The sequence below is a fragment of the Candoia aspera genome, chromosome 4, assembly GCF_035149785.1.
Source record: "Candoia aspera isolate rCanAsp1 chromosome 4, rCanAsp1.hap2, whole genome shotgun sequence".
In the NCBI taxonomy this organism is placed as follows: domain Eukaryota; kingdom Metazoa; phylum Chordata; class Lepidosauria; order Squamata; family Boidae; genus Candoia; species Candoia aspera.
In genome coordinates this window covers 73246537-73318625 of record NC_086156.1, presented here as the reverse complement: position 1 = coordinate 73318625, position 72089 = coordinate 73246537, and the positions used below count along the sequence as shown (strand labels likewise).

General features: G+C 42.7%; 1 protein-coding gene across 1 annotated transcript; it reads left to right on the top strand.

Annotated features, from left to right (window-relative positions):
* Nucleotides 1–12896: 12896 nt before the first annotated feature.
* Nucleotides 12897–60017, top strand: C1QL1 (complement C1q like 1). The gene is made up of 2 exons (XM_063301980.1): nt 12897–13578; nt 59792–60017. The coding sequence occupies exons 1-2, from the start codon at nt 12958–12960 to the stop codon at nt 59969–59971; spliced, it is 801 nt and encodes a 266-aa protein (XP_063158050.1). The 5' UTR covers nt 12897–12957; the 3' UTR covers nt 59972–60017.
* The last annotated feature ends 12072 nt before the right edge of the window (nt 60018–72089 follow it).

Genomic DNA, 72089 nt, shown 5'->3' with positions numbered 1-72089 from the left:
AGCCAATTATGCCTGCTTCTCAGTTTTAAAGACAAAAGTTCTACAAAACCCAGGAAATAATCTAAAATTGTCTGATGTTGCTCCAATTGCTCCAGTTTGGAAATTGGGTTTGGATATTACCTGGCTTAGAGGAAACTGAAGACTTTGGATCTTTCTGTACTGCTGAGCTGAGGTACTTTCCACTCACCCATGAGAATTATGCAGAAACCTATCCTGGCAAAAAATTTGCTATTCCTATTGCAACCTCTATCTTGCCTCTATTACCTCTTTTTCCAGTAATAATAGCTATCTGACTTCTCCTCAAAATAATGAGTGACAAAACCAAACAGCTTTATACAATATACTTAAAGGCTTCAGTGGTATTTGAATAAGGGGAAAATTAGTTAAAATCTCCAGGACCAGATCAATTGCACCCTAGATTACTAAAAGAACTAGCTGATGCCAGGCCAAATCTTTATACATTATCTTTGAAAAATCCTGGAGAACTTGTGAAATAACAGATGACTGGAGGACAGCAAATATTGTCCCTATCTTCAAAAAAGAGGGAAAGAAAGATTCAGCAAACTATAGATCAAACAGTCTGATGTTGATATTTGAAAAAAAAATCTGCAGCAGATAGTAAAGAGGTTGCTCTGTAAGGACCTTAAAAATAATGTGATAATTACTAGCATGGATTTATCAAAAACAAATCTTGCCAGATATTCTTACTTTATTTTTTGATCAGATAACTTCTCTAATAGTTCATGGGAATGCTGTAGATATACCTCAATTTCAGCAATGGACAAAATACCCCATAATATAGTGATCAGCAAGCTGGTTAAATGTAGACTGGATAACATGACAATTGTGTGGATACATGAAGCAATGGAATGGAGAAGTGGTAGACTCTCCTTCATTGGATGTGCTCAAGCAGTGGCTAGAATGCCATTTCTTTGGGGTACTTCAGCTTGTATTTCTGTATTGAACAGATGATCACCTAAATGCCCCTTTTTATCTGTATGGTTGCATGAGATTAAACAACGTCATGTTCATACATGGTGAGGTGCATGTGAGGTAGGGCCCTCTGTGCTCAGTATTCCATTCTGTAGCCTCTTATGCTGTTCCCCTGCTCCCCATCTGCCGTCAAGGAGTCAGGATCTGAGAGTTCATCTGGGAGATCATAATTCTATAACAGAATAAAAAATTTAAAATATAAATATAGAACTGGTCTTATCCCTGAACTGACCTCATAAGATAATATTGGGAGAAAGAGATTTTTAAATGCGCTGCTGCTGACATTGCAAATTCTCCCTTGCTCAGAGGGATGGCGGCCTTTTGGAAGGCCTGCCTGTTGGTGTTCTGAGCAAATTATCAGTAGATGGCAAGTTTCTTGCCAGATCTGAGCTCCTCTGCAAGTGGATGAAGAAGCACGGTATGCTAGACCCACATACTTTTCCTCGCTGCTGTTTTCTTTGCAATCAAGCAGATCTTCAGTACTGTCCAGCGATTCTCTACCATCTGCCCTCCAAATGTGTTGGAACCACAAGGAGCTGCAAATTGGAGACATAATAATCTCAGTACATCTGGAGGCACCAGTCTGGGGAAGGCTATCCTTAAAAAATGATTAGTCACTGCTTGTCCTAAATTTTCTACTGTTCTGTATAAGAAGCGATTCTTTTTAAGCCTCTACTTGATTTTTCTATCCTGACCAGCCAATCCTGCAGCTTGACTGCTAACAATCTGAGGAATCTGCACAGACCTAAAGTATCCTCTCACTACTCCCACTATCCAACAGCAGCCATTGCCTGATTAAACCTGGCTAATTATCAATCCGTATCAGACCACCTTCAGTCCTCTGGTTGCTATGCCAATTAAGCTTGCACCTCTTCTAGATAGTCCGTGTATCAGGAAGGACCATGCAAAGCAGCTCTTTCTAAGGCAGACACTTTCAGCAGAGCTTTTTTTAAAAAAAAATCTAGCAGGATGGTAACATGTTAAAATACTACCCCTTCCCATTATTCTTTCTCACTTTCAGAGCATTTCTCTGAAAACATTACTTATTTTCTCCTCTTTTGTTCTAAACAATGGACTTATCCCTCTCTCGTCCTCGCTTCTTAACCCCATTATCACCTCAAATGCCCTTGCCTATGATTCATTTCTCTCTAGCTCTACCAGCTTTTACTTTCAGAAGTTTTCTAACAAAAACAGCTTTGTTGACTCTTGCTGTCTACTATGGGGGCAGGGGGTGAGAAGGGGGCTTCTTCCCATCCCCCCAAAACACACACCATGTGATCATCACCTTATCACCTTCTGAACCATAAATTACACCGTTCATCCTAGTTCATCCTAATCTAGGCCCCTTATTTGTTTGTTTAAAATGTATTATTAAAAGCAAATCTTTCCTCTCACAATTATTGGCTCATGGAGATTGAAGGTTATGGAATTTGTAGCTCCCAATCGCATCTGGAAGCCCCTGGCTGGGAAAATCTGACTTTTTACAATACACATTTTTGTAACTTCATCCCCATTACAAACTTGTGTTTTCCAGATGTTCTGGACTAAAATTCCTGTATTAGCCAGGGATGCCAGGAATTGTAGTCATAAACTGGAAAGACCAGTTTTATGAAGGCTGCTTTATTAACTGTGCTGGTCCTCTTCTTTTCTCTTTTTTATCTATAGTGCCATTGTTTAGAGCAGTGTTTCTCAACCTTAGTGGTTTTAAGATGTGCGGACTTCAACTGGTTTAGAGTGTAAACTGCTGAACTCCATGCAGATTATCAATAATAACTGGAACATTTCCTTGGGATGACTTGGGGAATGGGATTTACTCATGTTGGATATTGAGGCTTATTTAGAGCAGTTTTCCTCAACCTTGACACATTTTAAGATGTGTGCACTTCAACTTCCAGAATTCCCCAACCAGCATGCTGGCTGGGGAATTCTGGGAGCTGACATCCACATATCTTAAAGTTGCTAATGTTGAGAAACACTGATTTAGAGGAGGGAAGGAAGTAGTATTCTTTTCTGGGTCCAAAAGGCAGCAATAGACTTTTGTTCCTACCGTTATTTGTAGTGCAGCAACAATCCAAATCAAGGCTTCCACATGTGGTTTTATTTCTAAAAATGGATGTCCCTGCATGTACTACAAATAATGCTGCTTGCCCTTGTAGTCAGAGTTATTTCAAGTCATTCCCCTGCCTTAGCAATGGATGGATAGCATCTTCTACCACACTGGAGGTAACAGGCCACCTAGGGAATTCCATCTGTGGGGAAGATACAGGTTCTCCTCCAGTCCTCTGCTATTATACTTTGCCTCCCAGTACCTGCCTTCTGAGACCACTGCTGTTCTCTGCCTAATGATAGAGCCAGTCCACTTGCAGTATGCTATTGGGCATGCATGGCATTTCTTCATCTGCTTGTAGCAAAATGAGGCCATTCCTAAACTTGGGGACTGGGCTGATCAGCAGTGCACCCCTATGTTCCCACAATATTGTCAGGCTTGTGTACAGCTTGGGAAGCTGAGCTGATTAGTTACCAGCTCAACTTCTGCTTCAGAGGAAATGCTGTGAAGATAGTTTGGGCGTGATTCCATTGGAGATATGGGGCAGGGAGTTTCTCACTGATGGGTATTTCTACCTCATTCTGGGCTCTTGGAATCTCCCTCTTCCTCCTGTAGCCAAGTTGCCACCAATGTCCCCTCCTTTCCTCCCTAGTTCTTCTGAATGGTTTTGCAGAGCTATAGGTTAGCTTTTAAATACCCCCTACTCCTTGCTTCAAAAAGCAAAGGCAGACAGGGAAAAATAAGGGGGAGGGCACAATAGAAGCTTGTTTTTCCTTGCACCTTCCCACTGGCCAGCTGGAAAGAGCACATGGGTCGCAACATGGGAGGACAACGGGGACACTTCTAGAGTCATATAGCTCTGCAGAAGAGGGAGTGGGACTGTTCTGCGACTGAACCATGCAAGGAGGCTTATGCATTTGGTATATGGCCTTGCAGCGATGGGATAAGACTCTTCTCACCATTTGGATCTTTATTTTTGATTACTCATTTTTGAGTTTAGAAACACTGCCCCTGCAAGGCAAAATTAGCGAGTGGAGTCAAAGCATAAAGGCTGTAGGAATGCAATCTGAGGAACCTACTGACTTGCGAGTTGTGCTGGAGCAAACTTCATAGAATCACAATGGTGGTTCTTACTGCCTGACAAAACAGTTTTATCAATTGGGTTGGTAACCTATTAGCTAGTTGGCAACCTTATCTATGGATTCAGTGAAAAAGACACAAGCATGTCATGGGGCATGGTGAATCTCTCCCAACCATACCCAAATAACCCTCCAAAGCAAAACTTGTTCAATTTGTTCCATGATTCATGCATCCCTTGAATTCATGATGATTCACTATAGAATCTTCATGCTTCAGAAGTCTAATTCTTCCTTCACTTACAGAGCCAGAGAGAAGATGCCCTAGCCCAGCGTTTCTCAGCCTTGGCCACATGCTGGCTGGGGACTACTGGGAGTTGAGGTCCACACATCTTAAAGTGGCTGAGGTTGAGAACACGGCCCTAGCCTGGCTCATTGTAAAGAAAAAGAGGAGTGTGTTGATCACTGCAGTGATATGCTTTGTAAAGATTCCATGGAACTGTCATAAATATCCATCTCCTGGGAGAAAAGATCCCCAAACTCTTTGTGCCCACCCCTTCTTCAGAGGACAGCCTCCTGCTGTGTTGACTTTTTTTTTTGCTTCAACCTATTATAATTTCTAGCTAGCATGATCCCTAACTGCAATGTTTTGAACTATGGTATTCTGCATAATGCCTCCGTCTCTTCTCTTTGCCATACTTCATGTCTCTTTTCAAGTCCTTCTTAAAATCATTTGACTAACCTTGTTAGTCAAGGGGTAAAGGTTAAACATCCATGTGGCAGGCCTGCTGGTTTAAAAAAAGTGTTCATGTCTTCAAGCTCTACAAAGTGAAATGTAACCATATAGCACATAAAATGTCCTTCACTCCCATTAAAATATATCTGGGTGGCACAGGGCAGATGCAGTGATGACAGAAAATAGGATTAGATTGCTGCTATCACAATAAATTCTAAAATTGACTTTCCTCCATGTTTGAATTCATAAAGATGTTCTTCTTCACATTTAGCCAGGTTCTTAACAATTTCATTGCCTTAGAAGTAAATGAAGAAGAGAATGAATGCACTAAGAAGGTTCCCAGAAAGTCTATTAACTGCCTGGATCATTACCTGTTTCCAGAGGTTAACCAGACACTGGATAAAACTTTCATCTGTCATAAAAATGAATACCCTTTCTCTGAGATCAAACCCTTTCTAATAGAAAGTCCTGAAATCAGCGTAATTCTAAATCTGTCCACCTTCTTGAGGATCACAGAATGCACTGCCACAAGGACTGGCTCTGTGTTTCATCTCTTCCCAATAGTTTCAGGCCATTACATCGGTTTCATGAACACAGTGATATATTAATGTATCCTGAGATCCTGTACTGATGTTTTATGTTGGAGCTTGCTGGCCATATTTTTTAAAATAATCCATGTTATGTATGTACAAAGAACATAAGCAGAAAACTTTGGTTAAGTATTGCTTCTTTAAATGGATCTTCTGTAGGATGTAAGATAGACCTACGTGCTTGTTACCTTAGAACAGGGGTTCTTAAAGCTTTTGCCATCACATCTTCCCTTAGTTAATCTTATTGTACACACCTCCCCTAAAAATCCAAGCACTAAAATGAACACAAACGAACAATGAAAGCAAAACAATGAAACTTTGGGAAAGGTGGATTTATTGTAACAATGTACTGAAAAGTTCTTCACACCTCCCCTGGACTCTGTCTGCACCTCCCCAAGGGCGGTACAACCTCAGAGTTTGGGAAACCTGCCTTAGAGGAAGCACCGACTTCCTCAGTAATCAGATTTCACTCTGATATTCTACATGTACCTTAAATGATGTGGTGCACTCTGATCTGGGTAGCTTCTGAACCATTCCACCTCTCACAGATCATAGAACTGCCTTGATTGTCTTAGCCGCTCCACTACACAAGCATGTGGTAACCCAATGGCAAGTTGGACAGGCAGAGATTAGAAGGCGATAAAGACTTGATAACCTCCACGTACATCACTTTTGCTCCAGGTACTTATGAGTGCTAGTTCTTCATTGACTTGTGTTGGCAGCTAGTGATGAACTGCTTTAGACTCTCCCAGCAGAAAAGATGGGAAATCTTAGACACTTGTTTCGTTTTGCTTACCTGCATGGTGGAGCAATAATAAAGAAGAAGACCTTCATCTGAAATGTTGGTATCTGTTTCTTCCCACCCTCCTTTTTTCTGTGACCAACTGGAAATTCAGTCATTTCTTCCCTTTGTATGATAATGCTTCTTAATTAAACTGTAAGGGACTGTGTGTGATTGAGATTGAACACATATTGGTTAGAGTTAGGTTTCTTCTTACAATACTATAGGGGATCAGAGAGTTCCAGGTACCTAGCTGGAAAAGTATTGGTGAACTATAGAGTTATATATTGTGCACTAATGTTTCCCACCAGTATATGGTACTAAGGGCAAAATGTTTCTAAATGTGCCCCTTATATTTCAACGTGGCCATTAAGTTGCTTGTTGGTTTGTAAAGCCAATGTCTCCTTCTCCCTCTCCCTCTGACCTCCAATGGCTTCAAATGTTAAATTGGCTGTGTTTCATTATTTACGTACGCATAAATAATCTTTTTGCAAGATGCAATGAATGGAGACAGTGGAGGAGGAGGAGTCCATAGCAAATTACATCCCTAATTTTCTGTCATTTTCTCTTAAAAGCTATTAAAATGAAGCCCTTACTTTGTTCCCCAAAATTGGCTCATTGCAAAAGAAAATGGGCAGGTTTTGTGCTTGATTTAATATTTCCCTCACACCGAAGCATTGATTCTTAGAGGGTATTTGTGTGTCTAGAATAAAGGGATGCATATAGTTCTGCTCCAGTTTCACTTGGGCTCACCAACACGTGCACAGGAACACACATGCCCATCCAGAGCCAGCTTGCTCAAAAGGGCTGGGGGTCAGAGCAATTAAAGGTTAAAAAGAAACGGAAACAAAAGGAAGGTTTTCAAGCTTACATAATGAGCCTGACCTTCACTTACACACTAAACCTCACCTGCTCCATTCTTCACAGCCCAGTGCAGTATGTCTGCCCCCAGTTCACCATCCTGACTCTCATCCCACCTGCTGGGTGTAAAGGCAACGCCTATTCCTTCTCTGCTCTAGCAGGGACCTGCTCTTTTATACTAAGGCCTGTATCATTCCCTGCAAGTTTCCGTTGTTGTATCCACCACTCTTCTTCTCGAGAAGTGGTCTGCTTGTAGGTCACGGGATGCAACTTATTTCAGTGGCACTCTTGGAGGGCAGGCTGGAGATGACTATAGGTTCCCCCCGTGGCAGTTTCAAGCTCCCAAGGGGTGAGGTACTCTGAAGAGAGCATTAAGTACTCCAGAGGAAAAGGTTCCTACTCCCATGCTGAGTAGAAACTAAACTGGTCATGTGACAACTGTTTAGGAGGTTTCTGTGCAATGCCATTGTGAAAGCGCTGGTTTATCCACTGCCACCACGACTGGCAAAAGTCAGCTAGGCAGACTGAAACAGAAAACAAAGTGGGGAGAGGGGCAGGAAGAGAAGACAGAAGAGTCACTTATGAAGCAGAATGATATGGAGGTCCTAGTGTGGACTTTACTTTGATATGCTGGTTTCCTGCTTGCTGAGTAGGCTTAATTTTAATGAAAATGTTAAAACAAGTGAGTAATGCATTCCCTTGGATTCTAAACTTGTATATTTTTGTTTTTATCCTCTTTTACTTTCTACCTTTTAATTCATAGCTCATTCTGTTATATGTATTGAGTGGCACAATTAGTAGATTCTGAAGGGAGCAAAGTGGTTTTGGAATGGAAGGGGGAAATAGGAGTATAATACAGTAGAGTAGAAGTCAGTTATGCATCCATGGGAAAAACTGAAATGGCACTCTGCTCTCTTCCAACCCAGGTTCACCCATAGATATTTAACCCTTCTGAAATTGGTCTTGTGGCTAGGAATTCTAGGAGTTGAAATCCTAACACATCTGGAAGATGCCAGGTTGGGGAAGGCTCAGGAAAATAGGTTGGTCCTAGTGGTAAGTCTATTTTGTGCAGGATTTTCTAATTAACTGCTATTAGTATTTGAATTAAAGGAAACATCTTTTAAAGGACTGGTGGTCACTGATTACATTTCTAAGACTTGCCCTAAAACTTCTGAATGAGACCCATGAATTGTTTGAGACTGGATGGGTGGCAGGAGGAATCAAGTTTAAAGCACCTTTCACCGGCTGGAGTTTATGTACTTGTGTATGGCCCCTTCAGGGCAGAGGCAACCTGACCATTATGATCCATGTCACAGATAATGTTACAGTCACACAATAGACTAATATCATAGGTTGTATATGAGGCTGCCTTTGGAGAAACAGATATTTTAACTGATTCAGATGATTGACTTTGTTGGCTAATTATTCCCAAAGACAAAGCGCTGACTGTAACCTTTAAAACAAATTTCCTTTGCAAAGGTGCAAAATTAGGATTGATAATTTCAGCATGTAGAGCGTTTTTCCCCACCATGGAGTGCACAGCCTATAGACCCCATCACCTGATTTTTGCTGCAGTATCAAAAATCCTTTTGGTTGCATTCTTAAGCTATGATGTCCAGCAAATGCACTTTTTAACTTTTAATTATTGGGGAAAGCAGGGAGAAAGACTGAAGCAGGAAAATCTCATCTTATCCTCATCTCTTGAAAAGTCATGGCAAGCAGCAGCCACAGCAACAAGATGGCTGGTAATTAAAGCACCTTTGCTTCTCTGTAGAAGTTTGAAGGTGTTATTTTCCAGTCCATCGAAGCACAGAAAATCCATCTGGGGCAGACAGAGCCAATGCTTAGGAAAGGAAACTCTTGAGGGCTGGGGTGGGATTGGTTGGAATGAAGATATTTACTTACTAATAAGGATCCCTTAGAAAATCACAACTCTAGTTTGCAGTGGAAAACTAACATTGCATGGGGGGAGCTTAAATTAGGTGCAGCACCACAAAAATAGATAAGAGGAAAGGATAGGAAAGTAGGTTGCATGCTGTAATCTTATATAGGCATACTCAGAATTAAAGCTGATTGAGCTCAACAGGATTTATTCATATGTAAGTGTGAGTCAGAATGCAGCCTAAGCTATACCTTGTGCCTTTAGAGGAAAAGAGAAATGACTAAGGGAAAAATAACAGTGTATTGCGCGGAATGTCTGCAGTTTTATTGTTTCCTAATTCTAGACACATGCACACACTTAACACTACATGTTTTGCATATTGATATTTATTTATGTTTATCTTCAATTCTCAATCTGACAGTATTCCAGAAATTGCTGTTAGAAACTGAACAGGGGTGTGCCCAAAACAGAAAATCTTTTGTTTGAAACTCAGAACAAGTATAGAGTGTTATAGAAGTTCTGCTGAGTCATTGTGGATAGGCCACAGCTCAGCAGAAACAAAAGTCAGAATTTTTGTTGTTGTTCTAGGTTTTTGTCCCATGTTTTTGGCCTTTTCCCACACCAAAACTAATGCTCAGAAACCGTATTTTAATTTGTAGCTGGCACCACAAAACCTACCACTGCGTACCATATTCACACCGAACAGACATGTTTTGGTTCAGATAAAACCCACCCAAAAGTAGCTCTTTTGTGTATGAACCATTTTGCACATCTCTAATTCTGAATTATGATTTGGATGCAGAGACCCTTAAAAACTGCTGCCTCTGGGGTGACCCCTCTTACATTAGCAGAAAGAGGTCAAAAGAGGATTCTCATCTGCATATGATTTGCACATGTGAATTTATAGATGCAAATTTAGCAATAGATTCATTATAATTTAATACAAAGACAATACATATCACTATAAAAGATGAGTATACCAAATTACTAGTATGCCTGTTCAGTCACCTGTCCAGGGGCTAGGAGTCAATGGACACTTTGGTCACCGTCTCCCTCTGTTACAGCTTTTGGCCCTGAAACTAAATTCAGACTAGATAACCCTGGTCAGATTAGAGCCAGTTGGGTGTACTGGTGAAGGCACCAGGCTAGAAACTGGGAGACTGAGTTCTAGTCCAACCTTAGGCACAAAGCCAGCTGGGTGACCCTGGGCCAGTCACTTTCTCTCCACCCTAGGAAGCAGGCAATGGCAAACCACTTCTGAAAAACCTTGCCAAGAAAATGGCAGGGACTTGTCCAGGCAGCCTCTCAGAAGCAGACACAATTGAATGGATTAAAAAAAACAACCCTGCAGAGGATGCTGTCCCACAGACTCGCATCTCCTAGTGAATGTTATATGTTTATCCTACCAGATTGCTTTAACGTCTTTAGAATGCTCCACAGTTTTCCATCTCTACTTGCTATCATTCTGGCAACAGCCAGATGCCGTTCTCTTTCCATTTTTTCAGAATTCCTCTTTGAAATTGGTTTGGCCAACAGATGATCCTCTTTGTGCCTCGTTCTCCTCCTACTTCCTTACATGTAGATATACTTTTCAATCACTTCAAGGAGGTTTTCTTTTTAACTTTGCTTCTTGTAGACTCTGGTTGATTTTAAATCTATTCATTCATTCATTTCTTGCTACTTATGTCACTCCTATTCCAAATGTTTTCTGGGTGACTTTGGGCCAGTCTCTCTCTCTCTCAGCCCAACTCACCTCACAGGGTTGTTGTTGTGGGGAAAATAGGAGGAGGAAGGAATAATAGGTAAGTTCCCTGCCTTGAGTTATTTATGAAAATAATAAAGGCAGGATAGAAAATAAATAAATAAATAAAAATAAAAATAATCACATGGGCTTCTGTTCTTTATTCTACTGTGGGCATGTTTAATATATGCACGCACGCGCACACACACACACACAATGCATGTGTGCGTGTTTTGATTTATTGCAGCGCATTTCTACACACCAACAATTCTTTCCTTATTTCATATTTCTAAATATAAAACAAAATGGGAAGAATGAAAAGCTAAGTTATTGAACAAAAAACCACTGAATTTCCAATAATAATCAGGGTCAAGGAAAGATGGGGGTATGGGGGAATCCAATTTCAATAGGTAATTCCCAGCTTCTTTGTTTTGTCTCCCTTGTTCTTTTGACAGTTCTCTCCAGGTACCAGAGAGAAAGAAAGGCATTTCCCCACTGCTGAGCTAAAGTGTTATCCACCCACCTTTGAGCGGGTACAACACAACATTTGTCCCCATTGCCAGTCCTTATCCTGCCTCTGTTGGGTCTGTTCCAAGGCAATGCGGAAGGATGGGTGAGCATGCCACTCATGACAGGCAGGTGACTGGTTTTCTCGCTGGCTTTGCTGCTGTTCCCCTTCAGCGTGTCACCAGTCTGTGGGGAAAGCTTCCACCAAGCATGGATGAGGTGGGCCTGAATTCAGGGCCTTGCTGGTCTTTTCTAGGTTGGTTTTATCGGCCCTTCCTCCTAACCCCATCTGGGCATCTCCTAAGTTAAAATGATGTAGAATTCCCCAGCCAGCACAGCTTGGGAGTTGAAGTCCACACATCTTCAAGCTGCCAAGGCTGAGAAACACTGGTCCTATAGAGTAGGCTGTCAGAGACTGGCTAGCTGCTGGAAACCACTTCTTTTACTTCAAGGGAAGTAGAAGTGTAATTGAAAGAGACAAATCCAGGGCAAGTGGTAAATACGCCCTCCCCACTCCTTGCCCACATGAAACAGTGGAGTTCTGCCCTCCTCCCTCTCGTTGGAAGCCTGAAGAAAAGTTGGGGTAGAAGCACAATTGTGGGAGGCATGAAAGGAATTTGGGCAACCTAGTGCTAGTGGAGAGGGCAAAGGGTGGGAAAGAAATGGCTGAGGCGGAGGCTGCCTGGTGACCATAGCGGAAGGGGCAAGTCTGGGGCCCCCAAAACACCCCTCTGATTCCACCTGCTACTAGTCACCAAAGTGAAGTATAGCCGATTTTACTGTACACACATCTTGTTGGGCAGTATCAGAATAAAGGGGAAAACACTGGCATGAGGGTATGCTTAAGTTAATGGTGATTTAAGGGGTCTCCCTCATGAGCTGGGGACAAGGCCAGGCAACCTCATGAGTGGAGGAGGGACCTGGTGTTATCAGGACAAGATCATTAAGTGCACATGGGAACGTTCACGAGATGCTCGGGAAAGCAAACTTAGTAATAACAACACCTAAAACAATCTTTTAGTCCTTTCAGGTGCGGGCTTGCTTGGCTGCCTGGATAAAGGGGGCGGGGAGGGGGGGAAGTCTTCAGTGGCTCCACTCAGATTCTTCTTCTTCGGCCCAAGCTCCGGTTCACTTCTCCCTTGCAATTCTGGATTGTCCTCCTCCCCCTCCCAAAGGGGGTGGAAGAAAATTGAGTGAGGAGGGGAAAAGGAAAGGGGAAAACAAATCAATGAAAGCATCTTATTAAGATGTACCCAGTAAAGAAGCGCTGGCTCTCTCCTCTCACTTCTCCGCCTGCTTCTTGGATCACTCGGTTTGTCTTTCTTCTTTAATTTTTCCTTTATTCTCACCCCCACCCAGCCGACAACATTTCCATATCAAACCTGGGGTCACACTTGCGGCTGTCATAAAAAGGCCATCAAAGAGCAGCAGTCTTAAGGGCGATACTCCAGCCGACGAGGAGACGGGCGTTGATTTTTTACACGGACACACACGCGCACCCACACACCCAGCACAAGCACACCCCTCCACCTCCTCCTCCTCCTCCTCCCCCACCGGGAGCTCCTTCTTCCTCCTTTCCTGAACTTTACCCTCTCTGCCCTCCCCATCTGCCGCTTTTCTTCTCCTGCCAGCTTGCCCGGGCTATCCGTCACCATTTCCACCACGGGGAGGCAACGCGTCCAGCCCCTTCAGCGGCTGAGCATTGGCCGGAAAACTTTGGTCGCCGGGGCCATCGGCGTGGTGATGATCCTGATCCTGGTGATCCTCATTCCGGTGCTGGTGAGTTCCGTGGGCATCGACGGGCACTACGAGATGCTGGGCACCTGCCGCATGGTGTGCGACCCCTACCTGGGCAAGACCACCACCAGCGCCAGCAGCATCAGGAGCGAGGGCGCCGAAAGCCTCAGCAGCAGCAGCAGCAACGACCACAGCGGACTGCCCCCGCCGTCCACCCTCGTCCAGGGGCCCCAGGGCAAGCCGGGACGGCCGGGCAAGCCGGGGCCTCCGGGGCCTCCGGGGGAACCGGGCCCCCCAGGCGCCAGGGGGCCCCCTGGCGAGAGAGGAGACCCTGGGAAAACCGGTCCGCCTGGCCTGCCCGGGCCTGGGCTGGGCACGGGGGCCATCAGCGCGGCCACCTACACCATGGTGCCCCGCGTGGCCTTTTACGCCGGCCTCAAGAACCCGCACGAGGGCTACGAGATCCTCAAGTTCGACGACGTGGTGACCAACTTGGGGAACAACTACGACGCCGCCACGGGCAAGTTCACCTGCAACATCCCGGGCACCTATTTCTTCACCTATCACGTCCTGATGCGCGGCGGCGACGGGACCAGCATGTGGGCAGACCTGTGCAAGAACGGGCAGGTAGGCGGGCGCCTCCACTCGGCTCCCCTGACCGGCCGGCGGGGGAGCCGTGTCTCCCCAGGCGCAGTTTTCGGTCCCTCGGGCCGCGGGGAGGAGGAAGAGGGAACCTTCCGCCGAGCGCCGTTTCTCGAAGAGCCGGCGATAATTCGTATTTACTGCAGGCCAGGAGGCATTCCCCGAACAGTTTGGGGATCCTAGGATGCCGCCTCCTCAAAGAGCACAGTAACTTTAGTCCACGTGTGTGCAATTGGAGGAGACAGTGCCTTGTCCCGGGAAACTGAGGCTGCAATACTCTCTCGGTCGATACTAAGCGTACCAAACGGGGGGAGGCTGCTTCTGAGCAGCTATTTACTGTATAGAATTCTGTGGGAGGTAGTTTGTAAAAGACAACATAGACGCACCTCGCTTGGGTGATTGCAGATCTGTGGGGAGATTCTATCCTTCTTCTATAATAGCCGAGTTCTCCGAGAGGTTGCGGTGGGGACTATCAGTGGCAGATATCCCACCCGTTTCTCCCCTCCCTCAGAAATCTGGAAACGATAGGAAGCTCGATTCAGTAACAAAACCACAGAATACTTCGCTTAGGCAAAAGGAAAGAATCCTGTAACTTTCTTAATTCGGCAGAAAATTAGGTGCAAGACTCCTGAACCATTTTTATATCTGATCATCCTAATGAGCAACCCCCCCCCCCACAAATTCGGCGTTTCTATCCTAATGGGTCCAAAGGACATTAAAATCCTATAAAATAATGTCTTCCTGTCATTTACCCGCCTACTCCTTATTCTGCCCGTTGGGGTGAGAAAAAAGTGGTCAGTGATAACACTCCCCCCCACCGCTTCTAGTGCCTTCCCCCCACCCCCCAGCTCTTCCCCCCACTTCCCTGGTAGGCAGCCTGACATTATTCTTACTGCACCAGTTGGTGCATGCATACTCTGAAGCAAGCCTCACTGAATGCAGTCGAGCTTACTCCTTAACTCCCTTGGAGTAAGTCAGCACTGGGTTTCAGCTCTAGCCAAACGCACTGAGACTGAAACCCCTTTAATTCACTCACTTAGATTTCTCCTTTTCTGATTCTCAAAATTTGTTGCATTTCAGTTTTAATGCACACACACACACACACACACACATCTGTGTGCACACATACATGTGCTTGCACGTGCATGTGCATACCCACATGCATATCTGTGTTGCCTTTATTTAAAATAAATGCAGAGTGGTGGGAAATAGCCTACTGTATCAAAGAAAGGAAGTACTGCCTCTTCAATCACTCTGTCCAGCACCTCGAAAATCTCTCTTTTCTTGTCAAATCATCCCTTTGTGATAATACAAGTTAATACTGCCAGTGCCAGAGGGAGACTAGCAACTTCTTGATGCTTTCTAATTGAATTTCATAATTAAGTCAAGCCTCTGCAGAATGGCTTTTCATGTTGCATCCAACTAAGGATCTCTCTCTCTCTCCCTCTCTCTCTCTCTCTGAATGTGCCTCCTCTCCTTGGTAATCCTTCACTGCTTAACATGTGTTTACATGGATACTATCGCTTACAAAGATCTCACCTCTGTAGTCTTCATTAATTAATTTAAAAGAAATCACCACAGCCATAATGCTATCCTCATAATCATAAACTTGGGTTACAATTTCCAGATGGTTAGTAGTGTTAAGTTTGTTTCAACCAAAAGAACAAAAAATCTTACGGCACTAAAGAGACGAATAAACCCTGCCTCCAGTGTGAAGAAAGCAGGTGTCATAATGCATTTGCTAGTCTTTAGGGTACCAGAAGACTGTTGTCATGACTTCAGTCTCCCGTTCACTCATAAATATTTGTTGAAAAGGTGGTTAAATCCACTTTTAACTGCTCTGATATCATGTCCTAAAAGATATCCAATCATTAACCAATAACTAAGCAGTTAACATAATCTTGAACATGCAACAACACACACATATACACCCTTGCATGACTACGTTAAATGACTTTGCTGCAAACCCACAAATTCTCAAATGTCCATGGGAAGAAATCTAAGACCAGAGACTAGAGATATTATCATTCCCAGAAACGTTTCTATTTTAAAACATAGTTTTCTGAAGGTAGGGCCACAAGGTATAACATTCAAGGAGGGGGAGGATCGTTCCTTAGAGGTCAGTGCACCTTTCTCCTGCCAGTGGACAATGCTTGCTGCTCAAGCCTTTCAAGAAGGTTTGGGTTTCCCCTTAGACATCGGACTTGACTTCCTGATCCTTCTCTTTTAACCTGTGTGTTTTTGCTCTTTCATTTATTTATTTATTCAAATTAGTTGTAGCCACCCAACTCCAATGGACTCTGGACACTTCCCAGTGTAGAAGCTCCCTCCTCAGCTTTGAAGGTTTATGAGTTCTCTGCTGACAAGTTACATACCCAAATCAGACCTGGAGATCATTCTCTGGTTAAAGAAAGCTCTGGTTAAAGTGCTTTACAGAATCGTTTACAGACTGAAGAAACTGCTGCACAGGTTTCCCAATGTTTTACTTGCTGTGAGTCAGCCTCCCTGACTATTTCTCATACAGTGCCAGCCCGTACCAGTCCCACACTGTCTGGATTATTGAGGCTACTCTGTTAACTCTTGTAGCCTGCTTTTTGGTCTTAAATGCAACAGTGGCTCAAAATACTCGGCTTTTTGAGGTGAAAGGCAAGGTAGTGCCTTCCCCATGTCATGCATAAAGGTTGGCTGCTCTGACAGTTGAATTTAGCTACATAACTGACCATAGGACAAAGCCCTCCCCATTCATTTGCCGGGTGCAGAATAAGGCATGCAACAAATACGATTTAGTCCTCAAACATTTCACTGCCATCCCCCAATATCCTTTTCTTGAAGCAGCTGGCTCACTCTATCTAGTGGTAGAGCAGGTCTTTTAGACATTCCAGACTGGTGTAGATTCCTTCATAAAGGTGCTAAAGGGCTTCCCTGGGCACACCAGCGTATGTAGCACTATATTGTTGGGCAAGTGTTTACTCTCCTGGCAGGCTTCCTGATTTCTTAGATTGCCCAGAATTGACACCAGTTCATTGAAGAATTTCTCTGCCCTGAATAGTTGCATGAGAAGCAGAAATTTGATAGGTGCCACCTTGCCTGACATGGAAGTGCAGTGATGGAACAAAAAGGTATCTGCTGAATTTCTGCTTCTTATGCAAGTCAGGACTCAGCTTGTCCAGTAAATAGACATAGAAGTGGGAGGATTTGGGTGCCTGCTTTTACTTCTGTGTCCACCATATAGATTATAACTGTCTTCATGATTTATCTTATACCATGTAAATCCCATTTTGGCTGGTCTTACAATAGTCTATTGTACAAATTCTAATGATTAGAAGTGTCCATCAACCACAAGATTCAATTTAGATCTCAATTTGGGAAACAATTTGCCTTGAGCTGATTAGAAGGCTATCCAAGTTGAGTCAGGGCTTGAATCCAAACTTCAGTGGAGAAATCAAAATATCTGTGCTTGATAGATTTGAAATCAGCAAATGGGTATAACTTCTTTCTTCTTCAAATTTGATGAAGTTTGCAGGAATGCTAGCTCTTTATGACAGGAAGAAACATGTCAGTTTTCAGACTAATAGATGAAAGGGATTTTTGTGCTTGGTATGTGTATGGATTGATTTTTTAAGAAACAAAAAGGTAGCTGCTGATAATGTTTTTCTCCGTACAACTGAATCAAATTTTCAGTAAAGTGGCTTCTTCTGATGGGATAAAGCCTATCACATTTGAAATGACTAGTCTAAAGGGTTTATTTCTTTTGAAGAGAATTCTAAGGTCCTATCATTTAGGAGTTTCAAGAAAAGATTCCCCTAGTTTTTAAAAAAGACAGTCTCAATTTTGCAAGTATTATTTAATTTTATGTGCAAGTAAAGTCTTATTTTGTATACTTGATGGTATAGAGGAAGCTTCAGGAACTGCGCAGTTGGCATCAAAGATCACAGTAGGAAGGGATGGATGTTGGCTGTGGAAGATACCCACTGCTGAGGGAGAAGGACTTCAACACCCAACATTTTCAAAATCTCTTTGCTTCATGCTTCTAGAACCTGCAATTATGGCAAAATTCCTTTCTTACCTGTTGCTGGAAAAAAAACACTATCAGAGAGCATGGAACTTTTTTTATGGAAGTTTGTCTGCCAATTAGTGTTCTTCTCACTTGGACTCTGCAGAAATTTTTTTTTAATAACCAGTGAAATAAATAAACAATTTTATCAAATTTTTCTTTGCTTGTGGAGTTGGGTTTTCCTGCTTTGTTTTCTCTGGCTTATTTGCAGAAAAGTAACAATGATATAGAGAGCCAGTTTGGTGTAGTGGTTAAGGCACCAGGCTAGAAACTGGGAGACCGTGAGTTCTAGTCCCACCTTAGGCACAAAGCCAGCTGGGTGACCTTGGGCCAGTCCCTCTCTCTCAGCCCTAGGAAGGAGGCAAGGGCAAACCTCTTCTGAAAAACCTAGCCAAGAAAACTGCAGGGACTTGTCCAGGCAGTCGAGAATTGCACATGATTGAACAAGGGAAAAAAACCAATCATATAGTTTAGTTGGGGAGAACCAGCGCCCTAACCCATACTGTTGACTGGATTTCAGCTCCCATCCAACCCAGCTTTTATGACAAATACTTCAGGTGATGAAAATGTTAATCTAACAATAGCTAGGACCTGAAGTAGATGTTCTGGAAGGAAGTTCCAAATATAATGAATAGAGCAAGTGGTTATGGGAAGACTTTTGTTCTGAGTTTATATAGAAAAATGCACATACGCATACCCCTATATGTCCAAATAGCTTTTTTATTCATTGCTTTTATGTGCATAGACAGAGTTTAGAATGTCCAGAAGCATTAGAACTAGATGAGTGAAGGTCAGGAGCAGCAAAATTATGGGAAATAAGAATAGAAAGATAGGAAGGGAAGTTTTCAGGAAGTAGATTAATAATAATAATAATAATACACTATTCCAAGCTTTTTAATCATGTTTTGAAATACTGCAGTAATACTCTGAGTATCTGTGTTGCACTGCAACCAATGCTGTTCTAAGATTAGTCTCCCTATTTATGTTACATTTGGATCCCACTATGCTGCATAACGGTCCTAAGACTCACCCCAGTCCCTTTCAGAAATGCAAAGGCCAAGGAAAGGAGCAGCATGTGATTTTTAAAGCTTCGATTGTCAGCTTTTAATGGGGATGCTCTTGTCACACCCTGAATGTCACACCTGAATTTTCTTCAGCATCACAGACAAGATGGAGAGAGGGGGAGAGAAAGAGCAAAGTCGTTAAGTAAGAAAATCTGTTTCTGCGATTCATTTTGTAGATATGGAAAGCCTAAAAGGCCAGCAAGCGCTGTGCCTTTAAATATTTAATAACTTCCCAATCAGCAAATGTATTTTTCTCCTCCTCCTCCTCTCAGTTTCCTCTTGTCTATTTGCATTTGGAAAGCTCAGCTCAGGAACATACCCCAGCAGATGAAAACTGAAGCATTGCTGTTTACAGAACGGGACCCTTTGCCATCTAAATCATGCCTTTCTTCCAGTTTTCTCCTTCTGAACCAAGGATAGCTAATGGCTCTTGGTTAACTGCTCTGAATATATCAGATACAAACCAAAATGGCCATGGGCAAATCATCATGCCTCTTTCCCATCCAAAATGTGGAGATAACAATATTAGCTGACTTCACAGGGAGTGTCAAGGCTTGATGATGGGAAGAGGAGGAGAGACACTGATTACTACGTTAAGTACTTTATAGCCTCAAGACCCAGTTCTGTCACGTCTAGGTATAAATGCTCACAGAGTTATCAAGCAGGGTTCTCAGCTTTTGAACACAGCTCTCCAGAGTTTCCTTTAAAAGCAGCTTGCTCTGTTGATATTAGCAGGTAAGAATGCCTATCTCCATGCTTGAGAAAGGACACACTCCTTGAAAACATCAGTTGGAGGAAGGGCATATTGGAGCTTCATCTGTCTCCATGTTTTACCACTTTCTGAACTGTCCCCTGTAGGAGATTATATCAATCTCTTATGGTGAAAAAGACATGATGTTTTTTGGTCAGTTAGTGACCTTATTCCAAACTTTACTCCTCTGTATGAGGATATAATCTGTCTTAACCCACAATATACATTAGGCCACAGTATTTCTAATTTGCTTTTGATTTATCATGTTGCATGGACCCAGCTATTCTGGTTTTTGAAGCATGGCTGATGAAGGAGTCCTATATATAAACCATGCCACTGTGGTATTCAGCAAACCACAAATAAATAAATAATGGCATAATTCAATGCATCAGGTCAAATCAGATTTGTTTTATAGTTTCTTAAATAATCCATTATGACGGGATACATAGATCATGCTAAGCCAAAGCCAGACAAACAGCATTATGATTTTGCACAGTGCATGAATCCTGAGGCACAATTAAATCACAGTGTAGTTTTCTTGCTTGTGGTTAATGTGTTGTGGGAAGCTAGACAATATGATTTGTAAATCATGGATTAGAGTTCAGTATGTTACTGCATGTGAATGCAGGTGATTATAATTTATTCAGTAGGCCATGGTTAAGAAAACCATGGCATCACATATTAGATTTTTGTTACAAGTACAGCAGTAGTGAATATAAATACAGGTTTATTGCATTGAGGCAACAGGTACAGCCTTCTTAAGACTGAAATAATTCATTCTTCTGGTTTCTGAACATCCACGTATCCACCAGCATGTCAGGGACAATGCAAGGCTAAAAACCTTCTCTTTCCATCCCCAAATATTACCTGTGAATTAGGGACCGTTGTTGAGATTAGAGAAATAGGTGAAGATGCTATAGAAAGGGAGGTCAGGAGATGCAAATAATGAAAGTAAGTGGCTAAAACTGAGGCAGGAGTGGAGTAGAGAGATAGGCTGTTCTGGAAAAATCAGAATTTCTACCATGCAATTTTTTAATTGTATAGGAGTCAAAAGCTTCACAGAGCTTAATATAACTTTCATCTTGAAGCCCCACCCCTTCAAAACATGTGCTTTGCATATCAAAGGTCCCAAGGTTAATCCCCGTCCTCCTATAGATCTTAGAATTAAGTTGAAGGCACAGAAAATGTTTAACAAACCACTGACTTAAATTCTCTGCTTCTTCCTTCCTCCACTTCCACCCCCCCAAAAAAGTGTGCAAAACAAAAACCAACAACAAAATCCTGGATAATTGGGGCAGGGGGAGGCTGGCACAAGCCAAAGCAGGCTTACTAGATAATTTCAGACCTATGATTTTGTGGTCAATTAGAGTGAAAACCTGAAGTCTCATGTTATCAAATGTAGCCAATTAAAGCTTCTTGGAATGATTCTTAGCCATAAGCCAGAGGTGCTAAAATCCCCACTTCTGTACAACCATTAACAGGACAGAGCTGAGTTTAATATAGGCTCACAGCTATTTGCTGCTGGGGAGGAGGGTACTATGTTTATCCTGTTTTGTACGGGGAACAACTCTTTGCCTCTTTCCCCATTCCAGTGTTTTTAAGCAAGACTTCCATGAATGTTGCACTGCAGTATCCAAAATTAAAGTACAATTTGTTATTGTTAGTAAGTAGAACTCTATGGTTAAAGACAAAAATGCCCTTCCTGAAAGCTATTTTCTAATAGTGTTACACTACTCCCATTTGCAAAGCACATACACGCACAGCTCCTTCAAGGTCATGTTTTCCATTTTCTCCAGAAGAAACTTGATCTGTTTTAATTCCTGGACTGAATGCTTTTGATATCAGGTTGTAGAAGAACCCTACTGTATAGGACCTATTGCCTTTCATGGAGAGTGTTTTCCTAGCAAAGTCAAGGAGTTGTTTGTCTTGAAAAATATTTATTTCAAAATAATACTGTACAGTTCGGGAGACAGACAGTGAAGCCTACCACATTCAGCTCAGTGTTTAAAAAGCATGTTCTGTGCCGTTTGGTGCAGCTATGAATAGTGCAGGGTTCTGGCCCCACAAGGGGCTATGCCTCAAAAAGAGAATTTTCAAATGGGTTGCTAGCAGTGAAAAGGCTGAGAAACTCCCTACCCACCCATTTGATAATCCTCTTGGAACTGACCAGCAGGGTGGACTTCTGGCTAGATCTGTAGAATTGAAGAGCCTTTGTAAGACAGCCGTGTTTTTCTTTTGTTTAACTGATGGCACTTTTTTTGCCATCAAAAACAGTCTGGTGGGCAGATATTGGCTGGTGGGAATCTTCGCATTGCATGTAGTGTTTTTACTTTTGGTTTCTGCTCACACCAATTCCCTCCTTCCATGCAACACATACAGTATTTATTGAGCAGCATACACTTCGCTTTGTTTTATGTAGCATTTCTATGGTTAACGAAAATAACTCTAGCCGATTCTGCAGAGGACCCTGCTGGTGAAAGCCTAAGAGCAGTGTAATTGAGTTAACTTCTCTTCAACTGACAGCCCTAGCCTATTGATCCTCCCGTCCAAAGGAAGTTCACGCAAGAGACATGATTCCCAGGCAAGATCAGGACAAGGGGCACCTGTGGCAGAAAAAAATAGCCAGAATAATCAAGACCAGCTGAAGTTTCAGAAAGAATAAAGGCTAAACTATGCAATTAGAGAAACAAACACAGAGTGAAGTCAGGCTGTAGACCAAAAGCCAACGTCTGGCAAGAAAGTTTGATCCAAGGCTGAGCACCCAGGAAGCAAGGGAGATTGTCTCTAGCCTTTTTGTGCCTTTTGCCCAAAGATTTTATGCTGAAACAGCAAATAATTCAAACTCAGCCAGTGTTTCTTAAGGAAAAAGGGCTACTCAAAGAAATTCCTGACTCTGGAGTTAGCTTTATCCTCAAGGAGCTCAGTCTTCTTCTGCGCGGTTCTTTGTTCTACTACTTGGTAGCAAAGGTCTTGTAGGCTTGGGGATTATACCGTGTCTTCAGGAACAAGTATCTGGGAGTACAGGTTCTGAAGAGATAAAATGAATTGGTTGTCTCAGGTCTGGCTCTGAGACCTGAGGATAATCCTTCTTCTGAGGTGCCATGGATTCCTCCTCTAGCACTTCCATCTCTTTCTCTAAGAATGGTTGGTCTGAGGCAGTCATGACAGTCAGGCTCTGAATGGCTTTTTCATCCTGCACATTTCAGCACTGCCTGATATTGTTCCACCCCACTTCCCACCCCACTTCCCACCCCACCCCTTCCCTTCAACCAGCATTTCAACTACTACAACTCTCCTTGTGATGGAAATGTGATACACCTCTTCCACTTCTGCCCAAGATTATGGTTAAAGTGAAGAAGGTCCTAATGGGGAAGAGAATGGCAACCATATCCCTCCATTGGCTCCTACGTCAGAAATCAGCTTCTTCTCTGAATAATAGAACTGGGAGGACCTCACTGCCTACAATTCCTGAAGCAGAAGCTTGTTCTCTGAGCCTCAGATCAAGTAGCTCTTTCCCTACTTCCTTTGTTTAAATATGAACCTAACCCATTCCTTTTTGAAAAAGAATGAGGTAGTTAATTAATATTTCTCAATTTTAGGAATTTATTTATACTTCTTGAAAGATGCCTTCTTCCCACTGCTCTGTATCACACTCAGCAGGGTCTCCACCTCACACTCCCAGCTGAAGCAAGGTTGTCAATAAAATTCACTTGTTATTTAAAGGTGGCAAAGCTAGTTCATTTCAGATTAGAGCTCAGCATTTCCTAATTTGGCGAAGTCAGGCTATATCTTCCAAATCCACAATTATCTGAAGGCCAGGCCCCCCAAACATGGGGTGAGCATCACATGGAGCACATTCTCTCCATCTAGATGCTCATTTGCAAGCAGTAGTTCCTTCCTGTCCTTCCTCGACTGCTGCTGATGAAAACCAGCATGAGATTATCTGACTAGTTTGCAGAAGATTAGAAATGCCTCCTCCCTTGCAGAGGGGACCACTGCAACAGTTGAAGAGGCTGCTAAGTGACCACTTTAATGGAAAGCGTGCTGAAGCTGGAGGAGTAAGTCCAGTAATTCAGGGAACAACCTACCCTTTGCACCCAAAGTGTTCAAGCAAGCAGTAGACCCTTATGGATTGCACTGCTTACCCAAATCAGCTTTTTCAGCCTAGCCTTCCAAATCTATATTGATGACAAAGAGGTGAAGAAAGTCCCAGATAGTCAGGGGAGGATCTTCTGACTAGAGTGGGCCATCAGTCAAAGTCAAAGTGCAAGCTATCCTTCATAGAGGTGTCCAGTTCTTTCTTTCTTTTTTAACACATTGCATGGGTTTTTTTAACTGTCATATTCTTTTGGGTGTAGTCAGAAAAATAAAATTTGCAACAACACATTGCAGGTTTGGCCAAGAGTCTGCCATAGGAAATGAGAAAGAAGCATGGGAAGGAAAACACTATGATAAATTAAAAAATCTAAAAGGGGAGTGTTAGAGTGTAGTTATCCTCACTTTGCCAATGCATTTGATGGGCGGTCTTTTTCCTTGAGTCGATCTTCAGATACGGTTTCTTACTTTTCACAATTGTTGCAATGATTATCTAGGTCAGCCTTCCACAGTTATGCTAGCTGGAGTTGAAGAGTGTTGTAGTCAAAGATGCCTGAAAGGCATTGGGTTGGGAAAGGCTGATCAGGACAATACACGTGAAGTACTCTGAGAAACTTGGAGAAAAGCAATTAACCTTTCAGTTTCCTTATGAATTATTGGAAAGCAGAAGATGCTAAATTAGGGTGAGGGGGAATCCCAAAGGGAAGGCCATGTATTTACATATCTTTCTGAAGATACTGTTGCCATGCTTGAGGAAGGAAGGAAGGAAGGAAGGAAGGAAGGAAGGAAGGATCCATGCATATACATGGGAAGTTCCACTCGATGCTGAACCCTGAATTACTAGAGGGAGAAAGGAGAGAAGCTTCATGCCACACTCTTTGCAGACTGCCCTTTGAATGTTGTTGCTGTAGTTTTCATACATCTTTCACGTGGCATAGGAATAATTCGAACTCAGATCTCGCAGTCACATGCTCTCAGCTTTTCTCTCTGCATTATGTGTGGACTTCAACTCCCAGGATTCCCCAGCCAGGCTGGCTGGGGAATTCTGGGAGTTGAAGTCCACACATCTCAAAGTTGCTAAGGTTGAGAAACACCAGTGTGGGTTGTAGCATCCCGCTCATCTGCACTTCTGAACTGTCGTTACAGCGGCTCTCGGAAGAGCAACCCTCCCATCTTTTGCAGTGGAACTGCTGCCCCTGCTACAGATGAAAGATGCCAGATCGTTAGGATCGTAAATCAGTGGTGGCAGTTCAGGAGCACCGGCATCCCATGTAATTGCAATCTCTACTGGTGATCAGAGCTATTCTGGTCTCTGGGGGAAAATAACTCACCTCTTGGTGACTGTTATCCTTCTCATCTATTATGTCAATTTCCTTCCCCCCAAAGGGTGAGAACTACAAACACCAGGAAGCCTCATTCAGGGGATCAGTTACATAATGCAGAAAGAAAAGCTGAGAGCGTGTGACTGCGCGATCTGAGTTCGAATATGCCACGTGAATGATGTATGAAAACTACAGCAACAACATTCAAAGGGCAGTCTGCAAAGAGTGGCATGAAGCTTCTCTCCTTTCTCCCTCTAGTAATTCAGGGTTCAGCATCATTCCCATGTATATGCCTGCCTGCCTGCCTGCCTGCCTTGTCATTGAGCATGGCAACATGCTGACCTAGTCACAGCTATTCAGAAAGATACCCAGGGGCAACACTGCTGGCGTGCCACCATTAGAAATTGCAGAGGCTTGGAAACAATGGAGATCTGGTGCCATAGCAACTGGGAAGCTTTTGAGGGTTTTCAAGGTATTGGTTTACATTGCTTCAATGTAAACAATGCCTCTGGGATGCTTTTTGTACAACAACAGATTTACACAAATCCCTGTACAGAAAATACATGGAACGTGGGAGTGGGGAATGCTGGGAATTTATTTTTTGTATGTGTGTGAAGGGCAGGAAGCAGCATTTGTTTAGCCAAGGAATGTACCTGGTGAAACCTGAGCAGCAGAATGAGACATTCAGTCATTGGTTAGCTTGAAAGGAAAATGAACAAACATTGATTTGTTGATTGGCAAGCTTCAAGGGAAAAGGAGTGAGCGTTGATTGGCTGAAGGTTTTCTATATGTAAGCATATAAACATGGCTATGACCACACTGTTTTAATGTCAGAATAAATCTGCAAATAGTGTAGACTCCCTATCAATCTTGGTAGTTATTAATTTGGGTTGAGAAGGAGCAGGAGATGGAAAGGCTGGGGCTTAGAAGGACTTGTAATATTAAATCAATGGAAATTTGTGATGTGGATGATAATGCTGTATCATTTGAAAAAAACACACAGCGGACGATGTTGTGTAGTCATACCAAATTATACCTAATTAAAAGAAATCCTTGATGGAAAGTTTTTTGGCTGGAGGCCTTATAGCAGATAATGCTTTCCTTAAAAGGCATTTAGCTTGATTTCTCTTGTTAAGTCTTCTGGAGCAATCTGCCTCTTAGGCATATTTCTGAATTACTCACAGTGGATTCTGCATTACTCACAGATATTTGAGGATCTATGTTTAGAGAGGGCTTCTTAGATGGAACCTCTTCAGTGTCATGAGAAGAACCAGAAAGTAACATGCTCTCCTGCCAGATTAATAACAGGCATGTGAAAGACTGCAGCTTTAACTGTTACAGCTTTCCCCAAAGTAATTCCCTCTGTGGGAAAAGCTGTGTTGCCGAATGAAACCAATAAACTGAACCATAAACTATCCAAATTAGTTAGGTTTGTGCAATGCATTAAGTCACATACGTTAAAAAATCAAATCAGAGTTAACAGTAACCAAGCTTAGCCTATTGTGCAAAAGGAATCATTAGGTCTCTTGCTGACCTCACTAAGCGTTTGTGTGAATACAGCCAGCAAGTACTATAGTCTCCAATGTAACCATGTTCTGTACATCCAAGGACAATACATTTTCATATGCTAAAATGTGTTGGGCTTTTTTTAGAAACAGGAGGAGCATTTTCAAACAAATAACAAATATTTGCACATGTATTGCACACATTGGAGCTGTCATCTGCAAAGACTGGTGACATTCCCACTTTTTGTTTACAAAAACTGGCATTGAAAGAAGGGCTACCATATGTGGGCTGCACAAATCTGGAGGACTATAAAATAGCAGCAAAGAGTTAAGAGCTTTCTATATGTCTTCGTTGCCATTTGCTAGTTGTGCAAATTTCTGCAGCCTCCCCGATGTGGTATGCATAGATATAACACAGTATGTGAGTGTGAGAAACAGTACATTTCATGCCAAGATGGACACTTATTTCATCTTGTGGCTTCTCTCTATAATGTACAATATATATAAATACATATAATCTTTGAAGACTGCAGAGAGTGTGAGAGTGAGGGGATGATATCACCAGAGATTTAATATTTGGGCTTCTCTCAAAATGTGTGTGTTAAACTTTCCAGAGTCATTATACACCAATTTCATTACACCAATTATTATTGCAGTAAATAAAGGGCAGAATCACCAGTTATTTGCCCCCAAATGTCAATGGCCCCATTGTGGGAAATCTATTCCCCCTCTAGTTGCTAAGGTGACATTTGAGGATTTTAAAGAAGACAATTCTCTGTGTTAAGATGCCCTGAAATGGAAGGATTGGCTGGCTCAAGCCCAGTTTAAAGAATAAGAACCCTGAGAAGAGAGAGCAAGGGGTATGAAATTTTCCATTAAGAGTTAGCACCTGGGTATTTGATTGAACAAGTACTTGGTTGACTTAGACCATTTCCCATCCTATGGCAAGATGCTCTTTTATTGAATTCATCATAATTATTTCTACATGTGTATGCTCACACATCAATGCATCTTCTTTTTGGTCTGTGTATGACGCAGGATGCATATTCATCCATCCTTCCTAATGGTAGGTAATTACAATTGAGATACTCACTAGCTTGGGCTATAAGAAAATGGGGTATCAGCATACCCAAAACTACTGGGGGTTAACGTCAGCATGCCTGAGAAGCTCTTTGGCAGAATTCTGACTGAAAGGACAGAAGATGTAACAATGAGCAAGATCTGAGGAGTGCTTTATGACTTTATGCTGGGCAGCAATGTGCAAACCAGATTGTTGCTATTGGCAGGTCATTGAGAAAAGTATTCACATGAAAAAGAAAGATTATTGAGCATATGTTGGTTTAGGGAAAGCATATGAGATATAATGAATAGGCTTGAATTATGACATTTTTTGTATGAATGTGGAATTAAAGATTGCTTGCTGAATGTGGCAAGAGTGGTATATACTAGAGAAAAGCGTACATGAAAATAAGCTGAGTGCTTAGTGAATGAATCAGCACTGAGTAGGAAATAAGACAAGGATGTGTGATGTCCCCTTGGTGGTTTACTGTATTTTTTCTGGATGCTTATGGTAATGCTAAAGATGGATTGTTTGTGGATGTGAATGTGTGTATATTTTTGTAGGTGATTGAGAAGCCTATGATTTATAGAAAATGTTAAGAGTGCATTATACAGTAATGAGTATGGATCTGAAAATTAATCTATCAAACACCAAAATGGTTGTAGACTGTGACCATCAACCAATCGCAGTTAATTTTTATGGCAATTCTGATTTAAGGCCACCCACAGCACACAACAAGAAGCTACTCACTAACCTTGAAGTGAGGCAAGCCAGGAGGCTCGAATGGTCTAAGGTGGATACTAAGGTAATTTCTAATTTTATGAACTCTGAGAGGGCCCAGTCCTGGGTGAAAATGGTTGCTACGTCTACTCAAGACCCAAACAGAATTTTTACTAGATATGCCAATCTGTGTAGCACATTAAGAAACTTCTTAATAGATAAATTGCCAGCTAGGAATCCATAGTCCATAAGATCTAACTGGTTTGACCTTGATTGCTCTCACTCAAGAAAGACCTTAGGAGCAGCCATGAGTTTGGTTCAGAGAAACCCCACACCAAATAATCATGCCAAGATGCTAAAGCTCAGACGCAATTATAAGAAATTAACAGCCATCAGGAAGACTCCATACACAGCTACAGTTTGGTCTGAGCTAGAAGAGTCAGCAAAAGGGTCTAACTCAGTTACATTTTGGAATATTGTATCTGGCATGATGAAGGAGCATAAGCTCCTAGTTGATATCCCCATTTCAGCTTCAGTTTGGGAGGATTTTTATACCATCCTATTTGCCAGTTCCAAGCAGGACCATCCAGGAAAGGTGACTACTGAGCTTCTGACCCTTGATAATCTTCCTCCTTGGCCACCAGTGACAGTGACAGAAATTAGCATATTATTCAGTCACTGAAACCCAATAAGGCACCTGGAGAAGACTTCCTACCACCAGAACTTTTCAGGACAACATTGACTGGTGGGCTGTGCTACTGGCAAGACTGTTTACATACATAGACAATACTGGCTATATTCCAGCCGGATGGGAACTCTCCATCATAGTTCCCAAACACAAAAAAGGAGACAAGAAAGACCTTAAAAATTACAGACCCATAAGCCTTATTGATATAACAGCTAAGATGTATGCAAAACATCTCCTGAGAAAAATAGAGGATTGGACAATTGAGAAAAATATACTAGTGGAAGAACAGGCTGGGTTCAGACATGGGCACTCCACAATAGATAATTGCTTTGTTTTATACCATCTTATCTAAATATACAACTGATGGAAAACACTTGTTTACATCTTTTATAGATCTTAGTGTGGCATTTGACTCCATAAATAGAGATATCCTATTGGAGAAGCTGGCTAAGTTAAACATGGAACCCAGACTTTTATATTTGATAAAGGCCCTCTATATAAATACATGCCTGAAAGTCCGTACTGGAGTCAAGGGTTCTCTTACACAGAGCATACTCACCCATAAAGGTGTCAGACAAGGATGTATCTTGGCCCCGATGTTGTTTAATCTCTATGTTAATGACATCCCAGGATTCCTCTGTTCTACGAATGTTCACATGCCAAAGATCCTTAACAGACACATCAACATCCTCTTGTATGCAGATGACATGGTTTTGATGGCACACTCCCAAGTAGGCCTGAGAAGATTGATGGGGAAATTTGGTGTTTATTGTGCCTCAAACTTTTTGAATAAGTCCAAATCCAGAGTGGTGGTTTTTGGGAAAAGATGGGCCAAATACAACTGGCACTTGGATGGGGAGCCTATAAAACAAATAGATTTTTTCTCATATTTAGGGGTGGTTTTTACAGACATAGGGCCTTGGGTCAATCACTTCAAAGTTCCACAAAGGCCACAGCAAGCTCTAAAATGCTAACCAAACTACTTAGTTACAACCACCCAACTTCTCTGCTCTTCATTTTAAAGGTCTATAAGGCAAAAATTCTACCAGTGCTAACATATAGTACCAAACTGTGGGGCCTATCAAAGGCCTCCTTACTCAAAAAAAATCAAACACGCTTTTTAAGAACCACTCTGGGGACCTACAGGAATACACTTGCAGCAGCAGTAAGAGCTGAAACATGCACCCATTCCATTTACAGTAATCAAAGTCTTCAACTACTGGTGGAGGATTCTCCCAATGGAACCTGATAGACCACCAAAAATGTGCCTCGAAGAACAGATGGGCACACGTCAACCCTCCACATGGATCAATCAACTTCTCCAAACTGTCGCACACCTCGGCTTTTCAACACAATATTTACTCTCAGCTGGACATCAGGCCGAGGCAATATTTAAACAGAGAGTTCTGGATGTTAATGCCCAATCTGACATTGAGTCACTTGCAAACACTAGGTCATTGAAATGGCTGCCTAAGAATTAAATGTCTTTTCAAATAGAAAAAATACCTGACAATGGGTCTGACTGAATACCATAGGATAGCTCTTACCAGAGCAAGATTTGAGCAGCTAGATTCTATGGTTAAATATGGAAAATTCCACCAAGTGCCTTATTTTGAGAGAATATGTGTTTGTGGAGCATGGGAAATAGAAGACATTGTTCATGTCCTATTTAACTGCCAATTATATGCCCCAGCAAGGGCTCAGTACCTTCAGACATTACTTGACAGAACTACATATCGGGACTGTAACAAACGACTATGTTACTTCCTTCAGGGCACAAACACATATGTAGTCAATAGAACTGTTAAGTTTATAGTTAGGGCTGTCCAACTGAGAACACATTTTATAGAACACATTGGGGTGGCATGTAAAGGTGACAAATTCACCTAAGCACATATAGTTTTTGTATTTTATTATTCATCTTATTATAAGCCTTTGCATTATCTTACACTTTTTATCTTTTATCTCTGCTTCACCCTACCATATTTTATCGTATTTTATCTCATCTTAGTATATTTTATCTTATCTTATTATCTTATCTTATTGCATTTTATCTGTCTTACGTTACTATATTTTATTGTGGCTGATGCCCAGTTTTTTGATATGGTCAATTGACTAATGAATAAAGTTATATTACTATTACCAAAATGGTTATAATTGACAGTGGTAATATAGTGAACAATTGCAAGTTATTCATACATGGTGAAAAAGCAGAGCAAGCAGATGACTTTGTATAGCTTGTTGGAATGATTACTAAAATGGGAAAATGGATAGAGACATATTAAGGCATGCAAATCTTAGCAGAAGGATAGTGGGTCACATGTGGACTGTTGCAAAAATAGCTATGTATAAGAGTGTTTGTTCTCTTTGTTATATGGAAGTGAGAGTTGATATGTCAGGAGAAACAGAAGTTGAATGCAGCAAGGATGGTTACTTAAGAAGTTTTTGTAATTGAAGAAGAGATAAATTCAAGAATGGATGGGTGTTGAATGAATGCAGATTGAATGGAAAAATGAGTGATTAGTACCAGAAGTACATTGTAGTGACTTAGTTATATAGAGAATGAGTGAGGACTCAGTTGTAAGACAAATATATGAAGGAAGAATGAATAGACTGAGAGGAAGGGGAAAATGTTTACTTTTAGTCCACACTACTTTTGTATGATTTTACCTAAAATTTGCCCATTTCTGCATTCAGAAAAAACTCTGCAAGTTTTTTTTAATCCCTTCAAAAATGTACTTCAAAGGGTAAATGTATTTAGATTCCTGGGAATAGCAGCCAAAGAATTATGAAATCTGGTAAGTTTTAAGATTCACATTGGTTCAAAAAATATGATCTGGTCTGAGCATTTGTAGAGATTGAATTTGTCAAGCACTCTTAACAACTTGGAAAAAAATAACTTCCCAGTTCTGTAGTATCTAAACACAACCTAATCTTAATCTGCACTAAAATTCAGATCTGTTCTGAAAATCCCTCATAGGATTTGGAGCCTTTTGCTGTTTTCTTATGATATGCTTATCCATGATTAAATGAACCATGGTTTGTTTGTTTGTTTATCCAATTTCTAGGCTGCCCAACTCCAGAAACATCTCTGGGTAGCTTCAGAAAGTTAAAAAACATACTATACTTCATTCTGTATTTGCACAATATACGGAAAACACCACAGGGACCAGTTTGACACAGTATGCTAGGCTAAAATGTGGCTGGCTAGCTTGTGGCATAGAATGAATGAACTGTCCGTTCCTGAGTCAGCAACCAGATTGGGCTCCAGAATCCAGTCTGCCTTGGGTTCAGCACTCCAACTGGAAATCCCATTTCCCTGACATATACACCTTGCTTGAAAGAAAAAGCAGCATCAGAAGGCTGCTTCTGAAGCGTCAATTTATCTTCACTAGTTAAAGGATAATGTCATAACAGGCTCATGTACTGTGACAAGGCAGCTCCTTAACGAGTGGAGATAAATGGCCCTAGTGACAGTGCCAAACTGCCTTTTGCTGCCATTGGCGTTTAACAAGCAAGTGCACTGTAGAAAGACAGGCAGTGGAGGAGAGATGCATGGCTAGGGTGGAAAATAAACTGCAGTGGCTGTCTGGAACACCTCTGGTTAAGTTCTATGTCAGCATTCAAGGACAATCTTGTTCAACCCAACCCTTGTTTTGTTTTAATCAGGACAGCTCTAACTTTTAAATCAATGCACAACTTCATTTCACTGTACCATCAAATGCAACACAGTTTCCTCTGTACTCTAGACTTCTATTTGTGGCTTTTCTCCCTTCCCAGCTCCTGATTCCCTGCACCCGTCCAGCTCCTTTTGTTTATCGTCTGAGATCCTGTCCCTCATTTCTGTCTCTGATGCCCCCATCAGTATACAAGAAAGAATGAACAGCCAAGGCCCAAGTTACAGCATAAAATCAAACTAAAGGTGAAAGATACAAGCCAGGACAACTGCATGTTGCTGCTCAGGTGCAGTCCTTCTCTATATTCTGCTGAAATTGATTTCCTTACCATTTGGGGTACTAAAAATTGGTGCAGGTAGAGACAAGATGCTGGGTCCTATTTTGCTATACTGGGAAGTAACTTTGGTCATGCTCCGAATCTCAAGGATGAATATCTTTGCACACATATCTTTCAACCGTGAGTCTGATACACTTTGTTTATTTGTATTTATTTTCCCTGACCTCTTCATATTTGTTTGCTGATATGTCATCTGAATCATCCAGAGCATTTTACTCTGTTACCACTGTATCACATTAGGCCAGTGTTTCTCAACCTTGGCAACTTCAAGATGTGTGGACTTAACTCCCAGAATTCCCCAGCCAGCATGGGGAATTGTAGTCTATTGTAGTCTAGAAAGGTTGTGAAATGTGTCTGGAGATAGCCAAAGTGGAAAGACCCTTCCAGAAGATAATATGAAATTGGCGGCCATCAAAATGGAAGCTGGATATATGTATTTGTGCAGATCTCACTAAAACTAACAGGGAGCTATGTAATAGTGATTGTGTGGCATGAGTCTATATGTGTCGGCTGAAGTCTGAAATAGAAAGTGCAGATAGCAGGTGATGATGAGTGGGGGGAGGCAGGAGTATTTATGTTATCATCTATATATGCTTGCCTTAGTTAACCTTGGAAGTTAAGCAGAATTAACTCTGGTTAATACGTTGATAGAGGACCAACTGAGAATATCAGGACTGATGGCTAAGATGGAAATTGAAAAACTGTGACAAATCCCATCCATAATACTGCCAAGAAAATCACATAAATGTGGTCAGCAAAAGCTTGATTCCAGAATGTCTTTACTTTATATATGCTAACTTATGACACTGGCAGCTGCAGCTGGCCTGGCTGCATCACAGTGGGCTAGCATTCAGAGGACCTCCGGATGTTAGACTAAAAGTCCCAGAACTCCCAGGTGGCATGAGAAGAACACCAGATTGAGGAAGTCTACTTTAAATGAAGCATAGGAATTTCTACATGCAGGTCATTTGTGTCCAGTTCTACTACTGCAGCTCTCTTATGAACACAGTATGATATGAGGGACCATACAGGGTAACAGCATGTCAGGCCTGTATCCCTCATCCCACACACAGTGAGAGTAGATTTGAGGGCAAGGGAATGACTACCAACCGGGGCATGCGTTGCCGACTGGAACAGATAATGTACTTCCCCTGAGTTAGGGTTGCGTCTTTCCATCCAATAAGTCAGCCTCAACAGGAAGCACAAAGCCCTAATTAGGAGAGCTCTTGAGATATAAATTGATCACAGGAGGCTCTGCTCCTGAGTGATGATGATGCTTTCTTTCTTGCTGCCTAACACCCACCAGGAGGCCAAAGCTGAAGATAAGTGTGTAAAGAGGAGCACACTACCTTTGACTCAGAAGCAGCTGTGCTCTAGAGTTACACCCGGAAGGCGTGGAGAATGTGTCACATGCAGAAGAAGCAAATCCAATCCAGCTGTGTCTTTTCTCACACGTGCTAAGAAAAGGAGCAAAGAACTCCTTTCCCCTGAGATACAAATATATGAGAGAAGACAGAGAGACACTCCAATTAATACCCCTCCACACACAGCTGGCCCCAAATGATTTTGGGGGGACAGGACAGCAAATAGAACCCCCATCCTTTCACACCAAGTTGCATAGTAGCTAAAGGAGTATTTCTCAATCTTAGCAACTTTAAGATATGTGGACTTCAACTCCCAGAATTCCTCAGCCAACATAGCTGGCTGGGGAATTCTGGGAGTTGAAGTCCATATATCTTAAAGATGCTAAGGTTGAGAAACACTGATCTAAAGCCTTCTGAGAATATTTGGCATGGGGGGCAGAAAACCCCACAAGAGCTCCTTTTCTCATACCTGACAGTAAAAATACACCAATTAATATAGGGCTGAATCCTGCTGCTTGCATTCATTAGTTACCCTCCTTTCTGCAAAGGACACGTCTCTTCCTATCTTTGTTGCAAGGAGTAAAAGGGTTCAGCAAAAAAATTGCCATGGTGGGGAAGGGGAGGTCCCTTATGTTGGAGAGGCCTAAGCAGGACTGTTTAACTTAATGGGGACTCTACCTTCCATCTTTTTTTCCAAATCATTACCTGACTACATGGTCAGGTGATCATTTTTTAAAATGCTGGATGTGAAAAAGCTCCAATGCTTCTGCAGGTGGCTTTTTTTTTTTAATTAAAGAAGATTTCTAAGTTTAAGACACTCCTGAGGCCACTCAAACATAAAGCAAGAATTCTGAAAGGGGTTTGTATCCTCCTTTTTCTCTCTCTCTCTCCCTTTGAGTCAGTTTTTTTTTACTCTTGGTGACTGCCTGGACAAATCCTTGTAGGACAAAATGTTGGCTGGGGAATTCTGGGAGTTGAAGTCCACACGTCTTAAAATTGCCAAGGTTGAGAAACACTGATCTAAACCATGATGCCCAAGGTTAAAACAATAAAGTTATAGAAGTGGCATTACCAGCATTGCTCATCTAACCATTTGGCCCAAAAGCCTGGTCTTGAGAGCTTTAAAGGAGGTCTTGAGAGGCTTACAGAAGGCTAACAGGGTCAAGGCCTGGATCTGGATCACTGGGGAATGCTGTTCAACAAGCTGTTTGGGCCAGGTGCTGTCACAGAGAAGGGGTGACTCCTGAGTCCAACAAGATGATGCTGTTTGATAAAAGGGACCCATTAGAGCTGGTGGGCTTAACAGGAACAATGGGAGACAAGCAATCTCACAAACGGCCTGGCCCTATGCCATGTTGTGTGCTGATGTTGGGTGCATGTGGAGCTGGAGCTCGGGAGAACTGGAAGCCAGTGTGACAGACTGCTAGAGTAGTGGGCTTGGTCATCTATCAGAGCCTGACAATTACTGGGATTTGCTATGTTGGAATAGCACAATTCTTGAATAACTCTGGGCAGTGCTATTCTGAAACGCAGACATCCTCCAACCCCAAATGCTGCTGCTTTTAAAGACACCTCCTCTACTTCTCTAAGAGACTTCAAGATAACATCCTGAGAGCAGGAAGAGAGATTTGGGGATTTGATTGTAAGCTTAAATGAAAAGTGACTATGTTTGTGGTCAAGCAGCTTTGAAACTTGTTCAAGTATGGATATGGGATTAATCAGCACTCAGGACAAAAGAGATGATGATGATGATGATGATGATGATGATGATGATGACGACAACATGAAACTCTTTTGTCTACTCTTATTGGTTTTAGAGATGGGCTCTTTTACAGGGTCCTAGATAGACTGGGAAGAGAAGAGAGAGGTGGTTCTTGAGGTCTGTTGCAGATGGAGAAAGGGCTGATCCCATACCATATCTTCAGCAAGACTTTATTAAGAAGGAAGCAATTAGGTTACAACTTTCCAGCAACTGACATATTTCCCATTATATAGCCATATATCTTCAACATCCATTATGATAGAATCTTTCTCACCTTTTTATCATCCTTGCTGTGAATCAGCAAATTGCTGGTTCTTTCCACTGATGATTTAGGAACTTTCAGATTACTTTTTACAGCATCTTCTCAAGTCCTTATCGGTCTGGGAACTGTCTGTTACAGTTGTAATCGAAATTATTCAACCCCCACTGCAAATCAGGTTGATTGTCAAAATGTACGGACTTTCAGCTGTTTGCAATGAACAAATCAAACCAAAGCAATTGAAATAGCTCCGCACAACGAATGCTTCAAGTGGTCTCCCCAAAGTCAATTGAAAATGCAACTTGTAATGAATTCTCCAGTCTCAAAATTATTCAACCCCTTCATGGCAAGCATCTTCAGTACTTAGCAGAGCACCCTCCTGCTGTTATGACCTGCTTCAAACGAGATGCATAGCCAGACACCAGCTTCTGGCAGCATTTCTGAGGAATCTTAGCCCATTCCTCACAAGCAATGGCCTCCAGTTCAGTAATATTCTTGGGTTTGCATGCTGCAACTGCCTTCGTCAAATCCCACCAGAGATTTTCTATGGGGTTCAAGTCAGGTGATTGTGATGGCCACTGTAGAACCTTCCAGGACTTTTTCTGCATCCAAGCCTTAGTGGAATTTGAGGTATGCTTGGGATTATTGTCCTGTTGGAAGGTCCAGTGACACCCAAGCTTCAGCTTCCTTACAGATGGCATTACATTTTCTCCTAGGATTTCCTGATACTTCAATGAATCCACCTTGCCTTCCACACGCTGCAGGTTTCCAGTGCCAGAGGATGCAAAGCAGCCCCAGAGCATCACTGAGCCATCACCATGCTTACCTGTAGGCAGAGTGTTCTTTTCAGTGTATGCTTCATTCTTCTTCCCCCAGACATACTGCTGGAGGATATTGGGTCAAAAAGTTCGTTTTGTTTCATTGCTCCACAGAACAGAATCCCAAAACCTCTGTGGCTTATTTATATGATTTTATATGATTTTGAGCATATTGGTGCCGACTTTTCTTGTGCTTTTGGGTCAGTAGTGGTGTATGTCTTGGAGTTCTGGCATGGGAACCTTCTGTGTCTAGTACGCGCCTTACTGTGCTCACTGAAACCTCAGTGCCTGTTGCCACCAAGTCTTGCTGCAGGTCTTTTGCAGTCACTCGAGGGTTTCTCTCCACCTGCCTTCTCAGAAGTCTGGTTGCAGCCATTGGCAGCTTCCTTCTTCTGCCCCGTCTGGGTAGTGTCACCACTGTTCCTTTGACTTTGAACTTGCGAACTATGCTTCCAACGGTGTCTCTAGGAACATCCAGTGCCTTTGCTATCTTTTTGTATCCTGTTCCTTGTTTGTGAAGGGCGATGATCTCTTCTCTTACCTTTTTGGACCATCCTTTTGACTTAGCCACACTGTATTTCTAACATGTAGTCGAACATGACATTCAACAAACTCCTAGCCAGTTCATGTGTTCCAGCTCAAGCACACCTGGTGCAACTAATGAAGCCCTTGATTAGCAACATCAGGTGTGCTTCAGACAACACCTGTTTTGCATACTGTATGTGTGCTGTTGTGACGGATTCTATTCAGGGGGTTGAATAATTTTGAGACCAGAGAAGTCTCAAGTTGCATTTTCAGTTGAATTTGGGGACACTACTTGAAGCATTTGTTGTGTAGAGCTATTTCAATTGCTTTTGTTTGATTTGTTCATTGCAAACAGCTGAAAGTCTGTACATTTTGACAATCAACCTGATTTGCAATGGGGGTTGAATAATTTCGATTGCAACTGTACATCAGAATGGTTTGTTCTGACAGTATGTCTTGTGTCAGGAGATGAGGGAAAACACTGCTTTAAAACAGGAATGCTTACATTACCCCCATAGTGGACTGGGGATGAGAGTAAGGCAATCTCAGGGGGCTATGTCCTTTAAAACTACTTCATGAGGCACCTTTGTGGTGACCAATATCCTGTGCTGCAGGATATGCCTACTCTGAGATAACATAGCCTATGGGTAAAGACTAGTACAGAATTTCCAATCACTCCTCATAAAGCATATTTGCAGGGAAAGAGTAGCTACTGAGAAGGTGTTTTAAGCCTTCTATCATCCATGCAATTCATTCTTTTTCCATAGCCATTTCCCCTCATTCACATACATACACAGAGAGCATCCATGGGAGAGTCAAAAAAAGTCAGGATAGCAACCACAACTGTGTAATTCAGTGTTTCTCAACCTTGGCAGCTTGAAGATGTGTGGACTTCAACTCCCAGCATGGCTGGCTGGGGAATTCTGGGAGTTGAAGTCCACACATCTTCAAGCTGCCAAGCTAGTGTAACTGATGCCCAGCAGCTGAAGAGGAAGCTGCACAATCTTGGGAAAGGGTAAAACTTCTTAATAGGGAGGTGGTTTGCAACTGTCTTAATCTTTTTTTTTAATTCCATCTAGACTACAGTCCTTTCCTGGTCTAATCCTGCTTAGCTGCTATCATGATCATCATAATCTCCAAAGCTTTTAGCACAAATCTGAAGTGCTGTACAGATCTCATATATGTAATTCCTTAAATGGAGGAGGGGGGATGAAAAACATTCTAGTCAATAGCAACTTAAATGATTAAGCACCATTGTTTGCACCGAAGTAGAGCACAAGTCAATACGATAAAATCATCTTCTCTTGCATTTATAGAAAAAAAACTGTTGGCTTTCAATTTCATTTGTAGAAATTAGAAGGAGAGAGCACTGAGAAATATGATCATCTGACATGTTTGCAGATGAAGGTGCTATTAGAAGCATAGAAAGAAGAACAATTTTAAAAGTTGGCAAAGCCAGATTCTACTAATACAACACACTCATATGAAAAATGTGATTTGTGGGAAGGGGAAGCATACAGGTCAGATGACTGCCAAAATAATATTCAGCTGAAACAGTAAAGTGGGAGGGAGGAGAAAGCTGGAGCTGACACAGTATCTATTAGTCATGTGTAAAGGGTCATATGGCTAGCAAATACCTCTCCTTGTGCTGGGATGTACTTGTGCCATGTTTGTTGTTGTTTATTTGTTCAGTTGCTTCCGACTCTTCGTGACTTCATGGACCAGCCCACGCCAGAGCTTCCTGTCAGTCGTCGCCACCCCCAGCTCCCCCAGGGACGAGTCCGTCACCTCTAGAATATCTGTCATGAGCATGATGGAGAGCAGGAGGGGGCCCCTATCCAGGGGGGAAAACGCATGCGTAGTACTGAGGAGTTAAGCAGCCATTCAAAGAGACACAGAACAGACCCGTCTTGACTTTTGGGGTTTATCTGTCTGGGTTTTCCCACACTTCTTCAGTTTGTTAGGATTTTCTGTCTTATGTAGCAGTAATAAACACTAGAGACCTATTCCTTGTCTCAGCGTGGTTTCCTGACTGTTAGGACAATATCATCTATCCATCTTGCCCTTGGTCGGCCCCTCTTCCGTTTGCCTTCCACTCTCCCTAGCATCAGCATCTTCTCCAGGCTGTCCTGTCTTCTCATTATATGGCCAAAGTATTTCAGTTTTGCCTTTAATATTGTTCCCTCAAGTGAGCAGTCTGGCTTTATTTCCTGGAGTATGGACTGGTTTGACCTTCTTGCAGTCCAAGGCACTCTCAGAATTTTCCTCCAACACCACAGTTCCAAAGCATCGATCTTCCTTCTCTCAGCCTTCCTTATGGTCCAGCTCTCACAGCCATATGTTACTATGGGGAACACCATTGCTTTAACTATGCGGACCTTTGTCATCAGTGTGATGTCTCTGCTTTTAACTATTTTATTGAGATTTGTCATTGCTCTTCTTCCAACGATTAAGCGTCTTCTGATTTCCTGACTGCAGTCAGCATCTGCAGTAATCTTCGCACCTAGAAATACAAAGTCTTTCACTGCTTCTACATTTTCTCCCTCTATTTACCAGTTATCAATCAAGCTGGTTGCCATAATCTTGGTTTTTTTGAGGTTTAGCTGCAAGCCAGCTTTTGCACTTTCTTCTTTCACCTTCATCATAAGGCTCCTCAGTTCCTCTTCGCTTTCAGCCATCAAAGTGGCATCATCTGCGTATCTGAGATTGTTAATGTTTCTTCCAGAGATTTTAACTCCAGCCTTGGATTCCTCAAGGCCAGCTTGTCGCATGATGTGTTCTGCATACAAGTTGAATAGGTAGGGTGAGAGTATACAGCCCTGCCATACTCCTTTCCCAATCTTAAACCAGTCTGTTGTTCCGTGGTCTGTTCTTACTGTTGCTACTTGGTCGTTATACAGATTCTTCAGGAGGCATACAAGATGACTTGGTATCCCCATACCGCTAAGAACTTGCCACAATTTGTTATGGTCCACACAGTCAAAGGCTTTAGAATAGTCAATAAAACAGAAATAGATGTTTTTCTGAAACTCCCTGGCTTTTTCCATTATCCAGCGGATATTGGCAATTTGGTCTCTAGTTCCTCTGCCTTTTCTAAACCCAGCTTGTACATCTGGCAATTCTCGCTCCATGAACTGCTGAAGTCTACCTTGCAGGATCTTGAGCATTACCTTACTGGCATGTGAAATGAGTGCCACTGTTCGATAGTTTGAACATTCTTTAGTGTTCCCCTTTTTTGGTATGGGGATATAAGTTGATTTTTTCCAGTCTGATGGCCATTCTTGTGTTTTCCAAATTTGCTGGCATATAGCATGCATTACCTTGACAGCATCATCTTGCAAGATTTTGAACAGTTCAGCTGGGATGCCATCATCTCCTGTTGCCTTGTTATTAGCAATGCTTCTTAAGGCCCACTCAACCTCACTCTTCAGGATGTCTGGCTCTAGCTCACCGACCACACCGTCAAAGCTATCCCCGATATTGTTATCCTTCCTATACAGGTTTTCTGTATATTCTTGCCACCTTTTCTTGATCTCTTCTTCTTCTGTTAGGTCCTTGCCATCTTTGTTTTTGATCATACCCATTTTTGCCTGGAATTTACCTCCAATGTTTCTAATTTTCTGGAAGAGGTCTCTTGTCCTTCCTATTCTATTGTCTTCTTCCACTTCCGCGCATTGCTTGTTTAAAAATAATTCCTTATCTCTTCTGGCTAACCTCTGGAATTTTGCATTTAATTGGGCATATCTCCCCCTATCACTGTTGCCTTTTGCTTTCCTTCTTTCTTGGGCTACTTCTAGTGTCTCAGCAGACAGCCATTTTGCCTTCTTGGTTTTCTCTTTCTTTGGGATGTATTTTGTTGCCGCCTCCTGAACAATGCTGCCAACTTCTGTCCAGAGTTCTTCCGGGACCCTATCTACTAAGTCCAGTCCCTTAAATCTATTCTTCACCTCCACTGCATATTCCTTAGGAATATTAGTGAGCTCATATCTAGCTGATCTGTGGGTCTTCCCTAATCTCTTTAGTCCGATCCTAAATTGTGCAATAAGAAGTTCATGATCTGAACTACAGTCAGCTCCAGGTCTTGTTTTTACCGACTGTATAGATGTCCGCCACCTTTGGCTGCAAAGGATGTAGTCAATCTGATTTCGGCATTGTCCATCTGGTGAAGTCCATGTATAAAGCCGTCTCTTAGGTTGCTGGAAGAGAGTGTTTGTTATGCACATTGAGTTGTCTTGGCAAAATTCTATCAGCCTATGTCCTGCTTCGTTTTGTTCTCCCAGGCCATGCTTACCTGTAATTCCAGGTGTCATTTGACTGCCCACCTTAGCATTCCAGTCTCCTGTGATGAAAATAACATCTCTTTTAGGCGTGTTGTCCAGTAGGAGCTGCAGATCCTCATAGAACTGCTCTACTTCAGCTTCTTCAGCATCTGTGGTTGGGGCATATATTTAGATCACTGTGATGTTAGATGGCTTGCCCTGAATTCGAATTAAGATCATTCTATCGTTTTTTGGATCGTATCCAAGCACTGCTTTAGCCACTTTACTATTAATTATGAAGGCTACTCCATTTCTTCTGTGGTCCTCTTGTCCGCAGTAGTAGATCTGGTGGTCATTTGATGTGAAGTGGCCCATTCCAGTCCATTTCAGTTCACTGACGCCCAAAATGTCTATCTTTAATCTTGACATCTCACCAATAACCACATCCAATTTGCCCTGGCTCATAGATCTTACATTCCAGGTTCCAATGGTGTGTTGATCCTTAGAACATCGGATTCGCCGTTCACCACCAGCACCGTCGGCCGCTAGCTGTCCTTTCAGCTTTGAGCTAGCTGCGTCATCACGTCTGGGGCTAGTTGAACTCATCCTCTGTTCCCCCCCAGTAGCATTTTGACCATCTTCCGACCTGGGAGTCTCATCTTCCAATGGTATACTGACATATCTCTGGTTGCTCTGATCCATTTAGTTTTCACGGGAAGAATACTGGGGTGGGTTGCCATTACCTTCCTCAGGGATCGCATTCAGTCTGACCTCTCTGTCACAACCTTCCCATCTTGGGTGGCCCTTCACGGTTTAGCTCATGGCATCATTGAGGTGCTCAAGCTCCAGCACCACGACAAGGTAACGATCCTTTGCTGAAGTGTGCCATGTTAGCAGATTGAAAACAATTTAAGGGAGAAACACCCACTTTTATTCCTTCTTTTGCAGAACTTTTATTTTTGCACTAAAGCTGCTGCTCTTTTGCTTTCCATTTACCCCCACCCCCAATTGCTCATTATGCAAGTCAAAAGCCAGACAATTTGCTTTGTCCAAATTGCTTTGCCCATTCAGGCCACTGACTGGTGTTTCATACTGCATGCGGTCATTGCCAAGTACTATTGTGATTCTGATCCGCTCACTGGTTCTGGTTACTAACAGTACTTCACCACTGAAGTTCTGCCTTCCTTCACTGAGCTGCAACAGATTCACCGGTCACTTAGTAAAGAAAAATTTAGGACCATGCAGGGCTTCAAATTTGATTCCAAAATAGTGTGGGTCAGCCTTTCTCAACTTTTTGACCCTGGAGGAACCCTTGTGTAACGGTTGCCTAATCCCAAATACTCAGTCTCACAAGCTCGGGCTTAAAGATAACTGATTTATTAAAGGAATAGTATGCAAATACAGAGAAAGCTGAGAATGAGCAAAAGCGCGCCAAATACAAACTTAAAAGCCTTGCCTGTGAGCAAGTTCCGCCCCATCCCTCGTCAGGGCGCTCCCCCTCCCAGGTGCTAGAAGCCGTTAGACGCGCCTGGGAAAGTAACCTTGAGCAGGAGTGCAAACCCAAACATACATTCCAAGCCCTCAAAACAACGGAGGGGGAAGGAATGGAAAAACCCAGGGTGAAGGAACACGGAACAGAAGATGACATGTGAAACGTTACAATGTTAACAGCACATTGAAATGGGAACATGACATATTGCCCCCCCAAAAAAAAACTATGGAGCAGGTTTGTCAGGATAGGCAGAGTGAAATTGGGCTACCAGACGAGGGGAAAGCACGTCTGGAGCAGCAACCCATTCAGGATGAGGGAAATGTTTCCAGTGGACGAGGTACTGTAAAGCGGAGCGCTGGCGTCGGGAGTCGAGGATGGATGTCACCTCGAAGTGTTGCTGGTTGTCGATCATGAGCGGAGGTGGTGGAATGGGTTGGGGATGCCAACGGTCCGACGGCAGGTAGGGCTTGAGTAAACTACAATGGAAAACAGGATGTAAACGTTTAAGGTTGTGAGGCAAATCAAGTTTAAACGTAACAGGGTTAATTTGGGCGATAATTGGGAAAGGTCCGACAAATTTAGGGCCAAGTTTCTTGGAGGGTTGTGGGGATTTGATAAACTTAGTTGACAAGTAGACTTTATCTCCGACAGTAAAAGATGGTTCTGGGGAACGCTTTGCATCGGCATGGCGTTTATAAGTAGCCTGGGCATGGAGGAGAGCTTGTTGAATATTAATCCATGAGTGCTTGAGAGAGTCCGCCCAGTCAGTAAGGGAAGCTGGCAGCGGTTGTGGATGGGGAAGTTCAGGAATAGGAACAAACTCACGTCCAAAAACTGTTTTAAAAGGAACTTGACCAGTGGTTTGATGAAAGGCATTGTTGTAGGCGACCTCTGCAAATGGGAGTAGGTCGACCCAATTGTCCTGTTGGTAGTTAACAAAAGCCCTGAGATATTGTTCCAGTGTAGAATTAACCGCCTCTGTAGATCCATCCGTTTCCGGATGCCACGCGGTGGAAAGTGACTGTTTGGTGCCCAAAAGTTTTAAAAATGCCCGCCAGAATTGTGACGTAAATTGTGTGCCTCTGTCACTCACCAAACGGGTGGGGATACCGTGGAGGCGGTACACGTGGATGAGGAAGAGGCGTGCCAGCTGTTGTGCGGTGGGGATAGAAGCACATGGGATGAAGTGGGCTTGTTTGGAGAAAAAGTCTTTGACCACCCAAATGACAGTTTTGCGTTGACTAGGGGGTAGATCAACGATAAAGTCCATGGAAATGTCCTGCCAGGGGACAGATGGGGTGGCAACGGGTTGAAGGAGACCTTGGGGTTTGCCTGTTTTGCGCTTTATCGCTGCACACACAGGGCAAGCAGTAACATATGCCTTCAGGTCTTTGAGTAAAGTTGGCCACCAGAATTGCCGGCGAACAAGGTGCAGAGTTTTTACATAGCCAAAATGTCCAGCCAGCTTGTCATCGTGGCAACGCTGGAGTATGGTTTTTCGCATCGCATCGGGTACATAGAGGCGATCGTTGTGCCAGGCAAGATCGTCAGTGAAGGTTAAACTGTTTCTATTGGTTTGTAACCAAGTATCTGTTTTAAGGTGGAAAAGCAACTGTTGTTGCAAATCGGATGGAATTGACAAGCGCGGCGAGCGGCTGGAAGGCAGAGCGGCTGGAGGTTGCGTTGATTGCGCTCGGGTCTGGCTGCGAGTCACCGCTGCCAAACTTAATTGTTTGTCGGTCCAGACGGTGCCTTGGACCGTTGGCCCTGGGCCAGCATCTTGGGGTCTGCGGGAGAGTGCATCAGCTAAAAAGTTTTTCTTGCCTGGTATGAACTTAAGGGTGAAGTCGAAGTGGCTGAAAAACTCAGCCCAGCGCAGCTGTTTGGGACTGAGTTTTCGACTGGTGCTTAGAGCTTCCAGGTTTTTATGGTCAGTCCAGACTTCAAAAGGGTTGGAAGTGCCTTCCAATAGGTGTCGCCATGTTTCTAAAGCCGTTTTTACAGCAAAAGCCTCTTTTTCCCAAACGTGCCATCTCCTCTCAGTTTCAGTGAATTTGCGAGAGAGGTAAGCACAGGGTTTCAAGGCGCCAGAGTGGTCAGATTGTAACAAGATTGCTCCTATGGAGAAATCAGAAGCATCGACTTGTACAACGAAGGGTTTAGAGGGGTCTGGATGCTGTAAAATTGGCTCTGTGGTAAAGATTTGTTTGAGCGCTTCGAACGCTTGCTGACAAGCAGGAGTCCATTTAAGGAGCGCACCTGGGTTCTTTGAACGTCGCGTGTCCCCCTGTCCTTTGGTTTTTAACAGTTCAGTAAGGGGGAGGGCAATTTCAGCAAAATTTTGGGCGAATGCCCGATAAAAATTAGCGAATCCCAGGAAACTTTGTAATTGTCTCCTGGTACGGGGAGGCTCCCATGCCACAATAGCTTCTACTTTTGCAGGGTCCATTTCAATGCCCTTAGCTGAAATTCGATAGCCGAGGTAATCAATTTGTGACTGATGAAAGGCACATTTTGACAGTTTAGCGTACAACTCTGCTTTTTTCAATTTGGCCAGTACCTGACGCACCAAGTGGATATGTTCTGACATGGTTTCAGTATAAATCAATACATCATCCAAGTATGCCAGTACCCCCTTAAATAGGTGGTCATGCAAGACCTCATTGATTAGTTGCATAAAGACCCCAGGTGCTCCGGATAAACCAAAGGGTAAGACTTTGTATTGGAAAGCTCCAAGAGGACAGTTAAAGGCTGTTTTCCACTCATCCCCTTCCCTTATGCGAATACGAAAATAGGCTTCCCTCAAATCCAGTTTTGAGAAGATTTTGCCTCTGGCCAGATGTGATAACATATCTTTGATCAGGGGCAAAGGATATTTATTTAATATTGAGACCGCATTGAGCCCGCGAAAATCGGTACAAAGCCTTAATGACCCATCCTTTTTTGGCCTGAATAGGACAGGGGCTCCTACCCGGGAATTAGCAGGCTCAATGAAACCCCTAGCCAGGTTTTTGTCAATGAACTCCCTTAGCGTAGTGAGCTCTTTGGGAGACATGGGGTATATTTTTGGGTGAGGCAATTTTACGTTTGGTAAAAATTCAATGGCACAGTCCGTTTTTCGGTGGGGTGGCAAGCGATCTGCTTCCTTTTCCCCAAATACCTCAGCAAAATCCTGATACTGATTGGGTAGTCCCTCAAGAGGTTGAAGCGTTTGCACAGTAGTATACGCTGCCCCTCCACCCTCCATGTCTTCCAGTAGGTCTTTTTCGGGTACTTTGTAAAATCCATCTGCAAAAGTCACAGTTCTATGTAGCCAGTTGATAAAAGGGTTTTGTTGCACAAACCAAGGCATCCCCAGGATAACCAGAGGACCCCCCACTGGAGCTACCACAAATGGCAGCTTTTCCTGATGGGAGCCCATCTGCAAGGCGACCAGTCCCGTGGAATGATTGACTGCTTTCCCTCCCGCCATAGTTCCATCCAATTGGGTGAAGATCATGGGTCTTGGTAAAGGAAACGTGGGCAGTTCCAGAGCCGCTACGACATCAGGGTGCATAAGGGAACGGGAGCAGCCCGAGTCTAGCATGGCCCAAACTTCCACAGTTTTGGTTTTTGAGCTCAGTTTAACTTTAACAGTCAGTGTGGGGAAATTTCCACTCACCAAATCGTGGTTACGCCCGGTTTCTTCCATCTGCCCTAGGGCGCCCTTCAGGGCAGGTGGTAGGCTTTTCCCGCCGGCTGCTCGAATTGCAACTCTTCTTCCTCTTCTCCGAAGGGTAGTTCTGGGGGGTCCAGTTCTGCGACGGCCGCTTTCAGTTTCCGCGGTGGAGCAGGAGCAGGCGACTTTACTGTAGGTTTCGTCTGTCGTTCCTCTGGACGGCGTCTCGGGCACGACGTGGCTCGATGCCCTTCTTTCCCACATCTCAGGCACTGACCTTTGGAGAATCGTCGTTCCCTTTCTTCTTCCCAGGTTTTCGGTTTGGGGCGGCTGGCAAGTCCAGATGTGCGCGCTCCTCTAGCAAGACGCGATTGTCTAAGCTCTTTGGTATGGGCATAGGTTTGCAGGGCATTTTCTGCGCTGCCCGCCAACTGAATCCACCCATACAGCGTTTTGGGATCATCTCTTCCTAGTGCCCAGCGAAGGATTTCTGGTTCTAGCCCCTGCTTAAACATTTCAATTAAGGTTGGCTCAGACCAGTCTTCCACTTTCCCCGACAAAGCTTTAAATTCCAACGCATAATTGGCAACTGAGAGGGACCCTTGGTAGAGTTTCCTCAGGGCATTTTTAGCTGTTTCTTGGGCTAGAGGGTCTTCGAAATGCTGTTTAAGTGCCCACAAAAAGTCCTCGAAGTCCTCTAACTCAGTTGCCTCAGCCTGGCACAGTTGCACATACCAATCAGCTGCCCTTCCTCTCAGTTTGTTGGCGATGAAATTGATTTTGCCATGTTCTGACCGAAAGTTCCGGCCCCAATCTTCCATATAATGCTTGGCATTAGTGATAAAGAAGGAGAGCGTAGTGGGATCCCCATCAAACTTTACTCCAAATGGTGGGAAGTTTCTTGCCGGCTCAGCTGGCTGTGGCGGTTCCGCGAATGTCAGCGTACGCCGAGCCCCCATGGGTGGCCGATCCCTAGGGGGTCTTGCCTCTCGCCCCCCCGCCTGACGGGCTGATCGAGTCTTGCTTCTCCCCCTGGTTGGTAGGGTACTGTGCCTGGGGTACTGTGACGGCTCTTCCAATCCTCCGGGGTGGGCTCTGCATCTCTGGGTAGATCCTTAAGGATTGTCACTATTAGATCCATTTTATCCTCTAATGCCCTCATACGAGCTGGAGTGACCGGCTCTTCCAGGGGTTGGTTGGTTACCACCACCCTCGGTGACAAGGGGACTTCGGGCTCCCAGGATAATTGTGGAGACCCCCTCCCCGGTGCTCTTTCCATAACAGTTTTATGTTCACTCCTGAGGCTCTCCTGCATGGATATCAGCAGCTCATCTAGTTGGACATCCCGCAACTCCCGACGTGCTGCTCTTTGCGCTCTCGAGGTTAGAGCTGGTCGGATCCTTGCCGCCTCCCGCTCCTCCTCGCTTCCATCACTTGCGCGAAGCTGATGTTCGGTCATCGCTAGCGTTCCCTCTTATCCAACGATTGGATGGGGCTAGCGGAAAATGGATGAAATGATTCTCAGCTTTATGTAACGGTTGCCTAATCCCAAATACTCAGTCTCACAAGCTCGGGCTTAAAGATAACTGATTTATTAAAGGAATAGTATGCAAATACAGAGAAAGCTGAGAATGAGCAAAAGCGCGCCAAATACAAACTTAAAAGCCTTGCCTGTGAGCAAGTTCCGCCCCATCCCTCGTCAGGGCGCTCCCCCTCCCAGGTGCTAGAAGCCGTTAGACGCGCCTGGGAAAGTAACCTTGAGCAGGAGCGCAAACCCAAACATACATTCCAAGCCCTCAAAACAACGGAGGGGGAAGGAATGGAAAAACCCAGGGTGAAGGAACACGGAACAGAAGATGACATGTGAAACGTTACAATGTTAACAGCACATTGAAATGGGAACATGACACCTTGAAATATTTTTCAGGCCTCGGGGAACCCCTGCACATTCAGACTCAAATATAGGCCAGAAGTTACAAAATCATTATATTTGTTTCATGTCTAGGCCTGTATATAGTCATTAACAGTGTTCTTAAACTAAAAATCAAGAATGAAACTTACCTCTTTAATGTGAAGTTGCCCGAGTTTGAAATCATTTTTTAAATAAATCGTGATCTCCCAGGGAATCCCTAGTGACCTCTCGCAGAACCCTGGTGTGGATGCTTTAAAAAATACTGATAAATCATCCCCTTTATAAATCTATAAATCCATAGGTGTATGAAATATATGCTGTATATAAAGAGACTTCCTTGAGAAAGCTCTTCATTGATTTAGGTTGGTTTAGTGAGTGCTCTTTGCATGAGTGAGCTTTGCTGCATTAATGAGACTTACTTCTGAGTAAATATGCAGAGGATCAGAGAGGTCATGGATTAGTAAGTAAATGCCAAGTTTGACTAGTTTGCTGCAGAAATGTATAAATAGCTTATAGAGCAACGTTTCTCAACCTCGGCAACTTGAAGATGTATGGACTTCAACTCTCAGAATTCTAGTGGACTTTGACTCTCAGAATTCTCTCAAAGAGCTGTGCTGGCTGGGGAATTCTGGGAGTTGAAGTCCACACATCTTCAAGCTGCCAAGGTTGAGAAACACTGTTATAGAGACTCATATCTTTGAGAGATTCAGTAATCTTTGAGAGACTCTCCAAGACTGTGTTCTCCTGCACAAAAGAAGAAATAGAAGTAATTTGAAAATTACAATAGAAGTGAAGGAAAGGAGGAGGCAAGTTATTGTTTTTGTCACAAAACAGCATCACTCCCACCCACCCACCCAGATTTCTGATGGACTGGCCAGTTGGGCAAGGGATGAAGCAAAAAAGAGCACCCCACGTCCCCCCAGTCATGCCCTGCCACTTTCCCTAATCTGGGCAATGATTGGTAGTTATTTCTCTCACCAGCAGGTGGCGCTGGGTAGGAGAGGAATGGAAGCTGTGGATCTACCAATCACTGCTCTGAAACCGTCCTGCATTATCTCGGTAGAGACAGCTTCGCTTGCCTGCCCCACTGTTGAAGCCCAATAAAGCTCAGTTCAGGCAGTGCGGTTTAAGCTGGCGTGTGGCTCTGTTGTCTGAAGGATGGGAGGAACAGTTATATGTACAGTGACCATATTGTCCTGGAAAAAATAAAGGACAAAACTGGAAAAGGGGCAAATCTAAAAGAGGTTCATAAGGATGAAAAAAATAGTTTATGACTTTGCTTAAAAAGGAAAATTCAAGAGCAGAACCAAGAAAATAAATAAATAAAGTAAATCCAAAGGACAGCTTTCTGAAACACAGTAAAGGATCGTCCTTTATAATGAAGGACGTACCGTCACTGTAGTTATACATGAACTGAGTACATTTCAAAAAAACATGAGTTAAATGTTTTAAAATTGGAAGATAATATAATTAAACCGATTCAAAAAAACAGCAAGACCCAGAAGCTAAACTGGTTCTTTAAAGATTTATTTCAATGATAAATATAATAAATTAATGACATAGCTAGAACAGTATGATAAACATATCACAGATATGCATGAATTATCCTCAGAACAGAGAATTTAAAGGTCAGAGATAAAGAAGAAGCCAGACTGTAAATGGCAGAAACAAAATTGTGCAGAAATAATTTAAAGTTTGGAGGAATACCAGAAGATTTTAGAAGAGATTATTTAGAAAGGCAAATGGAACATTTACTTAAAGAGTATCTTGAGTTAGATGAAGATGAATCACTAGAACGTCAAGAAGTATTTATTTATTTATTTACACATCATATTTATATAGCTACCCATCTCACAGATTTGTGACTCTGGGCAGTGTATATTAAAAAAGATAATGAAAGACTAGCAATTAAAAGTTACTTCAACAATTAAAACACAAAGTTACTACAACGGAGTAGCAGAGAGAGTTATCGTTATGGACAATAAAGCCATCTCACTAATTCATCACTGCTTTGAGACCCCCAGGCCTGTTGGCACAACCATGTTTTAAGGGACTTCCTGAAGGATATCAGGGACGGGGCCAGTCTCTTCTCGGGGGGGATGATGTTCCACAGGGTGGCTGCCACAGCAGAAAAGGCCTGCCTCTTGGGTCCTGCCAGATGGAACTCCTTAGTGGGTGGGACGCGCAGCGTGTCTCTTCTGCTGGACCTAATGGGAGGGGCAGATGTAATCAGGGAGAGGCGGTCTCTCAAATAACCCGGCCCCATGCCATGAAGGGCTTTAAAGGTCAAAACCAGCACCTTGAATTGCACCTGGAAACAAACTGGCAACCAATGCAGCTCGCGGAGCAGAGGTGTCATGTGTGCCTGCCATTTTAGCGTCACACACAACTGCCTACGTTGTCACATTTTGCACCAGCTGAAGCTTCCAAATACTCTTCAAGGGCAGCCCAATGCAGAGCGTGTTGCAATAGTCTACATGACCAGGGCATGAGTGACTGTGAGCAGACCCTCCTGATCCCGGAACAGGCACAGCTGGTGCACAACACAAAGCTGTGCAAAGGCCCTCCTAGCCACAGCTGCCATCTGCTTTTCTACGAGGACCCCCAGATTGCGCACTGGGGCTGTTTGGGGCAGCGCAACCCCATCCAGTGCCAAAGATGGCATAGTCCCTTAACTGGAAGACCCCCAAACCCAAACCCATACAGACTTGTCAGGGTTCAGTTGAAGCCTGTTGGTCCCCATCCAGGCCCCTACAGCCTCTAGGCAGTGAGATTGGGCATCAACAGCATTGCTTAATTCACCAGGGGCAGAAAGATATAGTTGGGTATCATCAGAGTACTGATGATACTGTACCCCATGGCAATGGGTGATCTCATCCAGTGGCCTCATGTAGATGCTAAATAGGAGAGGAGAGAGCACCGACCCCTGCAGAACCTCACAAAGTAGGGACCAAAGGTGGGATCTCTCCTACCCAATCACCACTGACTGGGACCGATCCCAGAGAAAGGAGGAGAACCAGCACAACACAATGCCTCCCACCCCCAATCCCCAGAGCCAGTCCAGAAGGATACCATGGTCAATGGTATCAAAGGCTGCTGAGGGGTCAAGAACAACAAGGATGGATGCACAACCTCCATCCCACTCCCATCAGAGATCTTCTAAAAGTGCAACCAATGCAGTTTCTGTCCCATACCCAGGTCTGAATTCTGACTGAAAGGGGTCTAGATAATCTGCTTCATGCAGAGCTCTCTGAAGCTGCTGCATGACCACCTTCTCAATCACTTCCCCCAAAAGGGGAGGTGAGATACTGGGTGAAAATTGTTCAGTATGGTGGGATCCAGAGGTGGTTTCTTGAGGTGGGGGTGAACCAATGCCTCCTTAAGAAGCAGAGGAACAACCCCCTCACTCAAGGAAGAATTCCCTACTACTACAACCCACCCACACAACACCCTCCAGGCAGCTTTAACTAGCCAGGAGGGGCATAGATCTAAAGAGCAGGTGGCCAAGCTCACAGTCCTAAGAATCCTGTCCACTTCCTCAGGCTCAACAGTTCAAACTCCAGGTTCAAACCTCGATCCCAGATAACAGGGCAAGAATCTGCCCTGGGCACCTCTGTAAGACCTGCAGTAAGGCCGGCGTCCAGCTGAGAACGAATTTGGGTGACTCTGTCCAACAGATGCTGAGCAATTCTTCCGCACGGCCCTGTAAGAATATCTCCAAGCCCCCTCTACCCAAGAAGGCTCGAGTCACCTGAAACAAGGCTACGGGGCGACTATCTGCAAACGCAATAAGGGAGGAGAAATATTGCTGCTTTGCTGCCCTTACTGCCTTGGGGTAGGCCTTAATAGCAGCTCTAACCTGTATTCAGTCAAGTGTGACCCTCATGCACCAGCAGCACTCTAGATGTCTCTTTTCTCATTTCATCTCCCTCAATTCATCCGTAAACTATGGAGAATGACAGGATCCATGAGAGGGGAGAGGTCGCATAGGTGTGGTCTGATCCAAGGCCTCAGCAGCCCTCCTATTCCAAATGGCCACCAAGGCTTCAGATGGACCATGCAGCAGATCCACAGGAGCAACCTCCAGCTCCCTCTGAAGCCCATCAGGGTCCATCAGTCACCCTTATACCTCTACAAATTATATTGATTTGGCATTGTATATAATAACCGCTGCCAGGATACTTACTAGAAACCACACATAATTCCTTCTTTAGAAGAATGACAGACTAAGTTGTAGGAGTATTCATCAATGTGAAAAATAACTTCGTCTTTGAAAAACAAGTCTGATATAGCATTTAACTTAACTTGGAAACCATTTATGGATTATAATTCTGCACATGGACTTGTACCACATCTGAAGTTTGGGTTTTTCTTAACATAAGGGTTTAAAACATTAGAACTTGCCTGTTTTGTTATAATAAGGATAGATTTTAAATTTGATAGAAAATGTTATTATTTATTCTGATCGATTCTATAGTGGCTACATTTATTAATGATCATTCAATTCAAGTAATAGTAAGATTATATGCAGTATTATCTGTGTAAAACTGAACAAGAAATTTCAAGGTAACATTAGATAATACTGCAAAAAGTAAATCTCTTTTTATTTATCTTTTCTCTTTTTTTTCTCTTCATGATTGTGCTATTAAGTATCTGTTTAAAATAAATAATTTTTTAAAAACCCAGCTGTCTCCCTGGGCCTCTTACATCCATTATTTTTACATCATGTTTTATCAGAAACAAAAGCCACTTAAAATGATCTTCTACAACATGCTTTAGTAACTTCTTCTTTCTGTTCCATTTATTTCTTCCTTTTTACCTAAGCAGCAGAATTGCTGATTAATTCTCTCTGAACTTCACCTTTTAAGTAATCATTTCTTGTTCCTGCCAGAAGGGGGCTTAATTATGAGTTTCCTCACATTTTTTTAATGGTGAAATGATTGTAGCTTTTCAAAATAACAAGGAAAAACAGTGAAGAGAAAACAGGAAATAAAGTGATCTTCACAGGCAGCAGGAATTGAATAATGAGGATAAAAATTAAGAGACTGTTAATTAACACTCTGGTTTTTGAAGCAATAGCAGCAGAGATGAAAGCTGCAAAGAACTTATTAAAGACCCAGTAGCCCTTACTCTCTTAGTAGCTCTTTTGCTAGTCCATTTTGGAGAAGTTCGTTCTGCAATTGTATTTTAAATCTGTAATTTAATTTTAAATGTAAATCACAACACAGCACAACTAGACTTGGGTGGGGTGGGGGAAACAGAACAACAGTGAAAACAATATAGAGGGAAATCACTTGAATACATTGAATACAGACATTATTACATAGGTTCCCAGGTACATTAACTATAAACAACAGTACTGTAACACCCATTGAACTCAACTGGTATGCATCCCTCAGACCTAAAGAACTCACATAGAGCAGTGTTTCTCAACCTTGGTGAGTTTAAGATGAGTGGACTTCAACTCCCAGAATTCTGGGAGTTGAAACCCACCCATCTTAAACTTGCCAAGGCTGAGAAACAATGACATAGAGGATGGATGGTCTGTGTGTGCGTGCGCACACGCATCTTTTCCCTCTACCCAATGGCCAGAAAGGCTGTAAAAAAAGCAGGCAGTCCATTTTAGAAGCACAATACATATTCACACAACCTAACTCTCCCTCCCCGCCTCCAAATAACTTTGTTCACAGCTTTAGCTGCTTTGCATGAAGTTTCACAGAGCAGTTCTCCCTCTGCTCCTCTTGGCCCTGCTTGATTCATCTCGCACCTCCTCTTTGCTAACCTGCCCAGGTCTGTCAGCTGAATTTGCTCTGTGGCTCGGCTGGTCACAGGTCATTCCCCGCTGACCCACCCGGGGTGTTTCTCATCCCTTTGGCCTTGATTCTCCCTAATTCCCTTCACAGGTGGAAACTGCCAGCCAAGTCACCTCCTTTGCACCTTGGCTGCCGGGAGGTATGCCACCAGGTCACGCATAGTGCCCCAGGGAGAAAAGGTTTGGGATATTACCTGCCTTCCTGTGATAATATTATTAATATTCCTGTCTCCCTATAAAGCTTTGACCAGCTCCTTAGCTTTCTCCTTTTCTACCAACAGCTTCCGGGCTAACTTCTGCTTCTCTGTCTGTGTGTGTATATTTTCTTTATTATTTGATGCTATTGACGTTTGAAAATGTATTTTTATTCTTATTGCTATTTTAGTATCTCCTGGAGTTCATGAGAACTGAAGCAGTAGATGAACTGCATAAATAAATAAAAAAGTGAGTCTGTGTCTGGTGGAGACCCTATCTCAAGTGCCTTGCACTCACATTCCTTTTTCTCCAACATGAAGTTTTGTTTCTTCCTCTTTACCCCATAGAATAGCCCCCACCCCGCTCCCTTTGGAAGGTTTCCAATTCCATGATTTCCTTTCAGGCTTCCCTTTGTTTGGTAAGAAGCCCCTGTCTCTTTCCCCTCTCTTTCCTTCTACAGTATGTATAGAAGCATCCTTATTTCTTCCCCTTTCAGGCCCTGGAACCAAATTCCTGTCACCCAAGTAGTTTCCACAGCAAAGCCTGAACAGCTCATACCCATTTGACTCATCTCAACTCTACTGCACCCCTTATGATACATGATGAATAATGAAATGGCCATCCATAGCAGACTTCTGTGTACAGTACATGGTTTTGAATGAACTGTTTTGGTAATATAATTAACATTGTTCAATTACTTATTTATTTATCAGATATAAGTCATGCTTTTCTGTAGTGAGTACAAGGCAGTGTATGTAAGTGTTCCTTCCTCCCATTTTTCTGCACCACAACAGTCTGAAGAGGTGGGTTAGGCTGAGACAGAGTGACTGGCCCAACCTCAGCTAGTGTGCTTCAGTAGCTAAGGGTAGATCTATTTGAACTGGATCTTTCCCCTTCTAGTCCAACACTATGCTACTTGATTGCTGCCCCACTTTGGCACATTATCAAGAATAAGCAAATGATCTCCACAAATGCGCACAGACATGCTGCTGTTGGCTCAGTTGCATATTGAATGTATTCGGGGGTGGACCTTCAGAGAATCGTCCTATCTATTAAAGCATCTTTGCCTTTCTGCTCCACTGAAATCCTGCAGGCCGCACAAGAGGAGTCACAGGGTTAACTATTGTGTTTTCCCTCCATAATAATAATGCTTATTATACCTCAGCCATCACAGCAGGATCGTAATCAGTATCATTATAGGTCCTTGAATGCTCTGGATGTGCTGTACTCTGGAACTCGCCTCAGCTAGGATTAGCAGTTTGGGGCCAGAAAAAAAATCAACAATTGATTTTTAAAAATGGGGTTTAATTTCATTCACCAAAGTGAAAGGTCACTTTTTGGTCTTAATATAGATATCCGGTGAGATTTTTGTGTTATTCTGCTTTTCCTCCAACTGCATCTTATTGCCGAAAAATGTTCAGAAGGTGATTTAAGGAAAATATAACAAAAAGAATGGGCTCACATGGGCATATTAAAAATTTGAAACCCACCTATGAAAGCTTGTTTTCTGTTAGCTTCAAAATTTAACATTTGTTCCTTTATTCTATATATCTTGTTACTTGGGACTATAATCTTGTTACTTAGAAAAAAGCTAAAACATTAAGCTGTGAAAATTCTGATAGATGCAATAGATTCTGAACATGTTCTATAGCCTGCAGCACAATCACTGACATAATGATTTCCTCTCTTGGAGGCAAAAGAAAGAAAACATATTATAATGGTTTCACAGAACCCACAAATATCAGCAATGAATGTTCTGTTGTTATTTTTAACCTCTGTGATCTTACCCCCTTGGTTATTTTCTGCAAAAAGTAGTAATAGTCCCTGTGGCTAATAAGTCTCCTGACACAATGGATATTAAAGGGAATCTGCTTATATTTTCAGATATGTCCAATTTGGTACTTCCATAAGGAATGAATGGTAAATTCCCTCTCCAGTTCCTTCATGTTTCTGGTTGTAATTAAAAGTGTATTGTACTAAAAATGGAGGGTATTCCCACTTCAACCATAAAATAGGTTTAGGTTCAATTTTAACTACAGTAAAACCTGTGAAAAATGGATGCCTCTTTCCACAGCTGCTTCTGTGTCTTTGGACATGAGCTGGGGGGTGGGGAAAGTCCTGTCTGTCCTGGCTCCAAGCCAGGGGTGAGAGCCAGTGAGCAGCCCAGAGCAGCTCCATCTGTGCCTGACTAACAAGTTGATCAGGCTAGTGACAGGCAAGCCCCCAACTGCTTGTTTTGAAAATAAATTGGTTGGTTTGGGAGTTTTTGAGGGAGTAGGGAGTGCTCTTTCTAAATACTGAAGGAGCCTCTGGGAAATATTTGAAAAGCTCTGATATAAAAACTCAGAGAGCTCATGTTACCTCTGTTCTCTCAGCCTCAGATGTCTTTGGGGAAATATGAGGCAGAGGGATCCATGAACCAAAAGGAGAAACCCTGTGCAAATAACACACAGGCTGTGATCTCACAAAACAACTCATTTACACCATTTCACCTAATTTTCTGAGCTCATACAACATCCTGAACCAACAGCTGACTTCAGAGGCTGGATTTGTGTGACCCACAAGGCTAGAATGGGGTTGGCCAGCTTATAGATCAGTGTACCAGGCAAACACAACCCCAGAGTTGAAGTCCTGTAGATGATCAAGGCAAAGGTGTCATTCTAGCAGATTTTCTGGCGTGGAGGATATGCCTGAATTGGACTTGCAGAGAGGCAGGTGGTTGTATCAGGTACTGCTCAAAGTGGAGGCTGTGTTCAAATTGGGGACTCCTCTATTCTTATGTGCGGAGGTTGGATTTTGAGCCCCATGTCAAATCTACTCTTCCATCTTTAGTGCCAATTAAAAAGCTAGGCTAAAATCAACAGTCTTATAGAACAGATGTGGGTGCCCTGATTTTCTTGACTTGACAGCCGCAATACCTCCCCTGGTTCTTTGTAAAGATGGGGTTGCAGTGGCACAGAAGTCAGGCCAACAACTTCTTTGGTCGCTGGCAAAGCAGTAAGTACTGGGTTTGAATCCCTAACACACGGAGTAAAGGGTCAAAGAACACAGATCATTTACAAAGCTTGGAGTTGTTAAGAATCAGGGGTACCAGATCTGGGCTGAAAAAATCTAGATGACCACTAGATGGCAGCAAAGAGTTAGCATTTGTGTATCTCTTCACTGCCCTCTAGTCACTGTCCAAATGTTTACAGCCTTATTGGAAACACCTTTCCCAAGGTTATAAACCCTACCACCTATAAATGCATTCTAGAATATACTACTTTCTTTAGTGAGTGTCTCAGTTCTCTGATGTATTTATGACATGCCCTCTTGGTAGATAATATAGGAGGTGTAGAGGGAGGAGGGCTGTATATTTTAGGGGTGGCTGATACCATACATTATGATACATATATTTGCATATACATACATACGCTTGCATACATATACTTAGGGTACCCTTTGGCAAAGGCCAGACCATCCAGTTTCAAGGTAGAGCAAGATTCTGTGCTAAATAAAACAGGTGCATTGCAATCCCTGCCACTCGAGGCTAAACTGATTATTGTTAGAACTGTCAGTAAAGTCTCGTTTTGCTCATACCTTGCCAGCCCTTCCAGGTAAACCAGACAGGAAACACGACTAGATGAGCTAATTCTACTTTATTGTAAGGCTACATTAACAGAATCCTGCAAATCTGAAAGTGCAGATCTCCTGCTCTCCCTGTTTATTGCTTGAGAGGTCAGGGTGGGTCTTTCCTAAGTTTCCTCTTTAGATGGTTACCCTCTCGGGGATTCCCTTTCCCTTTATCTGATTGTTCCCTAGGCGGCATCTCTTCCCTCTGTTCTCCAAGGTCACCCTCACATACCTTTACCTTTTCCTTGAGGAAAGTGTTTCTCTTTTTCTCTCATAGAATTGGATGGCAAAAATATGCAAAGGTGAAAGGATGCCTTCAAGACTTGTATCCCACTTCTGGTGACCCCAGTTTCCTGGTTGGAATAGTGGTTCCAAATGAAACTGGAAGTTTTATTTTTCCCATAAAGATTAATGGGAGCCCTTATAAATTGAGCCAGGTCTTCCCTGCATACAGCCAATCAAGAGATGTCTCCACGGTTTGGGGACCCTTGGAGACATCTCTTGATTGGCTGTTTGCAGGGAAGACCTGGCTCAATTTATAAAGGCTTGAGGATCAAGAGGTTTAATGTTGTCCCCCAGCTCTCATCCTTTCTGTGGATCCCCTCTCTTTCATCCAGGGGCAAGTTGATGTAGTAGTAGCAGCAGCAACCCCCATCCCTACTGCCATTCTGGTGACCCCCTGGCTCACAGTTCTAGAAGACAAGCAACCGCACAGTTGCTGATTGTACTGTACTCCCAAACTGAAGGATGACTGGAGCAAAGAGGTTCTCTGCTGGGGGTGGCTCTAGTAGCAGGGGGAGGGCCTCTTTCACAGATGCCAGCCCTAGTACCGGTCTCATCTTCATTTGCCTTGAAGCCTCAAGATACTATTTCTTGGCCATACTAAATAGCACCCAAGAGCATATTCATACTTAGTGGTTGTTACACAGCTTTCTACCCTGGAGAAATTTAGCACTATATTCCCAAATCAGACATCAAGCTAGCAGTCTGCAGTGAAAGGTTACTATGGCTCCATTTTTCCCTTATTAAAGAGAATTAAAATGGGCTGCTTTGGAAGCCATAAACTAAATAGGAATGATGCAGCAGAGATGCAGTCCTCCTCCAATGTTTTCAGATCCTGGCCCTTTCTTTGAGAATTTTGAGAACTTTCATTGCTTTGAGAACTTTCGTTGCTGCCACTATTTCACCTTTTGCTTCCTCTCCCCCTCCCTCCCCCCGTCTTTCTCTCCAACCTGCCTATGCCCTTTCCTCTCCTAGGTGCGGGCCAGTGCCATTGCGCAGGATGCTGATCAGAACTACGACTATGCTAGCAACAGTGTCATCCTGCACCTGGATGCCGGGGATGAAGTTTTCATCAAGCTTGATGGAGGCAAAGCCCACGGGGGCAACAACAACAAATATAGTACCTTTTCAGGTTTCATAATCTACTCAGACTGAGGCTAGAAGGAGCCCTACTGACTTCCAGCCCCCTGGACTTCTCCATGTGGCAAAGTTGGCTGCTGAATCCATTGACACCAACATATTTGCATACAGCCAGTCTCCCTCCCTGGGTTATAGGCAAGCAGAGTTGGGTCACTTTGTTCTTTCCTCTAGTGGGCACTGGGATGGCCCAACTGATGATTCAATCACCATTCCCTTTTCTTTTTCCTTCCATTACATCATGAATCACTAAGCCTTTCGACAGTTTCAATTTGGAGGAAGAAGAGCAAGATAGCCAAGGACCCAGGGTGAGGCTTGAGGAGATACAGTCTGGAGAACTGATCATCCCATTGCCCTTGAAGGCATTTCCATTTCCATCCTGTAGGATTTGTTGAGACATGCTGCATGCTATTGTATTGGGAGTAGATTCTATATGTAAGTAAGAGGCTATGGATGCTTAACCTAATCAGCGAAGGGACTATGTGTGCTGCCATCTTGCCCTCCCAAGATACACTTATATGTACCTTTTTAACCATGTCCAGGGCTTTCTTAAGGCTAAACATCTCAGCTGAACCCAAAGCAACCACCATTTCTTGTTAGCATGAACCGGAATTTGAAACCAACCAGATTGGTGGTTGTTCTGAACATGGATGAGCCACTTAGCCTAAATTAACCAACTCAACATAGCTAAAGAGCCGTGTGGCACTAGAGTAAAACAGTAGCACACATGGCCCTGGAAACCTACTAGAATGGTTTAGCATATTGTGTGAATGCTCTCACAATGTCTTAACTAGAAAAATGGGGATTAGTGAAGTGAAAGCATACATTCAGATTTTTTTTTTAAGGTAAGGGATTACTTTGCCAAGTTTCCAATGGGTATAAAAATGTTGACCTTGGATTTCTGTCCCTCCATGAGGGCAGTCCTGGGTGGTTCTGCTTGTTATTGTTTGTGTGGTTACTAATCATGTATAACTGAGTCAGTGGAGAGCCATAATCTTGTCTTTCTCAACCCAATGCCTGGTGCTGGTGGGGAGATTATGTATGTTTTCCAATATATATGGAGAACCCAGGATTGGAGAAAGTTAACTTACATGATCCCCCACCCTGCCCCCAACTGGTTCAATCAGGTTAAGTCAATAATTCCATTAAGTATCCATGGACTCATGCACATGCATCTGTGTATGTGTGCACATGCACATGTTTGCACATACAGTATATGTGTATATTATCGAAATAGGTCCTACTAAAGGAACACTGTATAACCTTATTGTCTCCCTCCTCAACTTACCACTGTTCTTAGTCTGAGGGATAATCCCTCTCCTTTCTCTCCCAAATGTAATTTAGTATTTTAACAGAATCTTATTTTGCTGAGTTGTTAGAGGGTGAGATGGGGAAGCTGATTTTTCTTACTAGAAGAAGAAAAAGTCCATGAGCTTAATTCGAGCTGGGATCTTCCTCTGGAGTCTCTATCTCTTCTTCACTGGGTCACTTCCCAGTTGACTGTGGTTTCTTTTCAGAATGGAGGGGTCTAGGGAGAATAGGATGCTTTTGAGTCCTCATCCAGTCTGGCCCAGTGCTTCTCAACCTTAGCAACTTTAAGATATGTGCTGGCTGGGGAATTCTGGGAGTTGAAGTCCACATACTGTATCTTAAAGTTGCCAAAGTTGAGAAACACCGCTCTGGCCATTGAGAATGGGAAGATCAGAAAAATGACACAGGGTTGTACATGTAATGTTCAGACTCATGTCAGACATATTTCTCTTTTAAATATAATTTGTCAAGTTGCCCCTTGCAAATCATTCTGGCTGCAGATTAGTTCTTATTTAAAATATGAAAGAAATGACCACCAAGGTGAAGCTCATGAGACCTCCCCCCCACCCCCACCCCCACACAGCTTGTGTAATGAGAATGGTTTGGTGTAGGCTTGAGGTAGTTTTACTCACTCTCACACACACTGCAAATTAATGATGCACACCACATTGTCTGCACAGGGTCATGATCTCTACAGGGTGGTTTGGCATGGAGATGTTGTATAAGAAACATTCCTTGTTAGGGTGATCCTGCATGAACTGTTTACCACACTGGCAAAGAAGCTTGAGCATAAAGTGTGGGTTTCAGTCTGGCAGGTTTTTGTGGTCTAAAATTTAACAAGCTGAGGTCACTGGACTCAACTCCAGCTGGTTCCTGTGCTCAGTGGTGTTCTGGCAAATGTTTAACAACCGATCTGCCAGCTCCATTGCTGCCACTGTGCGGTGCTGCTAGCCACCAAGCGGCTGATCAGCGTGCTAGGTACGGTGGCTCGGGTCTACTTGGTTCTCATGCGGCTCGCAAAATTCCAGAAAATTTAACAATTGGCTCTTGCAAGCCAGTGCAAGCCAGCTCCAGCACACCACTGCCTATGCTGGTCTTAAACCATAAAGCAGATAGAAATACCTCTGAGTACATGCAAAGTACATTTCCTTCTGCTACCAAGTATGTAAAAAGGATTTCCATACATCAGGAGACAGGAGGCAAGAATTCTAGTTCAAAGGGTGCTGTTTTCAGATGGCTTGAGAATAGAATATCTTTATATTAAGGTATATTACATTATATGTGAAATTACACAGCAGAAATACCAAATTCCATAAAATGTTTTATTGCCATTTTTTTCCCACAGAAATGCTTGTATCTCATTAACATTTATGATTAGTTTAGGTGAGTTATTCAGAGCCTAGTGTGTTCAGATGTTTTGGACTACACCTCCCACAATCATCCATCTAGCATGGCCAGAATGGTCCGACATGGAGAGCCACAAGATGAAGACAGATCAACTTCAACTTTACACAAGCTACTTTATTCTGACATATTGTTACCCGGAAAATAAAGAAAACATGAATGAACTGAGACACTAAACAAAAATAAAAACAGTGCAGTCTTATACAATGTACAATATAGTATGTTTTCACAAATGAGTTTACTGGGACTTAATGCTAGGTAAGAAATGTACTGCATATAGAAATATATATGGTAGATATATCTCAGTACCAAATGATCAAATTAATAAGAATGAAATAGTGAAATATGGAAATATAGATTGAATATGGAAATATGCAGATGTTGAAATATCCATAAATACGTACTGCATCTCTCTATGCAGTAATTAAATCCTCACTGAAAGCCAGCACAGTTTTCTAGTTTGGATTGTCCCCACTTGTTGGAACTACTGTGCATCAAAATTAAGAAATTGCATTTCCAATCTGAAAATCTAAAAAGCTTCACCTGGTCCAATGACAGTGTGCACAGGGAGTACTACTTTGTGTTGGGATTTGGGTCATCATTCTGTTTCCTAAAAACCTTTATAAAATTAAGTCAACACAGACAGAGCAGACCTAGAGTAAAGGATATTGGACTATTTTTTTATTCCCCATTATAGGTTTTCATTTGGCCCAAACAAATTTTGTAAGTTAAAAGACATCTCATGTAGTTTGTTTTTTTCTCACCGAGTGCAGAGCAACTGTGATAAGAGTGTCCTCATGGTGGATTTTCCTCCATCCACTTTTGGCCAGAAAGTCCGTCCTATTTGTCAGCACATCAATTTTACATTAACTTTTAAAAAAAACTTTTTATGGGCCCTGAGAATCCTCAGATCATGCCGCTGAAATTGGGCAGTAAACTGAGCAACATTGGACGTATAATTTCCTGCCAGTTTTCTACTGAGAAAAAAAAGAAATGTGCTGCGTAAAGAATTGCATGGTCTTCAATAGTTTAAATCGATAATTTGAAAAAGAACCCCTCCCCCAATTCTCAGAATGTACAAAACATTTCCCCAAAATCTTAGACTGGGCCATTGTGGCCCTTGGTTGCTGAAAAAAGAAATACATATAATGTGTGACTCCATCCCTGATTTTTTTTAATGTAAAGATTATACAGTATATTCTTAATACCTCGTCTTTTTTAGTAGCAACAAAGAAAGGGAAGTAGGTGAAGAGGATATGTGAGCCTGTTCAACTGTCCAGTCCTCCCCTCTGCTATTTCTACCCACACATGGGATCAAAACCACCCTACTGCTTTTGGGAAAATAATCTGATTTTATCTACTTTTAAGCATTGTCTTCTTGTGATACTTGAATTTTTCTTGTAAGATGTCTTAGAACTATCTATATCTCAAACAGTAGGAGCAAATGTATTTTAAATAAATGGAAACATTGCTGAGGGCCAAGATACACCTCCTGGTTTTGCTGCTGAGATGGCAAAAATGGGTGTTGCTTACCATCTGTTTGGCCACAAGATATGATTGATGTACCTCATCTGGCTTACTAGGCCACAGATAACACAGGTCTGCCATCTACATATCTAAATCACTACTCATTCCCCAGCCTGCTGCTCAAAGCTGTTTAAAGTCAATTATTTTCATCATCACTTCTACTACCCTCGCAATACGCTCTGCAGAGGTTTGCAGGAGCCAGCCAGTGCTCTTTCAGTTAACCAGTGGGACAATCCAAAGGATCTCATTCCATCAGTGACACCTGCCACCCCTCCCGCCCTTTAGCTGAGCTGTTACCAGTCCCAGAGTAACCAAAATCTACTCCATGCAACTCATCTCGTTTCGTGTCAGAAGTGCAGGAAATAGAAAGGGGGAAAATATTAATTAAAGGTTAAAAAGTTAAAAAATGCAACAGGAACATAAAATAAACTGTTGGTTCCCCTTCCGCATGCTTTCAGTTCATGTTATGTGTTTTTGTCTTGTCATCTGCAAACAACAACAACTAATAATTTGCTGTCAGGAGAGGCCTTCTGCTTGCAAAATTGCCTTTCTTCCTGCATTTACAAATTTCTCTGATGGTGAAGTGATAGCATGACAGCATTTTGCAACTCAATGCTTTTCCCAAATAGGTGAACCCATTGTTGAACATTTCTGCAGTGTCTTCTAAACCATTATAGACTGACACCAGGAACAGGTCATTGAAAATCAGGCTGGAGCAAGGGAGGAGAACAGAACAATTGCCTTGAGTTCAAGAGCCAGGAGATGGGGTGAGAAAAGGGTTCCCATCAATGGGAAAAGAGAATTTAAGCTCAGCAGAGCCACAGATACACAGAGGGAACCCAAGCTTTGCTCCAGGATTAAAGAGCACTGCTAGAGGAGAAAAAATAGCTCTCAGAACCAACTGACATCATACAATTACACAGTCCCTTAGTGCAAACCTTCATGTGGAAAATCCCCTAGACAGTGATCTTTTCCTACTTCTTTACTTTTTCATTCCTGCGGGATTATTCTTTTGCATTTAAGCATTCATGATGTATATGAAAGAGTTGTCAGTATGGTGAGCTGTTGTCTATATGAGTGTTTCTCAACCTTGGCAAGTTGAAGATGTGTGGACTTCAATTCCCAGAATTCCCCAGCCAGCCATGCTGGCTGGGGAATTCTGGGAGTTGAAGTCCTCACATCTTCAAGTTGCCACATTTGAGAAACACTGGTCTATACACTTAGTAGGAGTCAAACCTAACTTGATGGCACTTAACTACTATTCACCATATCGACTTCTCTCCTGTTGCTTTACTTTTACCAATACAAAATGTAGCTGTTTAAGAAGGTTGTTGCAGAATCAGACCAAGGCTAAACACTTCCAAATTATTCTCAACCAGTTGCCACTGTGAAGCCCACAAGTAGGATCTATGTGCATCTTCCCTCTTTGTCCTGTTTCAGGGCAGCTGGTATCAAAAGGTGACTTGTCTTCAAAATAGGAGGTAATACATAGCCTTCATGACTAATTGTTACAGATTGTGTTCCTGCAACAGTGAACACCAAACTGCTCAACAACATTTTAACTTAGCACGTCATGCAAAACCAGCCAGTGCAGTTAGTTTATGATCTTCTAGTATGAATCCAAAAAGTACAGTTAACTAAATAAGTAGTCAGCATGTTGTGCAAACCTCCATGCAGCCTTTCTCAACTTTTTGACCCTGGAAAAAGGTGAAAAGGTGAAAGGTCCCCTGTGCAAGCACCAAGTCATGTCTGACCCTTTGGGAGGACGCCACTTTTGCGACGTTTTCTTGGCAGACTATAGTGGGGCGGTTTGCCATTGCCTTCCCCAGTCGTCACCTTCCCCAGCAAGCTGGGTACTCATTTTACCGACCTCAGAAGGATGGAAGGCTGAGTCGACCTGAGCCGGCTACCTGAGAATCCAGCTTCCACTGGGATTGAACTTGGGTCATGGGGAGAGTTTCAGTTGCAATACTGCCGCCTACCACTCTGCACCACATGAGGCTTACTGGAGGAACCCTTAAAATATTTTTCAGGCCTCAGGGACCCCTGCACATTCAGGCTCAAATGTAAGCCAGAAGTTACAAAATTATTATATTCGTTTCATGTTTAGGTCTGCATATATGCATTAATAGTGTTCTTAAACTAAAAAAAAATAAAGAATGAAACTTACCTCTTTAATGCCAAGTTGCCGGAATATGAAATATTTTTTTAAATAAATTGTGATTTCCCGGGGAATCCCTAGTGACCTCTTGTGGAACCCTAGTTGAGAAACTGTGCTCCATGCACTTGTCCAAACTCCTTTTAAAGCTGTCAAATGGGTGGCCTTCACTACATCCTATGGTAGTGGATTCCTCAGGTTAACTGTTTACTATGTTAAGAACTTCCTTTATTCTGTTATGGGTCTTTCACATTCAACTACATTGATTTCTTCTGGTTCTAGTATTATGAATGTCTGAGAAAAAAACCCTACACATAACTTCAAACAGCTCTATTATGTTGTTCATCTGTTTTTTAAGCCAAAAAAGCCCCCAAATTGCAATCTTTCCTCGTGCGAGAGTTATTCCATCCCCCTTTATCATTTTGGTGGCCCTTTCTAGATTTTCTTCCAGCTCTGTTGTGTAATTTGCAATGTCAACATAATACATCTCATTCCTCTTAGAAGAATGTATTCATTCACTATATTTTGAACCATGTTTTTACTTCTGCCTTACTATTCTCTCACAGAGAGAGAAAAGACTGCTTCTATGAAATACTGCAAATTAAACATTTGTACTGTCACTCTCAGAAAAATAAGAAACTTACTGATCCTATTCCCATGACATTCTTAATTTGGTTAAGGGTATTCTGGGGACATCAAAAATGGTGACTATGCCAGTAAAAGTTCTGGGAGAATTAACCATAATCTGAAACAGACCAGTTAGGCATATGGTTAAACTAAAGCCATCCTTGTCTAAAGCTGGAAAATTAAGTTCTAGTACAGAATTCACCTTCTGGAGAAATTGGGGGGGGGGATTTATATTCCCCAAATTGTATCCTTTGACCACATGGAGCCACAATCGTGTTAAGGATATTTGATTTGGGTCAGCAGCTGATTGTATTAGCTGCCCTGTGAAAACTAGGATAAGTCCATTAAGATCAGCATTTAAAATTATTTGACTGAACTACTGATTTTTCCTTTTCACAGAGCACCAGACAGAAATCAGAATGGGAGAACTGTCATATACCCAATACACACCACTGTCTCTTCCTGATTGGGATGTCTTGCTCAAATCCACCAAAATGTTATGACCTGATACTGCTGGCAGATGGACAGGACCAGGCTGATCTCCTTTTCTCCATTTCCTAGGCCTTCACTTATAAAGTTGAATCTCTCTTGGTTGTTGGAATAGTGAAACCAAGCAAATTAGTAGGAGGGGCACTGACTGAATCCTACAAATTCACTAGTACAAATTCTAGGGCAATATGAGTGTGTGAGCAGCAAACATGGAAAACTCTAGCATGAAAAGAAAAAATCCAGGAATAAAATATTTTCTCCAGATTCTATGACATGGAAATTAAGTTGCATAAACCCAGATGTTTGTAATGAATCTGGTAAAACAAATTCCATTGGTGTGACATACAGTTCTTGATGACCTTACAGTATTTGCACAGCACAGCTGATCCAGCCATCCAGTCCCCTGACCAATTCATACATCTCTGTATGCTGATGCTGACAAGCTGGAATAACTGGATCAATTGTCCCTTGGCTATTGTTCTATCTATTCACTACCTTTTTCACCCCTGCTGTTGGAGAGATGAGATAGAGATAGAGATAGAGATAGAGCTTTGCCATGGTGGATCAGGATTGGTGCGACCATGAATGGGGGGCATGCCTGTCCCCTTTTATTTCTGCCCTGCCCCTCCCCTCCCCTCCCTTCATAGCCATGGGGAGGTGAAAAGCAAAACAGCCATAGAGTCAGAATGCCTAGAGATGTGCCATTTCTGTAGTTCTTTAGGGATTTATCTTTGTAATGGAAGTCAAAGCAGGGCAGTACTTCATTAGTCATTTGGATTGTGCCCAGAAAGAATTATTTGAGCCCCAATCCAAACGAACCTAAGGCTTTTTAGGGCTTAATCAACTCCCCTCCCCCATCACATTAATTGGCTGGGTCCATTTTCCTCTCTGCACATGCATCCCCCTCTCCCCTGATGACCAAATTAAGTGTGTCACATGAACAGGACCTGTGTGAACTATTCACTATGAAAAACGGCCATATTACCAGATAGCCTTTGAATAATAGTTTCTACTACATTAAGGGCATTTGGTCTTGCTGAGGCATTGCTTTTTAGTATTTAGCTGGATGTAAAATTAAAACAATGGCTTCAGAAGACACTCATTAATGAGCTGTATGATTGGCCAATCCTACATGAAGATGCTTCAAACATGTTTACTCTGGCGAATTTTAGTGAGCAAAGTTTTCTTGTAACGTATATTAGAACCTACTTGCTGCTGCTTGCTTCGTCCATCACTGATTTATTTATACTTCAAATTTAGTCACCACCCATCTCACTAAGGGAGCGACTCACTCTTTATTGCTCTGTAATTGGCCAGTTTTTATTCTACAGCAAGTGTATTTGAATTACTACCTTCCTCATAATATTTTTCTAATTTTATTTCTCTTTTATTGTGAGTTGTGCTGTTTTGCTATATGAAAAAATGAGAGTAAATCAGTAATGAGAACCCATACAGTTTTGGCAAAGAACACAACTCTGTGATTGTGGCATCACCAAGAGATATTTTATTAATAATGGTATTGTTGCTAAGTAAATCACATCGACAGGTTCATGAAGTCACAGAAGCTGACTCAAAGGAACTTGCCTTTACTTAATCTGAATGAACAGTTAGGTCAGAGAAAACAGAGAAGAAAGCCTCTAATCAAAACAAGTACCCCTCAAAATTCTGTGTAGTACTTTTCCTTTTGCATGTTGTCTCTAGTTGTGCTTTAAGTGAGATTGCCCCAGACTGGGTTTCAAAACAGCTGGGAGGAAAATGCAGTTAACTAAAGTGCAACAGTTAGACCAGAATGTTATTTATTTATTTTATTAAAAATAAATATATTTGCATTCCCTCCTGAAGTAGCCAACCTCATGCTTAGTAGTTCATTTATAGTTCAGTACATCATGGGAACTCAGAAAACTAGGTTGGGTAAAACCACAATTCAGTTTACCACCAGTTAATATTGTCCTGTATGTACAACCAACGAGCAAACAGAGTCAGTTAAAAGATATACTGACATAAAATGTGTTGTCCCCATTGCTAATCCCTATCTTGCCTCTGTTGCCTCCTTCCCAGTCAATGAAGTAAAAGTACCCTGGTACAACTAAGGATGATTTAAGGCTGTTACACTCTTGGATTGGCGATTCAACACCACGCAAATATAGCGGGAAGGAAAAAATGCTGCCAGGGCATATTTATACTATAGTTAAACGCAAGTGGGGAAAAGCCTGAGAAAGGCAGCTCTGGGCTAAATGCTGAGGAGGAGGAATCAGTGTTAATCTTTCTAAAAATAATAATATATCACTCAAAAGCGAGAGAAAAGAGACATGCACACATCTTTGAGATAAAGTAGCAAATAATGAGGGCAGAATGACTAAGAAAAAAATAAGAGCATTCTATTCTCTTTGAGGAAAAAGAACTCATCACCAGTCACTGACACTAATAGATAAAAAATAAGGATCAAACCATTTCTTCTTCCATGGCATATCATTAAGTTTATTGCTGCAGGGAGTTTTGAATGACTTTTAAAGGATTTGATAAAAACTGAGAGAAGAGTCTCAGTCCATAACCTTGATGCACCAATTGGGGAATCCTTCCTCTGTGCCTGGGAATAAAGATATAAAATGCTTGTGGGAGGGGAAAAGGGTGAAAATGCTATTTCAGGGTGCATTTACTACTCAATAATTGAAAGCCACATTGCCCTGTTAAGGTTTCAGGCTCCAACTTGACTAGGAGAAGGAATTTCTTCATTGTACATAATGGGAACCAGTTGTCAAAACAGCAGTGTTTAAATCTGCATTTCCTTGAGTGTCTGAAAACCAGAACCATAAAAGCAGGTGAATCTCCTCCTCTTGTATGTGTGTAGAAGAATCTGTCCTTCCCCAACCTGGTGCTCTCGAGATTCGTTGAAGAACTCCCATTCTCCTCAAACAGCATACACAACATCAAGGATGATGTCAGCTCTTTGGGGCTATCCAGATCAGGAAGCAGACTCCACAGGAAGACTAGAACTAAGCTTTATTGAGATAGGGTACATTAACAGAATCTTGCAAGTTGGATTGGCTTTTTCCTCCCCTCCACACTAATGAATCAGGAAGGAGCATCTTTTCCCAGGACTCAACAAATGCTTCTGCCCTTTTTGTTTCTCTAACAGTTTCTGAATAGTTTCCTCAAGGCCATCTCCATGGCTTGCTACAAATGAAAACAGCTGACCCATAGCATTTAGAGGGCCACAGATTACCCACACCTGATTTAAAGAACCCACCATATATTGGACTGCAGGTCTTTAATATACTTATCTTTAAAACTGCTCCAACAGACATGCATCTGCAAATCTACAAAAATGCTAGTGAGGGAGATTATTTGCATTATCTCCTTCATTGAAGTGATATCGGTTGACATGGCTGAGGAAAGGGACAGCAATTTATCTGACAATAGCAAATGTCCAGTGGTAAACTAACTGGACAGGCTGCCTTTTGACATCTGTCAGGCCTTGTTCACAGCTGCCAGCCACTCTCCCCAAGTGGAGACCAGACCAACTGTGCTTGAACACAGGGCTTCAAGAACACTTCCACAGGGATGAGGTAAGAAGGACCAAAGGTCAAGGATTCTGCATGCTTCTGGGACTGAGATGCAGGATAGAAGGATTGACTTTGCACACACAAAAGACAATAAAGCTTTTGCACTGGTACCATTCAGAGCTGGGGTCTGAGCTTCAAAACCCAAAGAGTTGCTTTGAGCGCACAGTTTTCTGCTGCAACAGAATACATGTGTCACAGAATGCAGAGCTAAATGCACAGAATTCATTTCCCCCATTATGTATGTGTGTGCAGGCCTCAGGCCTCCCATGTATACCTCTGTACCAGGTAACTTACCTCTTATATATCACTTTTCCTTTCTGTCTCACCAGCATGAATCTGGCTTCCCTATTTTTCCAGATGGATCTCTTGAACTGTTTTTTGTCCCTTGCCTGAACAGTACAGTTCATTTCTTACCTTCATTTGGTTTATGGCAGGAGTTTTCAAACTGGATTCCATGAGAACTTGATGGGGTTCACTAAGGACAAAAAAAAAGTTCACTAGAGTGCAGCCAATTTTCTATCTCTAGAGCTTCCAGGAATCTTCCTCATACCTGCTCAGACTGGTATTCTTAGCTGGGGGGAACAGACGTGATGGTATCCCATGTGGCATACCTCCAATTACTATATTGCCCATTATGGGCGGAATGCCATTTGTGGTGTATACCTCCTCAACCAGGCTGCTACAACACCTTATGGCTGCCAAAAAACTGAATGTCCCCATCCCTTCCCCAGCTCTTCATTGCCCTCTTGATCCTAATGGGTAGAAGGTGTGTTAGAGGAAAGAAGTCCTTATTTGCAACAATGACTTTAATGGCAGGATTCAAGAGGTCAGCTGAAGCAGATTAATGTGGAAAGGAATTGCCCCCAGACAACAGAGATTCAGAGGCTATTTGCTAGAAGGTCAATGGTTGTTTTGTGCACTTCTTTTTCCCTTCACAGAGTCCACATTGTCATACAAGCCAGGCTTCTTTTCATTAAATGCCAAATGTTAGATATCTGTAGCTTGCAGAATTTCATAAGAGAGAAAGGATGTTTGGAGCAGATTGGCCACTGCTGAT

Coding starts and splice junctions, on each gene's coding strand:
- C1QL1 (XM_063301980.1), top strand. CDS start 12,958: ATGATCCTGATCCTGGTGATCCTCATTCCGGTGCTGGTGAGTTCCGTG. Junction 13,579..59,791: donor ACCTGTGCAAGAACGGGCAG/GTAGGCGGGCGC, acceptor TTCCTCTCCTAG/GTGCGGGCCAGTGCCATTGC.